General features: G+C 38.1%; 1 non-coding gene across 1 annotated transcript; it reads right to left on the bottom strand.

Annotated features, from left to right (window-relative positions):
• Positions 1-49,830: 49,830 nt before the first annotated feature.
• On the bottom strand, positions 49,831-49,937 carry LOC122095064. Its single transcript, XR_006145014.1, has one exon. It is a non-coding gene; the product is annotated as a U6 spliceosomal RNA (small nuclear RNA).
• Between the last annotated feature and the right edge of the window lie 22,152 nt (positions 49,938-72,089).

Consider the following 72,089-nt stretch of genomic DNA (forward strand, 5'->3'; position numbering starts at 1 on the left):
CTTTATGTGACTTAATTGTTGTCCTGCACATCCTCAGATAAACCATTAGTTGACTATGAGACCCTATCCCCCATTGTGTACACACTTAATCCACAAATTTATCGCTCAATTCAAAACCTCTAAGACTGAAATTACTTAATAGCAGTACTCCCTTTTTATACCTATATAATATTTTAAGCATTTTTATTTTTAAGTTTTTCACATCTCCTTTATATCCCTCCCCTTCTCTCAATATATTCACGTTCTTCTCTAAATACATTGTTATCGAGCCTACATAATTTTATTCATTTTTACTTTTCTATTTTTTCTGGTCTCTTTTCTTTTCCCTTTCCCTTTCTTCTTCTTTTTCTCCCTCTCTACTTTCATCCTACCCAACCTATTTCCTGCTTTGAGATTAGGACTTAGTTAACTCTCTCTGAGCCTCCCCACATCAATCTATTCCTAATTTTTATCCACATCTCTCCCTAACCCTAATAATTTCTGGTCTTCCAAATTCTTCTTTGCGGTTCGTAGCCCATTAACATATAGTTGTTTGATGTTGAATAGATGTATCTGCTGAACTAGATTGTATCTGTATACTATTGACTGTGCAAATTCAGACTTTGGTTGATGCTTGCCTTAAGATAGTGTTCTAGGACAAAACTGCTGCTATTTTCATCTCAAATGGGCAGAGTAAGCCGGAAAAACACAAGAAAAATGGCAAATCCGGGTATCTCAATTCCCAATCTTGATAATCAGGGGACAGAACAGATAATGAATAATCCAGAGGAGAATTTCCAAATAGCTCTACAAACACTGCTGGCAAACATGATAAATGAAAAGATTGAAAACATAAAAAGGACTCTGTATGAGCTTGATAGGGAGAGAGAGGAAGCAATCCAAAAGTTTATACAGGAATATCATAAGCATGACGAAGCTACTCAAAAATTGATACAGGATTTGCGTGAGCAGCTTGAGAATACTCAAAGAGAAAGGCAGGAATGGCGTGAGCAGGCTGAGAACACTCAAAGAGAACTACAGGAATCCCACGAATGGGAGGAAGCTAATCAAAGAGTAATACAGGAATTGAGAGAGCAAGAACAGAATACACAAAGATCACTAAAGGCATTCATGGAATCCATTAACAAAGAGCTGAAGGAAGTCAGGGAGACCACAAAGGGAATGCTGAATGGAACTCAACAGAAGGAATGGGAGTCCAAGCAAACCATACCCAATCAACTAAGTGAATTGAGAATAAACACTGAACACCAAATTAAGGCAGTAAAGAAATTCATACAAGATCTAAAACAAAGCTTCAACAAAGAATTTGAAGCCATCAAAGCTGACCAATTAGAAGGAAAAGAGATAAGAAACAAAGTAGAAAATATTGACAGCAGGTTAGCCCATGCAGAAGATCGAATCTCGGGGATTAAAGACAGCCTAGATATTATAGAGAAAGAACATACAACGATCCAAGACAAGTCCAAGAAATATGATAGATCTATACATCATTTGGAAGACACCATCAGAAAGCCTAATCTAATGATAATGGGTGTAGAGGAGCACCTAGAAACAGATGTTAATGGCCTAGGAGATTTGTTTAACAGGATCTTAGCAGAGAACTTCCCATACATGCAAAAAAATAGGCCTATTCAGATACAAGAAGCTTTTAGAACTCCAAATAGACCAGACCAGAATAGGACATCCCACCGTCACATTATAACCCACACAGGATCAACTCAGACCAAGGAAACGATCCTCAAAGCTGTCAAGGAGAAAACATTAATCACCTATTAACGGAAACCAATTAGAATCACCTCAGATTTCTCAGCAGAGAAAATCAAAGCAAGAAGAGCCTGGAATCATGTACGCTATGCCCTAAAAACAAACAATTATCAACCAAGAATACTGTACCCAGCTAAACTCTCTTTCATAACTGAAGGCCAAATAAAAACCTTCCATAGCAAAGAAAAATTGAAGCAATACATCTCCACCAAACCAGCCCTACAAAAGGTTCTTAAAGATGTCCTACACATAGAAAACCAACAAGACCACATTAAGGGGGAAGAAACTGCACCCAAACTGAGAATCCAAGAACAATAGGAAGAACCCAGGTTTCACAGCCCACAAGAAGGTGGATAACATGGCAGGAACCCCCAAATACCTCTCAGTCCTATCTCTTAACGTTAACGGACTGAACTCTCAAATTAAGCGACATAGACTGTCTACTTGGATTAAAAAAACAAGACCCTTCTATCTACTGGCTTCAGGAGTCACCTATTGCCCGTAAAAACAAACACATTTTCAATGTTAAAGGCTGGAACAAAATCTCCCAAGCAAACGACCCCCATAAACAGGCGGGAGTTGCAATCCTAATATCAGATAAAATAGACTTCAAATTAAAATTCGTGAGAAGAGATAAGGAAGGTCGCTACATACTAATTAAGGGATCTCTGCTTCAGGAGGATATTACAATTCTAAATATCTACTTACCAAACAATGGAGCACCCAAAATTATCCAAGAAACACTACTTTCCCTCAAATTCCATATAGATTCAAAGACATTAATTGTTGGGGATTTTAACACACCACTCTCCCCACTAGATAGATCAACTTGGCAAAAACTCAATAGAGAAACCGCAGACCTAAACAGTTGCATAGATCAACTAGATTTAACCAATAGCTACCGAACATTTCACCCAGCAGCATCAGAATACACGTTTTTCTCAGCAGCACATGGAACGTTTTCTAAAATAGACCACATTTTAGGCCACAAAGCAAACCTGTGTAAATTCAGAAACATTGAAGTTATACCTTGCATTCTCTCTGACCACAAGGGAATAAAATTAGAACTCAACACCAAAAGCCACCAAAGAAAGTCCGGTATCACATGGAGGCTGAGAAACACACTGCTGAACCACCAGTGGGTCATGGAAGAGATTAGAAAGGAAATTCAAATGTTCATGCTATTCAACAAAAATGAACACACAAAATTCCAGCTCCTGTGGGACACAGCAAAGGCAGTACTCAGAGGCAAGTTTATAGCTCTGAGCTCCTATATCAACAAATTGGAGAGATCTGAAACCAACAATTTAATGACACATCTAAACCTCCTTCAAAAAGAGCAGCAAGATAAACCCAACCATTAGACGGAAAGAAATAATTAAAATTAAATCAGAATTAAATGAATTAGAATCAAAAAAAAAAACTATAGAAAGAATCAACAAAACAGAGAGTTGGTTCTTCGAAAATATTAACAAAATTTACAGAACCTTAGCAAATCTTATCAGAAAAAGAAGAGAACACACCCAAATAAATAAACTCAGAGATGAGAATGGATACATCACCATGGGAACAACCAAGATTCAGAACATTATAAGGGAATACTTCTCAAAACTTTATGCTAATAAGTTTGAGAACTTGACAGAAATGGACCTTTTCCTAGCAAATATTGACATGCCAAAACTAAACCAAGATGAGTTAAACCATCTTAACAGGCCCATATCAAGCACTGCAATAGAAACAGCAATAAGAGACCTCCCAGCTAAGAAAAGTCCAGGACCAGATGGTTTTACAGCGGAATTCAACAAGGCTTTCAAAGCAGAGCTCACACCAATACTCCTTCAACTCTTCAATGAAATTGAAACAGAAAGTTCACTACCGAGCACATTGTATGAAGCCATCATAACCCTCATCCCAAAACCAGGCAGGGACTCATCAAAGAAAGAGAACTATAGACGCATTTCTTTGATGAATATTGATGCAAAACTTCTCAACAAAATCTTGGCCAATCGACTTCAACAATTCATCCAAAAAATCATACACCACGATCAAACGGGATTCATTTCAGGGATGCAATGCTGGTTCAATATACGCAAATCAATTAATATTATTCATCACATCAACAGGAGCGAGGATAAGAAACATATCGTTATATCAATAGATGCTGAAAAAGCATTCGACAAGATCCAACACCCCTTTATTATGAAGGTTTTGGAAAAATTAGGAATCCATCGAACATTCCTCAATACAATAAAGGCTGTATATGACAAACCTACATCCAGCATTATACTTAATGGTGAAAAACTAAAGCCATTTCCTCTTAACTCAGAAACAAGATAAGGATGTCCACTCTCTCCACTTCTCTCCAACCTAGTATTAGTATGCCTAGCTTCAGCAATAAGACAAGATGCAGACATAAAGGGGATCCACATAGGGAAAGAAGAAATAAAACTCTCCCTTTCTGCAGATGACATGATCTTGTATTTAAGGAATCCCATACACTCCACTCCCAAATCACTCATGCTCATTGAAAACTTTGGCAAAGTAGCAGGGTATAAAATTAACTCTCAAAAATCAATAGCTTTTCTGTATGCCAACAATGAGAAAAGTTTGGCTGAAATTAGGAAAGCAACTCCATTTGTAATAGCCCCACAAAAAATAAAATACCTAGGAATTAACTTAACCCAAGATGTGAAGGACCTCTATGATGAAAACTTTAGAGTCTTGAAAAAAGAAATCAAAACAGAAAATAGAAGATTGCAAAACCTCCCATGCTCCTGGATTGGAAAGATTAACAGCGTGAAAATGGCAATACTTCCCAAGGCTATCTACAAATTCAACGCGATACCTATCAAAATTCCAACCTCATTCTTCAAGGAAATACAAGAGGCAATCCAAAAATTCATATGGAACAATAAAAGACCCCGAATAGCAAAAAAAGCTCCTCAACCGAAAGAACACTGCTGGAGGAATATCAATACCAAATTTCAAACTCTACTATAAAGCCAAAGTAATAAAATTAGTTTGGTATTGGCATTAGAACAGACCTGAGGACCAATGGATTAGAATTGAAAACCCAGAAATGAACCTACAGACCTATAGCCATCTAATCTTCAATAACGGAGGTAAAACAATACAATAGAAGAAAGACAGGCTCTTCAGTAAATAGTGCTGGCAAAATTGGTTAACTACTTTTAGAAAACTAAAGCTAGATCCTTATATATCACCCTGCACCAGAATCAACTCCAAATGGATCAAAGACCGCGAAGTCAAAGCAGACACTCTGAAAACATTACAGGATGGAATAGGAGAAACCCTAGGTCTCCTTGGCTCAGGCTGAAATTTTATGAATAGAGACCCAGAAACACAACAAATCAAAGAAAGGTTGGACAAATGGGATTGCATGAAGTTGCAGAGCTGCTGCATGGCAAAGGACATAGCTAGCAAGATCAATAGAAAGCCCACGGATTGGGAGAAGATCTTCACTAGCCATACAACAGACAAGGTTCTCATATCTAAAATATCCTTGCAACTCAAAAAATTAAATCCACCAACAACAAATCCTCAAAGAAACAACCGCCCAATAAATAAGTGGGCTAAAGACTTAAAGAGAAACTTCTCTGAAGAAGAAAAAAGGATGGCCAATAGACACATGAAGAAATGCTCAACATCCCTAGGTATGAAAGAAATGCAAATCAAATCAACATTGAGATACCACCTCACTCCAGTTAGAATGGCAAAAATCAAGAACTCTAACAACAACAGATGCTGGAGGGGATGTGGACAGAAGGGAACCTTACTTCATTGTTGGTGGGAATGTAAACTTGTTCAACCACTTTGGAAAGCAGTATGGAGGTTCCTCAACAGACTTCAAAGCTAGCTTCCCTATGACCCAGCAATCCCCTTTTGGGCATTTACCCAAATGTTTACAAACAAGACCACACTAAAGCTACCAGCACAACTATGTTTATTGCAGCATTGTTTACCATCGCTAAGGTATGGAATCAGTCCAGATGCCCCTCAGTAGATGAATGGATCAAGAAAATGTGGTATATATACACAATGGAATTCTATGCCTCCATCAGAAAGAACGACATTGCCCCATTTGTTAGGAAATGGGAAGGCTTGGACAAAATTATATTAAGTGAAGTAAGCCAGGCCCAAAGAAACATAGGTCCCATGGTTTCCTTTATTTGCAATATCTAGTATATGTATGAGTCAAGCGGAAAAGGTCAGATAATGTCATGTTAGGAAAATGAATCCTTAGATATGTATTTTAATGTTTTTTTCCTTTCATGCATTTGTTTCTGATGCATTTATAACATTCTCTTTGTAGCTTTGTATGTCCCTCCCCCACAGTATAACCGCTGCTTTCACTATATTTGATGTCAGTATTACTTGTAGAGGAGATGGGGAAAAACATATTACTTGTAGAGGAGATGGGGAAAAACAAGTCGTTTAAGGATACAGGTGGACCTGTTACAACAATGAGAAGTACAAGTCGTCATTGCAAAAACGAGCTTTACAACTTTGGTGCGGGGGAGGAGGGAAGTGGGGAGGATTGGGGGGGAGGCTGGGAAAGGATGTGAATGGTAAACAAAGAGGAGGCTGCAATGCTTGGTAAGAAATATATGCATTATCCTGCCCATGTAATTGTAACCCCTCTGTGCAGTGTGTTCACAAAAAATTAAAATTAAAATTAAAAATTTAAAAAAAAAGGAACACCCTAACTTCTCATCAGTGTTCAGTCCATATTCAAGTTGTACAGCTTCCCCCATTAGATCCTCATGAAAGTTTATTCACACCTTAACTTCTATAGTTCTAAGGCTCCTTTACCTATTTCCATGATCAGGTTTGCAACACCGTAGAGAAGCTCCTGCAGAACTCCAGATAAAGAACGCATCAGTGATGTCATCTATGTTGACTGATAGAGATCGGAAGCCATCATTGATCTCCAGAAACCATGTGAACATAGAGGGTTTTTTGAATTTGTAGAAAGGCTCAAGCAGGTTTTGAGTCCTCTGGACATCCCACTGGTTCTGAACCCCACATGTGATGCAGGTGTACTGCACATATCACCAAGGAAGAAGATGATCCAGAATGACTTCCACTGATATGCACAGTCCACCTAGATCAGCTCCAAACTAGTCAAAAAGACACATCTTGGTGTGCAGGATAAATGTGTGCTAATGGAAAATGACCCTAGTCTATGTTCAGGAAAACCATTAAGTGAGGTCCAAAATCTAGATTCAGTTGAGGAAAAGGAATCTTTCCTCACAGAATACCCAGACCAATCTGTCCTCCTGCAGGGGATCCAATTTTCCATTGAGAAATTAGAATCTGTCCCTCCCTGGACTCAGGAAGAAAATCCTGTCTTTAAGGAGGAAGTAAATCCCTTTGAGGACTCTGAGGCAGAATTTCTGCCTAAAGGCAACTTAGAGGCCAATCTAGATTTAGAAATTCCCTCCCCGCTTCCTGGGAAAATCTTTATTTTACTTTTTATTCTGATTGTTGTAAAATGTTCATTCTATTTATTTTTCTAGCTTTATTAAAATGTCAATGTTTTTGATATATTCTAGATTCATGAATCCTAAATTTGTTTCTTTTTAAGCCTACAATCTGAAGCATTGTGCATATGTGTTTCTGTTGGGGGGAAAACACAGAGTGGCAGGGGGCTGTACAAGAGAGCCTACTGCATATAAAGGGAACTGCTAAATGCACAGGGAGCAACAAAGAAGCCAGGCCATGCCTGCATGGGGTGATAAGGTGGCAACAAAAGGTCTAGGACAGCAGATCAGATGTCCTAGAAATCTATTCTGTCAATTGGGACAAATGCCACAGTACTTATAGAGGTATGTGGGACGCTCTTCCAACAGTGAATTCAAATCTTTTTACATCTTCATTGTGCTTTGGGTAAATATGGAAGAAAAATTTGACTCCAGTAATATAAAAAATCTACTTTGGGCTGAAAATATTTGACAAAATATATAGAAAATATGTATACTGGAAAGTAAAAGCCATCATCAATAAAAGAAAGAAGGCTTACATAGATCAACAAACACAAAATCAGGAAGAAAAATAACACAAATCAGTTATATGTAAATACATGTTTTATTCTTTATGTTATATATAGTATATCATATAATATATAAGATTGAATGTGATTTTTCAAACTACAAAGGCATTTAAATTTTTATTTTTTTATTTTACTTTTTTATATTTATTTATTTTTTAAATTTTTTATTGTGAACATACTGTACAGAGGGGTTACAATTACATGGACAATATAGTGAGTACATGTCTTATCAAGCATTGCAGCCTCCTCCTTTTTTTTTTACCCTTCCCATCCCTTCCCACCCTCCCCCCACCCCCCTAATCCTCCCCCCCATCAAAGTTTTAAAGTTCATTTTCGACATGACAACTTGTACTTCTCATTGCTGCAACGGGTCCACCTGTATCCTTATTTAAACGATTTGTTTTTCCCTTTCCCCTCCACAAATTATACCGACATCAAATACAGTGAAAACAGGGGTTATACTGTGGGGAAGGGACATACAAAGCAACAAAGAAATAATGTTATAAATGCGTTAGAAACAAATGCATGAAAGAAAAAAAACATTTAAATACATATCTTAGGGTTCATTTTCCTAACATCACCTTATCTGACCTTTTCTGGTTGACTCATACAGATAGTAGATATTGCAAATACGGGAAACCATGGGACCTAAGTTTCTTTGGGCTTGGCTTACGGCATTTAAATTTTTAGTCTTGAGTATTTATTTCACAAAACAGTGTAAAATATTATTGGGGAAATTAGTGATATAATTTGATTATAATTATATGAATATATATTTGTGTGTTTCTAGATCTAACACTGATGAAAATAGATGAATAAACATACATATATTTGTATATATCTGTCTAGGAGTGAATATAATGAAACTGACTACACTATGTGAAAAAAGGGGCTATGAGTTGAGTCCATGAGACTCAATCCTGTAATTCTAGTGATGTGGGAAGCTGGGTTCTGAGTTTAGTCTCTCTTACCCCAATTGCCTTAGATTTTCAGAAGAGATCAAAGTGGGTTCACACTCCTCGAACCCAGAAGAAAGTTAGTAGAAATCAGGACACACTTCTTATCTTATGACAGTCTACTCAGTTCCTGTATCAAAACGGCCATCTGTAGAACATCAGATGGAAATTTGGCATTCCCTCCAAAAGGGTCTAAAAACAGCCTTCTGAATTATAGTCTCTGACTATACTGAATTAAACTTTATTTCCCTTCCCAAGCTGCAAACACATAGAAATATGACAAGGGATCAAGAGAGATGGACAAAGACTTACAAATACATAAAGTTATATATTCTGTTTCAGTAATTCAATGACAAATCATAAAAGCATGTCTTGTATTTTTCTTTTTTTTTAAAAGGAAATGGAAACATACTCTGAGTGTATCAGGAACTGGGTGACTGTTTGGTTGCTGAATTTGTGAATGCACTTCTGGACAAAGGAGAAATATATATTGGGGAAATTGTGTGGGGGTGGGTGTCCTCACACAGATACCCAAAACAATGGCCATAACTTCTATGATGTCACAACCACTTTTGCCATAGCAAAAAATAGGTGTCAGGCACTGGTTTTGCCCTGAAGTGGACTCAACAACAACAAAAGGCACAAAGAATGAGAGGCAATGACTACCAGCCACCAGACTTCATCTTGAAGAGCTGTCCTAAAAGAAGCTAGGATAAATTGAGCTGGAGAAGGCTGATTTCCATGTAAGGCTCCTGAGCAGTACGGACTAGGCACTATTACAGGTGTTGGAGAAACAGAAGTGAATGTGGCTCTTTCCTCACTAATTTCATGGTGAAAAGAAAACCAGAAATCATAATGATAATTTCTATATATCAGAGACATGACATTGGTGATTTTGTAGCATCAACTTCACAGTGGGGATGAGAGAAGACATCCCTGAACAAGAGATAGTGGATATGAGAGCCATCATCTAGGCAATTATCTAGGAGCAGGTACTCCAGGCAGTAAGAACAGCAAGTGCATCCCCCATTGATGGGAATGGACCTGACTTGTTTCAGAAAAGGAAAACAGCACTGACTGACATACTTGCTTGTGAAGTAAGAATGGAGAGGTACAATGAAGAAAAAAGAGGTAAAAATGAAAGTAGGAATAAATTAGATAGATATTGGATGCTGCAGATTACAAGAAGAAAATTTCTGATTTTAGTATAAATCTGACATGACCCACTGGAACCAAAGTGCTAATTCACCAAAAGAATACTTCTAAAATGTGATTCTAGCTGGGCTCTGATGGCTTACAACATGAATCCTACGTACTCAGGTGGCTGATATCTGAGGATCAGTTTTAAGGAAGCCCAAAGAGGAAATTTGGTAAGGCTGATCTCCAATTAATCACCAAAAATATGGATATGAAGCTGTGGCTCAACTGGTAGAGCACTAGCCTTGAAGATAAAACAAAGGGACAGCACCTAGGGCTTAGGTCCAAATTCCAGGACATCTCAAAGAAGCCAACAAATAAAATTTGGTGCTCAGTTATTCATCACTTAGCATTCAACTTCAATTTATTTGTTATGAGCCTTCAAAATTATATCCTTACCAAATGCTCTCCCCGATATTTTGCTTCATTACCAGCTGTCAAAGCCCTGGCATCACCAGTGTCTCCTTCCAGTTAGCATAGCATTCAACCACTGGAAATTTGAAGGTATATTTTATTAATCATAAGAATTCTGATCATCTTTCCACATACATCAAATGAATAGTAGACACATTCCACTATTCTGAATGTTTTTAATCCTCCTTTGAGTTTATAAGCATTAAGGCTTAGAAATTCTAGAGTGGTTATCGAATTAATTCAATAGTCATCATTCTTCCACCCAATCTTGTAACATATTTTTTATAAAAGGAGAGACTATATAAAAGTGTGCACATGATACCTTCTAACTATAATACTCTCAAGAAGTAGGGTTTTACAGAAACATTCGGATTGCTTTGCCAAAGCAAAAGATAAGAGATTAATTAAGCTACCAAACAACTCAGAAAAAAAATGCTATTAGCTTTAGAAAAAATTCATTTGCCTAGAACTTAGTAAATGAGTTTCAGAAATGACAGAGGCAAAGGGTATTATTCAAATCACCTTATCATGAGGTACAGGCAGCCTGTCTAGATCAACATTCCAGGAAAAAAAGCAATGAATGAAAAGCAATTAATGCTTCTAAAACAATCGAGTTGGTAGTGGTTCATGCTTGTTATGCTAACTACTTAGAATTCTAAGATGAAAGGGTCTCAAATCAAAACCTGGCAAGGGTTGGTTCCATATCTTAGCTATGGTAAATAATGCTGCAATAAACGTAGTTGTGGTGGTAGCTTTAGTGTGATCTTGTTTGTAAACATTTGGGTAAATGCCCAAAAGTGGGATTGCTGGGTCATACGGGAGCTCTATGTGGAGTCTTTTGAGGAACCTCCATACTACTTTCCAAAGTGGTTGAACAAGTTTACACTTTCACCAACAATGCAGTAAGGTTCCCTTCTGTCAACATCCCCTCCAGCATCTGTTGTTATTAGAGTTCTTCATTTTTGCCATTCTAACTGGGGTGAAGTGGTATCTCAATGTTGTTTTGATTTGCATTTCTTTCATACCTAGGGATGTTGAGCATTTCTTCATGTGTCTATTGGCCATCCTTCTTTCTTCTTCAGAGAAGTTTCTCTTTAAGTCTTTAGCCCACTTATTTATTGGGCAGTGGTTTCTTTGAGGATTTGTTGTTGGTGGATTTAATTTTTTGAGTTCCAAGTACATTTATATATGAGACCCTTGTCCGTTGTATGGCTAGTGAAGATCTTCTCCGAATCCGTGGGCTTTCTATTGATCTTGCTAGCTATGTCCTTTGCCATGCAGCAGCTCTGCAACTTCATGCAATCCCAATATCCCATTTGTCCAACATTTCTTTGATTTGTTGTGTTTCCAGGTCTGTATTAAGAAAATTTCGGTCTGATCCAAGGAGACCTAGGGTTTCTCCTATTCCATCCTGTAATGTTTTCAGAGTGTCTGCTTTGACTCCGAGGTCTTTGATCCATTTGGAGTTGATTCTAGTGCAGGGTGTTATATAAGGATCTAGCTTTAGTTTTCTACAAGTAGTTAACTAATTTTGCCTGCACAATTTACTGAAGATGCTGTCTTTCTTCCATTCTGTTTTTTAGCTCCCTTATCGAAGATTATATGGCTATAGGTTTGTAGGTTCATGTCTGGGTTTTCAATTCTAATCCATTGGTCCTGAGGTCTGTTCATGTGCCAGTACCAAGCTGTATTGATTACTATGGCTTTATAGTAGAGTTTGAAATTTGGTATTGATATTCCTCCAGCAGCGTTCTTTCCATTGAAGAGTGTTTTTGTTATTTGGGGTGTTTTATTGTTCCATATGAATTTTTGTATTGCCTCTTCTACTTCTTTGGAGAATGAGGTTGGAATTTTGATAGGTATCACGTTGAATTTGTTGATAGCCTTGGGAAGTATTGCCATTTTCACGAAATGAAAATGGAAATGGAAAGACTTGGAAATAGGAAATGGAAATAGGAAATGGAAAGAAGTGGAAAAAGTTATATTAAGTGAAGTAAGCCAAGCCCAAAGAAACATAGGTCCCATGGTTTCCCTTATTTGCAATATCTAGTATATGTATGAGTCAAGCAGAAAAGGTCAGATAAGGTGATGTTAGGAAAATGAACCCTACGATATGTATTAAAATGTTTTTTTCTTTCATGCATTTGTTTCTAAGCCATTTATAAGATTATTTCTTTGTTGCTTTGTATGTCCCTCCCCCACAGTATAACCCCTGCTTTCACTATATTTGATGTCGGTATAATTTGTCGAGGGGAAGGGGAAAAACAAGTCGTTTAAATAAGGATACAGGTGGACTCTTTGCAGCAATGAAAAATACAAGTTGTCATGTCGAAAACGAACTTTACAACTTTGGTGGGAGGGGGGAGGATTTAGTGGGGGTGCTTGTGGAGGCTGGGAAGGAATGTGAAGTGTAAACAAAGGAGGAGGCTACAATGCTTGATTGGAAATGTACTCATTATCTTGCCCATGTAATTGTAACCTCTCTGTACAATATGTTCACAATAAAAATAAAAGTAAATTAAAAAAAAACCTGGCCAGGAAGAAAACCTTCCTCTTTGCAACCAGCAGACACGAAGCATTAGCTCTGTACCTGAAGCCCAGGTGGAAGACCTCAGTCAACAGGCATCCAGACACACAAGACCACCCTCATTTGAAATATTATAAATACATTCACATAATATCTCCTGTTTGTGAGATAATATTTAAAAACTGTATCAGAAATAGTTCAAAAAGGCACTTAATAAAGGCCAAGTGAAAGTGGAAATATGTACTCTCACTGAAATGTAAGTTAATGCTAGAATGATGCTAATGGGGCTAGAGGCCCATTTGGTATCTTACCCACTCAACCATCTTTCCTCACATCTTTTCAGTCAGCCTGAACAGTGAGATTTTTGAATGCAAGGAATCTGTAGGAGCATGTAGCTTGTAAAATTAATAATGAAAAGCTAGGCATTGGAAGCTCAGGCCTGTAAAACCAGCTACTCAGAACCTTGAGATATGAGGAACTCAGTTCAAACCAACTGAACAAAAACGATTCTTACCTTCAATTAAACAGTAAATGCAGAAAGCTGAGCTGTGCTTCAAATGGTAGAGTCCTAGCATCACATACAAAAGCTAAGTGACAGTACCTAGGTCCTGAACTCAAGCCCTAGTACTGGCTCTCATACACAAAATAATCATGACAACACCACAGTATATGCAAATGTTAGCAAGGGATGTAGATGAATGAGAAGATGACATCATTTAGCTCATCTTCAGTATCAAGCATTCTGTACAGTGTAGTTCAGTCTGTGAAAAGCCCCAGGTGAAATCTTTCCTCAAAATCAGCAGATACAACCTCATTTCCCTCTGCACATTTATATTATGTACCAAACACACACACACATGCACACACACAGAAAGGCTATATTTTTCTAAGTGTGAAATACATAACCTTACACACATGCTTCAGTATTATGTGCCCTTGTTTAGGTTTTATAGGGAGCAGAATATATCCAGCCTCTGGCTCATTCTTGTAATCTTAGCTGCTCACGAGGGTGAGGTCTGAGGATCACAGTTTGATGCCAACCTAAGCTAATAAATCCTCAAGATTCTTATCTTCAATTAAGTAGAAAAAGCCAGAAGTGGATATGTTTTTCGAGTGGCACAGTGACAGCATTGAGTTAAACAATCTAAACTAGAGCTCCAGACCCTCAGTTCAAGCCTGAGTACAGACCCACTAGCACTCCAAAAGCCAACCCCCAAACACCAAACCAAAAATATGTCAGAATATTTTGTAACTTTTGAAGCAAAATCCAAAGAGGCAGCATAGTTGCTAGTTTGTTGAAGATTTGGTGGGGAAACCCTAAGTTCAACATGTGTTAAAATGACATAACAAACAAACAACCAAGGGGAATGCTCACTATTACTGGTCATAAAAGAAATGCAAAACAAAACCAAAACCATATTTAGATTCCACTCACCCCAGTTAGAATGGCCATTAACAAGAGAACAAATAATAACAGTTGCTGGGGTGGATATGGCTAAATGGGAACACTACTACACTGATGGTAGGAATGTAAGCTGGCTCAACCACTCTGGAAGGCAGAATGGAGGTTCCTCAAAAATCGAAACATAGAAATCCCCTAAAATCCAACAACCCCACTCCTCCGCATTTATCCAAATGATTTCAAAGTAGGGCATAATAAGCTACCAGCACAGCTATGTTCATTGCAGCATTGTTACACATAGCTAAGATATAGAGACAACCCATTTGCCCTGCAATAGATAAATGGATCAAGAAAATGTGGTATATTTACACAATGGAATTTTATGCTTCTATCAGAAAGAATGACGTCGTCCCTTTTGTAAGAAAATGAAAAGACTTGGAAAAAATCATACTGTTAATCAAGCCAGGCCCAAAGAAACAAGAGCTCTATGATTTCCCTCATTTGCAATGATTAGCATTAACCTGTTACTCCTGAAAGTGGATTATAATAGCTCAGGAGTTATGAATATATATATATATATATATATATATATATATATATATATATATATGATCAGAGAAAATGATGCTAACTGAAATGAATGCCAGGTCTTTTGTTTAGTTGTCAAGCTTGATGTAGCCAATGTACCACAGCTAGCTCTTTCTTCTTACTTTATGTGATTTTTCTTTTCCTATTGGTTTTATCTATCACAATTCCAGTCTTTGATTCTGGTACCCTGCATCTTGTATATTCATTTATCTGATTGAGGGAAGGGAAGGGAAATAACAAAATGCTGAAAGAAGTACAAATGGTGACCCATTGCAACAATGATACTCACAGGACAACATGGCGGAAATTAACTTTACAATGTAATGTGGGTGGGGAGCAGTGGAGGGAAGGGACAGAGGGAGAAAAACACTGGAGTGGGTAACAATGTTCAATGAGAAATGTAATTTACTCATGTAAATGTAACCCCTCTGTACAGCATCTTTATAATAAAATATATTTTTAAAAATATAAAAATTATTTTTTTTCATAAAATCTCAAGCTGATACCAACGGAATTTCTGAGTTTGTGTCAAAGGGTTTTTTAGGACTTTCAAGAAGATAGTACTGAGTACATACAACCACAATTAAGTGATAATGAGAAAAGTTACGCTTTTTATTGTATCATATGAATAAAGGAAAATTTCTTTTCATTTCTGTCAACATAGAATTCGTGTTTGTGATCTGCATGGTTCCTAAGTCAGACTAATCTCTTGTCCTTAGCTTTCTTTGGTATGTATAGCTTGGACATGTAATCTGAGATATAAGAATTATTCTTTGTTTAATTTGGAGGCACTCTTCCCTGGGCAAGAAGCTAGTCTGGAGGACCCCTGACACTTGCTGTGGTTTCTCTCGCACAGCTCACTGAGGAACTTAGGAGTTTGAGAACGTGACTACTAATTAAGTGCCTCTTACTAATAAGAATTTTTGGTAGGATTTGAAAACATATTGGGGTAATAAATAGACTAGAAAAAATGTTAAGTTTGTAAGCAGCTGAAGAAATACAGTTCCACAACTGGCACAAGGAAGAGAGAGTTTGTTGTCTCCTTAATTCTTAGGATCAAATGTTCAAGGAGGAACTCTCAGGACTGATGAGAGCTTAATGACCTAAAAATTGCTGTGTCGTTCCATTATAGGAAGTAGTAGGTGCCAAGCCTGAGTGGTGACCTTGGTTGTGTCCTGAGAATGTCCATCAGGGCTCTGTCATGGTCATGAAGAGTCAGGATTGCACTCTAAGAGGACCTACAGGAAGGTGGTAACAAGGCCTGAGTCAGTGTTTTGCCAGAGCTACATGATTTGTAACAGGCACTACTGTCTTCTGGCTAAGAATGTGGATATATCAATGGGGTCCTGCACACAAATATATTACAAGTGTTAGCTTGCACCATTTCCTTATGAAAGTCAGAAAAAGGTCATTAATGCCCTCTGGACATATTGTCATCAATATTTAGTAGGTAAAAAGCTAAAAAAAATATCAAGATCATCATGAGGGAAAAACCCAGACGCAAACCAAATTGCAGGAGCATTTACAAAAAATGTTTTTCTGTCCATATCAAATGTGACAAAGTTTTAAAACTTAATGAAGCTGGGAAAGTTAAATGGATTTCTTTTTTACTATGGTTGCAACTGACTTTTACATTTCAACTACTTAACAAAAGGAAGGTAGGTCAAGCATCACCAGTGGTTCCCACCTGTAACTAGCTATTTATAAAGCTCAGATCTGAGGAAATTGGATTATAGCTAGAACAAGTAGGAAAAATCTGTGAAATTTTGATCTCCAATTAACCATTCAAAATCAAGAAGTGGAAGTTTGGTTCAAGTCATAGACTGTTACCCTTGAGTTAAAAAGCTAAAGGTCAGCTCCCTGAGTTCAAGCTCAAGTATTTACGCACACACACACACACACCACACACACATTATCTCAAAAATAACCAGTGGCCAGGAAACAGAAACAAGATATTTTTCTTTATTTTCTTTCATTTTTGTCAGTTTTCTTCATTAATCTCTCTTTGCGAAGTTAAAGGGGTCTTTCCAAAGGAGAGACAAACGATGAACATGTGCAACAGTGATATTCAATTTGTACTATGCTGAAAATGACCTATGCAACTTGTTTGTGGAGAAGGATGGGAAAACTGGAAGAGATGAACGGAAAGGTTAACATTGTCCAAAAAGAAATGCACTAAGGGAAGGAGAGCTGTGGCTCAATATGAGTGCCATTCTTCAGCAAAAGAGCTCAGAGACAGTGTTTAGGCCCTGGGTTCAAGCCTTATTACTGACTGAACCAAAAACAAAGACAAAAGAAATGTAATCATTGCCACACGTATGTAGCTATTCCTTCTAAATCTCAATAATAAGAAGAAAAAGAGGAAGAGGAAGAGTAGCAGGAGGAAGAAGAAGAAGAAGAAGAAGAAGAAGAAGAAGAAGAAGAAGAAGAAGAAAAAGAGGAAGAGGAAGAGTAGCAGGAGGAAGAAGAAGAAGAAGAAAAAGAGAAGAAGAAGAAGAAGAAGAAGAAGAAAGAAGAAGAAGAAGAAGAAGAAGAAGAAGAAGAAGAAGAAGAAGAAGAAGAAGAAGAAGAAGAAGAAGAAGGAAGAGGAGGAGGAGGAGGAGGAGGAGGAGGAGGAGGAGGAGGAGGAGGAGGAGGAGGAGGAGGAGGAGGAGGAGGAGGAGGAGGAGGGAGGAGGAGGAGGAGAAGGAGGAGGAGAGGAGGAGGAGGAGGAGGAGGAGGAGGAGGAGGCGGAGGAGAAGGAGGAGGAGGTGGAGGAGGAGGAGGGGGAGGAGGGGGAGGAGGGAGAGGAGGAGGAGGAGGAGAAGGAGGAGGTGGAGGAGGAGGAGGGGGAGGAGGGGGAGGAGGAGGGGGAGGAGGGAGAGGAGGGGGAGGAGGGGGAGGAGGGGGAGGAGGGGGAGGAGGGGAGGAGGGGGGAGGAGGGGAGGAGGGGGAGGAGGGGAGGGAGGAAGAGGAAGAAATTAATAAAACCAAACCAGTGAGAGAAAAATTGAGAGAGCAAGAGGAGTGACATTTTTAAAAAGAAATATATCCAGACCTGAATTATATGACTGTAACCTCTGTGTAACTCACCTGTATAATAATAATACAAAAGAAAAAAACAGAAATATTGTGCTGGAGGCATAACTCAAATGGAAGATCTGACTAATATGCATGTGATACCAAGTTCAAACCCCATTATCAATTTCCCCTTCAAAAATAGCTATTCTCATCACTTGTGCTTCCCTAGGTTATGAAAGTGGGTACAAACAGTTAAAGAGAGAGAAAGGTAATCTGTCAGGCACAGAACTGTACTTGCAAAGGGGAAACAATGAGGAGGCAACAATGCTTGATAAAAAATGTACTCATTATCTTGCCCATGTAATTGTAACTCCTCTGTACGGTATTCTCACAATAAAAAAAGAACTGTACTTGCAACCAGAAGTACTTGCTAGAAAACATGTTGACTAGAACAGATGATGACTCCATGTATTCTGAAATAAACAGACCTAGTTGAGCTTGGATACAGGCTCCACTGTATACTAGATGGGGACTCAAAATTAACTAAACTCTCTGGAGCTCAAATTCTTCATAGGTAAAGTGAGCATAACAATATGTATCTCACGGCATTATGCAATCTGGATGTCATCAAATATGGAGTGGGTTTTATCTTAGGTGTGTGTGCAACACACAAACACTGCTGGAAGGAGTATAAACTGGCATGATGTTTACTATATTACTTAACAGTAATATAACTACTACAGACTCACACCTGTAATCTTATTCACAAAAGAGGCTGAGAAAGAGATCAAGGTTCTAAGCCTGAACAGGAAACTGGATCAGACTCATCTCCAATGACTTCTAAAGAAGCTTGAGGTGGAGTTTGGTCCAAGTGGTAGAGTGCTAGACTTGATCATAAAACTCGAACAGTGCCCAAGTCCTGAGTTCAAGCCCAAGGACCAGCACAACCAAACACACACACACACAAACACACTAAATTTTGTATGTTCCTATCATCCCACTTAACAATACTTTCCCTCTTCAAAGCTCAACAGTTGTTGTTGTTTTGTTTTATTTTTTTTTTAATTTTTAATTTTTATTGTGAAAATACTGTACAGAGGGGTTACAATTACATGGGCAATATAATGAGTACATTTCTTATCAAACATTGTATCCTCCTCTTTTGTTTCCCCTTCCCATCCCATCCTCCCCCCGCTATGATGTCAAGAAAAATTCTCATTACCAGCTATTACAACTGTTTACTGTACAGCCATCACAAATACAATACTCAGCCTATAAAAAGGAATGACTTATTCTCTCTTTTGAACAGTGACACTAAATTTGGAAGAGAGGCAATTACTTGACCACTGTATGCCTGGCACTAGTTTGATGGACAAGCCTGAAGTCCAGTTCCAGTTTTTGACTTGCCTACATGTTCTTTGCCACTGATGGATACAGTTGTAAAGTAAAAAGCATTCATCACATGATGAAAGAATATTGAGGAAATTAGTGAACCCTGTTAACTTGGAAAAGTCCATGGAAAAGTTAGTTCTTTCACTGAATCAAACAAGGAAACTTTGGAGAAGTGTGTATTTCAGAACAAAGGGAAAGATCTTTCTTTGTCAACAAATCATTTCTTAAGATTGAAATGTTTAGAGGGGAGTTCCAGGAAGATGGTGGAGGAGAAGCTGGAGGCTAAACAAGCTCTCGCATAGAAAGCAGTTTTAGAGTTCCAGTGAACAGTCTTAAGCCAGAGAATCACATCAAGTGTGCCTTCACAGGACATAGAGTTAGGACAGAGAGGGAAAATCCAGGCAAGGAGACAGATCTGAGTTTTTGCCAGCCGCCGCCACTGCTGCAGCGGCAGCGGTGGTAGCGGCAACTACTGCCGCCATACCTGAATCACAGAGAGTCCTGGACGAAGGAGCCAGACACAGCAGGTGAGCGGATTCTACTCAACACCAGCAAGAACCGAAAAGGAGCAGACATTTTCATCCTGCACTTCGCAGACCAGAGATGACCCAGGAACCAAGACTCGGCGTGAGTAGAAGCCTGACGTCCTCACTCCTTCTCAGGGAGCAGAGGAGGGAAGGCCACCCCCCCAGTACCGGAGATCTCCATCTTGGATACTGACAAAGCTCAGTGGAGCTGCTAGCTCCAACTCAGGAATTGGAAGAAATCTAGAGTCATTTAGCAGGTCACAAGAGCCTAACCTGATCTGCCAGACTCAGTTCTACCCAGGGAAAAGTCACACAGCTCGGGTACCAGTCCTAGGAGTGGCTTTCTTCACGGGGTAATCAGAGCCAGAGGCTGCCCCTCCCTTTAGCAGCCTTGACAATCAGTTGAAATTCAGTAAACATAAACCCTGAGAGTGGCTCCAGGCTGGGCTCTGTGAGTTTCTCACAAACCAGCCCCCGGGAAAATCTACTGTTTGCTGAGAGGCCTCAACTCTACCCAGAACCTAGCCTCATCACAGCATCTCCAAACATGAGGAAAAAGCCATCTCCATCATTTTGAGATACTCAAAGCTGATCTCTCTCCCATTGAACTAAACTGGGAGGAGGATCGCAAAATCCTGGGTAAAAGAGAGCATTTTTCTGCCTGTCCAAACAAACTGACTTAAGAAACCAACCAAGCCACAGGACCGCAAGTAGACCAGAGACTCCAACAAGAGACTGATTACAGACACAAGGGAGATACAGGATTTTTCCCAACCCTCCCAAAAAAATCAAAGAACTTTTTTTCTTCATCTTTTTTTTTTTTTATATCTTTTATAAATTTTTTTTCTTTTCTAAAACTTTTTTTAATTTTTACCTTTTTTGAAAAAAATTGTTTTCTAGTAACTTTTTTCCTCTTATAAACTTAATTTTAGGGACACATGTGTGTGCGCATTTTTCTTTCTTTTTTTTTCTTTCTTTTTATTAAAAAATTTCTTTTTGTTTTTTGTTTAGCTCTACTGAGCTTCTGATCTTTTTTTCTTTCTTCCTGATCCTTTTCACCTTTTCTTCTCTTTCATTCTTCTTCATGTGACTTAATTGTTATTCTGCACATCCTCAGATAAACCCGTAGTTGACTATTAGACCCTATCCCCCTTTATGTACACACTTAATCCACAAATTTATTACTCAATTCAAAACCTCTGAGACTTAAATTCCTTAATAACAGTACTACCTCTTTATACCTATAATATTTTAAGTATTTTTATTTTTAAGTCTTTAACATCTTCCTTATATCTCTCCCCTTCTCTCATTATATTACCTGCTGGCAAACATACAAATAAAAGGATTGAAAACATACAAACTACTCTGTATGAGCGTGATAGGGAGAGAGAGGAGGCAAACAAAATGTCAATGTAGGAAAACATTGAAAACCTACAAAAGACTCTGTATGAGCATGAGAGGGAGAGAGAGGAGGCAATACAAAGGTTTATACAGGAATATCATAAGCGTGAGGAAGCTACTCAAAAATTGATACAGGATTTGCGTGAGCAGCGTGAGAATACTCCAAAAGAAAGTCAGGAATGGCATGAGCAGGCTGAGAACACTCAAAGAGAACTACAGGAATGACATGAACGGGAGGAAGATAAGGAAAGAGTAATACAGAAATTGAGAGAGCAGGATGAGAATACACAAAGATTACTAAAGGCATTCATGGGTTCCATTAACAAACAGCTGAAGGAAGTCAGGGAGACCACAAAGGCAAGGCTGAATGGAGCCCAACAGAAGCAATGGGAGTCCAAGGAAACCATAACCAAACAACTAAGTGATTTGAGAATAAACACTGAACACCAATTTAAGGAAGTAAAGAAGTTCATACAAGATCTAAAACAAAGCTTCAACAAAGAATTTGATGTCATCAAAGCTGACCAACTAGAAGGAAAAGAAATAAAAAAAAGGAGAAAGTCTTGAAAGCAGGTTAGACCATGCAGAAGATCGAATCTCGGGGATTGAAGACAGCCTAGATATTATAGAGAAAGAACATACAACCATCTAAGACAAGTCCAACAAATATGACAGATCTATCCAACACCTGGAAGACACCATCAGAAGGCCTAATCTAAGGATAATGGGTGTAGAGGAGAACCTAGAAACAGAAGTTAATGGACTAGGAAATGTGTTTAACAGGATCCTAGCAGAGAACTTCCCAAACATGCAAAAAGATAGGCCTATTCAGATACAAGAACCTTTAGAACTCCACCAGACCAGAATAGGACATCCCACCATCACATTATAATCTACACAGGATCAACTCAGAAAAAGGAAAAATTTCATAAAGCTGTCAAGGATAAAACATTAATCATCTATAAAGGGAGACCAATTAGAATCACCTCAGAAATTTCTGCAGAGACAATCAAAGCAAGAAGAGCCTGGAATCATGTATGCCATGCCCTAAAAACAAACAACTATCAACCAAGAATACTGTACCCAGCTAAACTCTCCTTCATAACTGAAGGCCAAATAAAAATTTTCCATAGCAAAGAAAAATTGAAACAATACATCTCCACCAAACCAGCCGTACAAAAGATTCTTAAAGATGTCCTACACATTGAAAACCAACAAACCACAATAAAGACCAAGAAACTGCACCCAAACTGAGAATCCAAGAACTATAGGAAGAACCCAGTTTTCGCAGCACCCAAGAAGGTGAATAACATGGCAGGAACTCCCAAATACCACTCAGTCCTTTCTATCATCATTAACGGACTTAACTCTCCAATAAGCGACATAGACTGTCTAGTTGGATTAAAAAACAAGATCCTTCTATCTAGTGCCTTTAGGAGTCACATCTTGCCCGTAAAAACAAACTCATTTTCAATGTTAAAGGCTGGAGCAAAATCTACCAAGCAAACGGCCCCCATAAACAGGCGGGAGTTGCAATCCTAATATCAGATAAAATAGACTTCAAATTAAAACTCATGAGAAGAGATAAAGAAGGTCGCTACATACTAATTATGGGATCACTCCTTCAGGAGGATATTACAATTCTAAATATCTATTCGCCAAACTACAGAGCACCCAAATTTATCCAAGAAACACTACTTTCCCTCAAATCCCATATAGATCCAAAGATATTAATTGTTGGGGATTTTAACACACCACTCTCCCCACTAGATAGATCAACTCGGCAAAAACTCAACAGGCAAACCACAGATCTAAACAGCTGCATAGATCAACTAGATTTAACAGACATCTACCGAATATTTCACCCAACAGCATCAGAATACACGTTTTTCTCAGCAGCACATGGCACATTTTCTAAAATAGACCACATTTTAGGCCACAAAGCAAACTTGTCTAAATTCAGAAACATTGAAGTTATACCTTGCATTCTCTCTGACCACAAGGGAATAAAATTAGAACTCAACACCAAAAGCCACCAAAGAAAGTCTGGTAACACATGGAGGCTGAACAACACACTACTGAATCACGAGTGGGTCATGGAAGAGATTAGAAAGGAAATTCAAATGTTCATGCTATTCAACAAAAATGAGCACACAAATTACCAGCTCCTCTGGGACACAGCAAAGGCAGTACTCAGAGGCAAGTTTATTGATCTGAGCACCAACATCAACAAATTGGAAAGATCTGAAACCAACAATTTAATGACACATCTAAACCTCCTTCAAAAAGAGCAGCAAGGTAAACTCCAATCCAGTAGATGGAAAGAAATAATTAAAATTAAATCAGAGTTAAATGAATTGGAATCCAAAAATCTATACAAAGAATCAACAAAACAAAGAGTTGGTTCTTCAATAAAATTAACAAAATTGACAGACCCTTAGCAAATCTTATCAGAAAAAGAAGAGAACACACCCAAATACATAAACTCAGAGATGAGAATGGAAACATCACCACGGAAACATCCAAGATTCAGAACAATATAAGGGAATACTTCTCAAAACTTTATGCTAATAAGTTTGAGAACTTGACAGAAACGGACCTTTTCCTAGCAAATATTGACATGCCAAAACTAAACCAAGATGAGTTAAAACATTTTAACAGGCCCATATGAAGCATTGAAATGGAAACAGCAATAAGAGACCTCCCAGCTAAGAAAAGTCCAGGACCAAATGGTTTTACAGCGGAATTCTACACGGCCTTCAAAGCAGAACTCACAGCAATACTCCTCCAACTCTTCAATGAAAGTTAAAGAGATTTCAAAAGTTCACAACTGTTCTCATTCTATGAAGCCATCATAACCCTCATCCCCAAACCAGGCAGGGACCCATCAAAGAAAGAGAACTATAGACCCATTTCTTTGATGAACATTGATACAAAATTTCTCAACAAAATTTTGGCCAATCGACTTCAATAATTCATCCAAAAAATCATACTCCACGAGCAAACAGGATTCATTTCAGGGATGCAAAGCTGGTTCAATATATGTAAATCAATTAATATTATTCATCGCAAAAACAGCAGTAAGGATAAGAACCACATGGTTATCTCAATAGATGCAGAAAAAGCATTCGACAAGATGCAACACCCCTTCATGATGAAGATTTTGGAAAAATTAGGAATCCATGGAACATTCCTCAATCAATAAAGGCTGCATATGACAAACCTACAGCCAGCATTATACTTAATGGTGGAAAACTAAAGCCATTTCGTCTTAACTCAGGAACAAGTCAAAGATGTCCACTCTCTCCATTTCTCTTCAATTTATTATTAGAATACCTAGCTACAGCAATAAGACAAGATGCAGACATAAAGGTGATCCAAATAGGGAAAGAAGAAATAAAACTCTCCCTCTTTACAGATGACATGATCTTTTATTTAAAGAATCCCATAGACTCCACTCCCAAATTATTCAAGCTGATTCAAAACTTTGGTAAATTAGCAGGGTATGAAATTAACCCTCCAAAATCAGTGGCTTTTCTGTATGCCAACACTGAGAAAAGTGTGGCTGAAATTAGGAAAACAACTCCATTTGTAATAGCACCTCAAAAAATAAAATACCTAGGAATTAACTTAACCCAAGAAGTGAAGGACCTCTATGATGAAAAGTTTAAAATCTTGAAAAAGGAAATCAAAACAGAAAATAGAAAATGGCAAACCCTCCTATGCTCCTGGACTGGAAAGATCAACATCGTGAAAATGGTAATACTTCCCAAGGCTATCTACAAATTGAACGTGATACCTATCAAAATTCCAACCTCATTCTTCAAGGAAATACAAGAGGCAATCCAAAAATTCATATGGAACAATAAAAGACCCCGAATAGCAAAAACGCTCCTCAATGGAAAGAACACTGCTGGAGGAATATCAATACCATATGTCAAACTCTACTGTAAAGCCATAGGAATCAAAAGAGCTTGGTACTGGCATAGGAACAGACCTCAAGACCAATGGAACAGAATTGAAAACCCAGAAATGAACCTACAGACCTATAGTCAACTAATCTTTGATAAGGGAGTTAAAATAATAGAATGGAAGACAGACAGCCTCTTCAGTAAATGTTGCTGGCAAAATCGGTTAACTACTTGTAGAAAACTAAAGCTAGATCCTTATATATCACCCAGCACCACAACCAACTCCGGATGGATCAAAGACGTCAGAGACAAAGCAGACACTCTGAAAACATTACAGGATGGAATAGGAGAAACCCTAGGTCTCCTTGGCTCAAGCCAAATTTTTCTTAATAGAGACTCGGAAATACAACAAATCAAAGAAGGGTTGGACAAATGGGATGGCATGAAGTTCCAGAGCTTCTGCATGGCAAAGAGCATAGCTAACAAGATCAATAGAAAACCCACGGATTGGGAGAAGGTCTTCACTAGCCATACAACGGACAAGGGTCTCATATCTAAAATATACTTGGAACTCAAAAATTAAATCCCCCAACAACAAATCCTCAAAGAAACAACTGCCCAATAAATAAGTGGGCTAAAGACTTGAAGAGAAACTTCTCTGAAGAAGAAAGAAGGATGGCCAATAGACACATGAAGAAATGTTCAACCTCCCTAGCCATAAAATAATTGCAAATCAAAACAATATTAAGGTACCACCTCACCACAATTAGAATGGCAAAAATCAAGAATTCTAACAACAGATGCTGGAGGGAATGTGGACAGAAGGGAACCTTACTTCATTGTTGGTGGGAGTGTAAACTTGTTCAACCACTTTGGAAAGCAGTATGGAGGTTCCTCAAAAGACTTCATATAGAGCTCCCCTATGACCCAGCAATCCCACTTTTGGGCATTTACCCAAATGCTTACAAACAAGACCACACTAAAGCTACCAGCACAACTATGTTTATTCCAGCATTATTTACCATAGCTAAGATATGGAACCAACCCAGATCACCCTCAGTAGAGGAATGGATCAAGAAAATGTGGTATATATACACAATGGAATTCTATGCCTCCATCAGAAAGAGTGACATTGCCCATTTTGTTAGGAAATGGGAAGGCTTGGACAAAATTATATTAAGTGAAGTAAGCCAGGCCCAAAGAAACATAGGTCCACATGGTTTCCTTTATTTGCAATATCTAGTATATGTATGAGTCAAGCAGAAAAGTTCAGATAATGTGATGTTAGGAAAATGAGCCCTTAGTTATGTATTTAAATGTTTTTTTTTCTTTCATGCATTTGATTCTCACGCATTTATAAGATTATTTCTTTGTTGTTTTGTATGTTCCTCCCCCACAGTATAACCCCTGCTTTCACTATATTTGATGTAGGTATAATTTGTGGAGGATATGGGGAAAAACAAGTCGTTTAAGGATACAGGTAGACCCGTTGCAACAATGAGAAGTACATGTTGTCATGTCGAAAACGAACTTTACAACTTTGGTGGGAGGAGGAGGGGAGGATTGAGTGGGGGCCAGGGGAGGCTTGTACGAGATGTGAAGGGTAAACAAAGGAGGAGGCTGCAATTCTTGATAAGAAATGTACTCATTATCTTGCCCATGTAATTGTAACCCCTCTGTACAGTATGTTCACAAAAAATAAAAATACAAATTAAAATTAAAGAAAAAGAATTAAATTTTTATGGGCTGGGAAGGTGACTCAGTGTTAGTTTGCTTGCCTTGTATGCATGAGGCCCTGGGTTGGATTCCTCAGCACCACATAAGCAGAAATAAAAGCCAGAAGTTGCACTGTGGCTCAAGTGGTAGAGTACTATCCTTGAGCTGAAGAGCTGAACGACAGTACCCAGGCCCACAGTTTAGGCCCCATGACCAACCAAAAAAAAAAAAAAAGAATGAAATGTTTAATTCCTTATTATATTAAGTTAGAACTATTGCTTACACATGAAACACATATTCCTGGATCAGAAAGGAATAAATAAAGATCCCTACTCAATCATGCTTTGCTCACAATATCTAGAAAATTCCACTCTTTGCTCATTGTATAAAAAAGAAAAAGAAAAAAAAAAAGAAATGTACTCATTACCTTGCTCATGTAATTGTAACCCCTCTGTACGGTATTTTCACAATAAAAAAAAGAAAAAGAAAAATATATGCAAGAAAAAAGAAGGATACAAACAGGAAATATGAAGACTTACCAATAGTTCATCTTTAATATTATAACTATTATTTAAATAATATTAAATGACCATACTCTTTGTCTCATGAGTTATTCTTCATAATTAAACTGAGGCAGTTTGCACAGCTTTCCATGTGCACTAGTGTTGTTTTGTTTTAAATGGGACTTACTGTGTAGCTCAGGCTGCTCTAAAGCTTACAATCCTCCTTGGTGCTGGGATTACAGGCATGTCTACCATCATTGGCTTTACTCAGTAACTCTATTTTAACATTTTCTGCAAGGAATTCATTCATGCTCATGAAGATATGTGGCTTAAAGCTGTTCACATTAATATTCTACTCTACAAAATATAAATAATATAGCTGGACATGGTACTATGCTACCACATGGTAATGCCAGCCAATACTCAGGAACCTGACACAGGAGAATTAGGAGTTGAAGAAAGCCTGGTCTACACTGCAGAACCTTGTCTCCAAAGTTAAGAAATTCTATAAATATAAATCTACTATGAAATATACAACATGTTAAATTTATATAATGGAACAAATAGATCTTTGTTAATGGAAATAAAATCTTGGCAGAAATTTTAAATACATACATATGTATATATATTTAAATTTGGAGAAATAAAATTTCAAGTGATATTATCTGCATATTTCAGTCTGTCACCTATCTATTTACTGACACATTGATTTCTGTTTAGTCTTCACAAAACACTGTTTTATCACATAAGTACCAAAAAAATGAAAAAGAAAAAATACAAAAAATGCCTTGTCATAAATACAAATGTAGTTTAACCCCTACCATAATAATTTGGAAAACGTGCATTAAGTTAATGGCATTGAATACTGCTCAAGAAGGGGAGTCTAGGAGAATGTACATTGTGTGTATGTGTGTGTGTGTGTGTGTGTGTGTGTGTGTATTTTCCATGAGTGAGTCCAAAGTAGACCAATTATACTTGGTTAGTCTTTTTGCTCAAAGCTGACACTCTACCACTTGAGCCACATCTCCACTTCTGGATTTTGGGCTGCTTTAACCCAAGATGCTCAGTTTTTGACCTCTAAATTAGCTAGGTTTTCAAACATGAGCCACTGGTGGACAGCAACTACGTTAACATTTTTGCATGTTTGGATAAATTTTAAAGTAATTCATATATGTTACATTTGATAATGGTGGGAAATAGTAATGAATGTTAAACAGAATTTAAAGCATACAAAGCTGAGAATGGCAAGTAGCTGAGAATAGGCTGGAATAAATCAAACTTACCTATGACAGTTTTCAGTCTGTGCACAGAAATGATTGCATTGTTGAAGTTGAAGGCCATCAGATAGCTGAGCTCCAGCTGGCTGCTATGCTCATGAGGCCAGCTAGTGCTATCCACAAGAATGTGGTGTTGTTGGATGGCAGGGATCAGCTTCAAGTTCAGAACCTGAAATATTTCAATTGATCTAGAAGGGGGAACATAACAGGACAAGAAATGTGATTAACAGTGCAGAATGCAAAAAGCATCCAGTCCAAGGAAGACAGAATAACTCTTTCTATATCTGAAAAGAGTATTCTCTCACAAAGAATCTTGAGCTGACTATGGTGGTCAATGTTTGTAATCTCTGAACTTGGGAGGCTGATTTAGAAGTTAGCTTGAGACCAGCCTAAGTTTTAGGCCAACAGAAGGACACATAGTAAAATGCTATTTTAAAACAACAACAACAACAAAAGACCCAATGACTGCGAATGTGATTAGTGGTAGAGTGCTGGCCTCGCATGCATGACGCACTTAATTTGATTCCTCAGTATGACATAAGCAGAAAAATTGGAAGTGGTGCTGTGGCTCAATTGGTAATGTGCTAACCTTGAGCAAAAGAAACTCAGGGAGAGTGCCCAGGCCCTGATTTCAAGCCCCAGGGCTGGCAAAATTAAAAAAAAAAAACAAGTGCAAAATGCTGTTTGTTGAAATAAATATGTTGAAGAATTCTTTTTACTCACTAGAAAATTGTGGTGCTGAGAATTCATCATGAACTTGGTTAGGAAAAAGTAAATTAATGATATTTTATCTGGCATTGGACAGGATATAGTGAGATCTAAAAATGATTGCTGCCTATGGTTACTTGATACAACTAATGTTACAGATACACTTGCCAGATTGTAACTTTTTAAAGATAGAATCATGGGTTTTTCTTTTTCAAAATAATTTTACTGCTGGCTGCCAGTGGCTCACACCTGTAATCCTTGCTACTAAGGAGGCTGATAACCGAGGGTCTCTGTTCAAAGCCAGCGCAAGCAGGAAAGTCTGTGGGACCCTTATCTCCAACTGAAGGTTCAGAAAATGTGAAGTGGCACTGTTGCTCAAGTGTTAGAGTGCTAGCCTTGAGCTGAAGAGCTGAAGGACAATGCCTAGACCCAGAATTCAAGCCCCACAGCAGACAAAAAATAATAATAGTAATAATATTAATTTTATTATTACAATTAAGGTGTTATATATAAAGGCTACCATTACAAAAGTTTGTTTATCTGCTCAAAGAAACACATATCCATATTCATTGCTAACAGCTAGGATTTGGCCATCTGCTTTCCAGCTGATCTCTGGGTGTAGAGGCAATGTGTAATAAAAGCAATTCAAACCAGTTCTGACTTTAAATTATTTTTCTCTGCACATCTTAAAAATCAATGCTGACAACATGAAATAAAAAATCCTTAAGTTTAAAACATTCTTCTACACAAGTTAAAGAAATCCTGAGAACAAGTATTTTAAGAATATTTCAGAGAACTTGAACTCTGGACTTGGGTTCTGTATCTGAAATTTATTACTCGAGGCTAGTGCTGCCACTTTGAACCACAGTGCCACTTTCAGTTTTTTTTGTGGTTAATTGAACAGAAAAGTCTCAACAACTTTCCTCTCCAACCTGGCTTTGAACTAGGCTCTAGACATCTCAGCCCTCAGAGTAGCTAGGATTATAGGCATGAACCCCTAGCACCTGGCTAGAATAATTGCTCACCTGTGACAGAAGCCAGTTAGTATTAAATGCCAATCATGTTTAACTTTGTAAAATAAAGTTAACTGAAATGCCTTACAGTAGAAATAATGAATAAATTGTGTCTGTGGGTTACAAAGAACATACAAAAAGCTAAATATTTTCCTTGTTTTTTTATCTTCCAAAATTGTGTGATCTCCAGAATCATACCTTATCTTTCCTTGCTGATTTCTTTATTTTATTTCATACAGGGCCACAGGTTCTTCAACTATCATTTATTTATATGAAGAGCTTGCACATATCTATTTCAGTCCAAATTCCTTGTAAGCATCTCTCATCCATATATTCAACTGCCATAAAAAATTGTGAAACACTAATCGTCTCTTTCCATTACTGGATATTAATGTGTAAATAAAATTTAGGAAAATAAAGAATAACATCAATAAATATAACATGATTTTCATAGTAATGCTAAACATAAATTCAATGTTTATTATTTTCTGAGCAATTTAATAAAAACTTCAAGGAAAAGAAATCAACTTTTTTGAGTGCTAATATTGTGGTTTAAACTCAGGACCTTACCTTCTCACTTAAGCTTTTTCCCTAAAGGATGGTGTTCTATACTTGAACCACAGCTCCCCTTCCAACTTTATTTGGGGGATTTTATAGAGATAAGAATCTCATGGAATAAAAACTCATTTGTGTCCATATCTTGGGGTTCATTTTACTTAACATCATCTTATATGGTCATATGATACCATGTACTAGTTACTGCAAGTAAGGGAAACTACGGACGGGACCTATGGTTTTGATCCTAACTTCAATGAGAAGGCAGGGATCTGGAGATCTCACTTCAATGTCAGCTCAGATAGGAAAGTCTGTGAGATTCTCATCTCCAATTTACTGCCAAAGAAAGCTGGAAGTGTATTCGTGGCTCGTAGCCTACAGCAAAAAGCTCAGGAACAGAACCCAAGCCTTGAGTTCAAGCCTTAGAATAGTGCATATACATACACAAGGGAAATAAGTCACTCAAGTTCTCAACCTTCAATTTCCCTAATCCTAACTCTAATCCTGGTCAGAACCCTAAGAGTAACCTTCATGATAATAGTAACCCAATCCTAAAATTAATGGAAAATACTCGACTTTAGATACATCCTTACAGATACCCATTGTCTTTGAAATGATTTGCAGTTTGCTCCAAATACTACAGATTCCTAGACTTGGACTCTGAAATCTATCTTGTTCCCTATTATGAATCATTAACCTCAAATCCTCATATCATCAAAAATACCATAGTTTCCACTAATCTTAACTTGTACAGAACTCCTATATCTCCAAAAAGAAGTCGCAGGTTTACTTAAAATCTACTCTAGTTCCTAACCCTTACTATATATCTAAACCTTACTAGAAACCTAACTCTAAATTTAACCCCATTGAACCCTGCATAGGAAACTTAGAGAAACTCTGTAGTTTTTGTTAAATTTCAAACATATTTTACTTGAAAATGTTAACAAAAAATTCAGTTTTACTTTAAAGCTTACCCTTCCCTAACCTTAAGCTTAACCTGAATTAGAAAAGTAACCCTAACACTGGAACTAATGTGCTTTGGATTTTAAAAGCCACACAAATACATTAGTTTTTATTCATCCTAACTTTGATTCAACTTATCTTTCTTAAAATAGTTTGTAGTTTTGCTCATTATCTTTCCATTTTTGTAACCCTAACTCTAACTGGAATATTCAGGTTAACCCTCACACTAATCATACCCTAATCTTAATATTATTAGCCGTTTCCTATTTCACATTCATCCTAATTCTAACTCGACTTGTTATTCGAAAATTTACTTCCAGTTGTACCCTAACTTTCCATTTCTCTAATGCTTACACTAACCCCAGCTGGAACTGAAACCTAACTTTCACCCTCATGATAGTCCAATTCTAATGTTTAAGAAAAAGACTAGTTTTTAATCATACTAATGAATACTCCGGTTTGCACTCTGGAAATAAGTTTCAGTATGCCCTAATTCCCACAAATTTTCTGACTCTACCTCTGAAGTTATCTTGTTCTCTATCATGAATGATTATATTACTTGTCCTCAAATTCTCTTATCAGGAAAAATTTTGTAGTTTCCATTCATCCTACTTTTCCACAAACCCTGTACCCTAAAACATTTTCAGATTTACTTACCCTCTAGTCCATTACTTAATGCTAACTCTCAACCTAAACCTGGCTGGAAAACTCATTAATCATTACAAGAATGGTCACTGAGAAATAAATATAATGATAATGCTCTAGTTACTATTCAGTCTCATATTTTTGCTTCTACTGTTAGTGAGAACTGAATTTTATACTAAAAACTTTCTTATTCATAACAGTCATCATAATCAGACCAAAATACTGACCTTAATCTTAATCCTAATTGTATGACAATACTAACACTAACACAAGTACACTAGTTTTCACTCATCCTAACTTGATTCAAATAAGCCTTCCAAAAATAGGTTTCATTTTTTTCAAATATCTTAGTCATTTTCTAACCCTAACTTAATCTTAACTGGAACATTGACAATAACCATAAGCCTAATTGTAAGTAGATTCTAATATTAATAGCAATACTCTAGTTCACATTCATTCTAATTCTTACCAGGCTTATTCTAAAATTTACCTTCAGTTTGAGCCTCATTTTCTTCTCCTTCACTTTAACCCTAGCCACGGCTGGAACCCTAACCATAACCTTGATACTAATAGTATCCCAATTCTAAAATTTATGAAAAACGCTCGTTTTCTGCAATCCTAAGTGAAATTCCACTTGTAATTATTGAAATAAATTTCAGGTTTTCTGTAAACCCTACAGATTTTCTCACTCTTAATTCTGAATGTATCTTGTTCCATAACAGCAATCATTATACCCATTGATCTCAATTCCTGATATTATGAAATAAATTGTACTTCCATTATCCCAGCATTTCCTGAATTCCTAGAACCTAAAATAAGTTCAGCTTTGCTTATCATTTAACACATTTCTTTTTTTTTTCTTTTTGTCGGTCGTGGGGCTTAAACTCTGGGCCGGGGCACAATCCCTGAGTTCTTTAGCTCAAGGTGTGTGCTTTACCACTTGAGCCACAGCACCGCTTTTGGGTTTTCTGGTGGTTAATTGGAGATAAAAGTCTCACGGACTTTCCTGCCCGGGCTATCTTTGAACTGTGATCCTCAGAAATCAGCTTCCTGAGTAGCTAGGATAATAGGTGCAAGCCACTAATTTATCCAATTTCTTTACTCTATCCTCAACCCTGGTTAATCAGAAACCTAATCTTAATCACCGTCTGATTTAACACCAAATGGTTAATGTAAGGAAAATTGTCTAGATTCTATTCAATCACACATTTTTTGCTTCTACTTCTTAGTGTAAAAGTAAAATTTACCCTAAAGCTTATCCTTCCCTAACCCTAGCTAGAACAAACAAAGTATCTCACCCTTTAAACCAAATTATATCTGAATGTTTAAAGTAACACTGGTTTTCATTCATTCTAACTTTGATGCCATTCATTCTTCTTAAAATATGTGGCAGTTTTACACAATATCTTATATCTTTTTTCTCATCCTAACCCAGCTCTAACTGGAATACCTTGCTAATCCTAAACCTACGTATATCTGAATCATCATGTTAATAAGAAGCCTCTTCACATTTATTCTAACTCTTGCTCAGCATGTAGGTCTAAATTTTGCTTGCATTTTGAACCTAAAATTTTTAAGTGTTTTCCTATGTACTGGCAGGTTTTATTTTTCATTATTTTTTTAAAAAAATTTATTTTGTTGTAAAGATGCTTTAAAGAGGGATTAAATACACGTGTAACGTAAGGAGTACATTTCTTGTTGAGCATTGTTACCCCCTTCTGTCTTGTTCTCCCACTATCCCATCCCTCCCCACTTACCTTACTCCTCCATCCCCAGGGTGTAAATTTCATTTTCAACATAGTGTCTTGTGCGTATCATTGTTGCAATGGGTCATTCTCTGTTGAACCTAAATTTTCTATTTCTCTAATTCTAATTCTAATTCTGTCTGGGATCCTAACACTAACCATAATAATAGTGATAACTCAATTCAGAAGTTAACACAAAATATTGAAGTTTTTATTCATCCTATTAATCCACTGTACATCTTGAATTAAGTTGCAGTTTAGCTTAAATATTCCAAATTAGTTTATATTCACGTATATGAAGATGTAATTTTATGTGAAAAGCAGAAGATCTTTGGAGAAAGGAGCAATGAAAAGGAAATAGAGGGAGTATAATCAAATGCTTTAAATATATTATAGAATTGCCACTTCTGACAATTAATAACTATTAAGAAAATAACTAAAAATTAATAAAGAGCACACTGCTTTCTAGTGTTCCTTAAGAGAGCCATGACATGTGTTGTGAAGGAAATACTTGTTAGATAAACTTTGTTCATGCATAATTTATATTGTTATTGGCCAATTATTTAACTTAATGAATAAAAATATATCAAATAATATCCCATGACAAAAAATATAAAACAATTACTTTGCAATTGTTTGAGAAAAAGTTATAGTCATGAGTTTTAGGAAATTGAATTTCTATTTCCCAGAAAATAATGAATTAGGTTTACTAATCTAGTATTTATAGTAAGTTTAGAGAACATAATTGGCATGAAAAACAACTAATTGGACATCTTCTTTCTTGAATGAGTGATATTTTAAACATTGTCTTTTATTCAAATGAATACTTAGGTTTACATTTCAAAATAAATGCAATTTTATCTCCTTTCAGAACAAGTACTTACCCTGCAATTAAATGTACTAGAATATTCAAGTATTTAAAAGCTAAAATTTCTATGTTTGATATGTAACTCTACATATTCAGAACGACATGATTTTTTTATTCAAAAATGGCTAACCTCAGATTTTTGCTTCATCAATATAAATTGTTTCATGAGGTTGTAGTGAAGGCTCCAGTAACCAGAGTGTTCAAAACCATTTCCTGAATTCTCAATTTTAAATCTAATCATTTTTAGCCTTTGATTATATCATTTATTGTCTCTTCAGAGCAGTTAAGCTAAAATAAATACTACTTTTTAAACATTTCACTCACATTGTAAATAATATTAACATAGGTAAAAAAGACACTAATTATTTCAGACTCATCATATTTGGTGATCTTAGTGTGAAAAATGAAGAGAGTAGAAGGACTTTATACTCAATAAATATTTTTGGTTAAATTAAATCTTATATCTGGATTTCTAATTTGAAGGTTAAACACATGGAAACAGGAAAACAATAAAAAATAATTACTTTGGGATCATTTTTCTTCTTAAAATTATGAAGCAAAAATATCTCTAAGAAATATATTTTTCAATAAAATGTTTCAACCCTTAGTAAAGTGCATTATACTTTAATATGAAGTTTTTCTCAAAATAGAAATTCTTCACTAATCTAATGTATGTATTTATGCACAAAATGCTGTGACTTCTAGTCTTGTTATGTGATTTTATGTATATTTTTAGTTGTGACATGATTCCTACTTACATTTATTACAAACATCTGTAATTATACAAATCATGCCTATACACACTAATTTACATAAGATAATATTCAAACAAAATTATCTTTTTTCCTGTCTCCAACAGGGAAGGATGATGTGCTGAAGTATATTAAATGAAAGCACTCTAATGAAGAGTCTTTATGGAACGGAAATTTGCAACATGAGAATGGGATCATGAGCATTTTCTACTTGGCTGAACAGGAATTCTTGTTTCTACTTTCTTACCTTTTAATCACACAAGGAAAGCCACAAAATTTGAAGTTCATATGAAGGAATTGCATTCCTAAATGAAGTGGCAACCCTGCTCAAAAGTTTGATCTTTTCACTAGTTCTTTGTGCTTGCTGGCTGATCTATTTCTGTATCATATCTTTCATATTATTAAGCATATTAGTAATTCAGCTGTGAGTACATTGCAACAGAGTCCTGAAAATCACAACTATTGCTGTGTAATAATCAGAAGAGAGGAAAAAGATTGTAATAATCTTCAATACCTCCCTTTGGCCTTCAATATACCAATTAATTACCAAAACAATACTGTAAGATGTTAGTTTATTTTTTTCTTTTTAATTAGAGATTAAGCAAGTGCTTTTAGCAGTTAAAAGTGATGACAGTGGTATCAGAGCTCTGATATGAGCACCTTCTCCATAGCAAGTAATGCTCTATGGACTGTAAATATGGAAGATACACTAAAATTCTCTCTACACACACACACACACACAAACACACACACAGAGCTGCCACCAGACACATCAGAGATCAGTTCCATTCATTTGTAATAATAGTTGATTGATGTTTGCTCCATTGCTTTAACTTGGCTTCAAAATCCTGCCTGGACCTTTATCTTTCTCTGAGATCAAGTCCCTAGATCTTAGTATACTCTGTGTCTGTATATTCATAATATGTTCCTGGCTGCTTCAGGCCAATTCACAATACCCTGAATACAGGATCCTCAAACTTGACATCAAAGCAAACTCCATGAATTTATACTACTATTCCAAAATACTAAAATTTATTGGATCTAGAAATGAAAAAAAGACACAACTTGTTACTTTAGTAGCAATTGACATCATGCAAGTAGAAGAATATTGATCAGGAACTGAGGTAAGAGAATTGGAGTATGTCTAAAATGTAGAATACAGGATCTGTATTACAGATACAAAATCTTGTTCAATAGGCTCATGAATTGAAAACTTGTAATCTTATATTGGAAGCAAAATTTACATATACGGTTTTCCAGTTATTTTGCTTACATTTCACTTCTGATCACATATCCTCTTATGAATGTTTATCATATCTTTGAATAAATCACACGATTTGCGTGCAAATTATCATCTTAAGGAAAGACAGTCTGATTTTATATCTTTCCTTATTTTTTGTTTCCCTGTTTGCTGAAAAAAATGTATCCCTGGAAACAGGATACTGACAGCAAATCTGGGTGTAATTTTCATTTTTTAAATTTCAAATATAATATAAACCTTGTTTTGACTAGTCATTTTCTAACAATGAGTAATATTCATGAGCACTAATATTTTGGTGCCTTTAAATAAAATGAGATGATGTTCTGGTACCTCTTGGGTCTAATTGACTTAATCATTGGATCATTCATGTATAAACATTTGCATTGTACTTTTTAATTTTTATATATAAAATAGTCCCCAAAGTTTTACTTTAAAGTGATAATTGGAGGGTGTCTTCATGTTCAAAAATTTATATTTATTTCAATTAAAGTACTGAAAACACATGACCTTCACTGGAGCAATATGATGAGAAACATGAGAAAGATGAGAGATATATTTCTAGAAAAAGATGAGAACATATTTCTAAAGAGAATGGATATGTTGATTTAAACATAGAAAATAGTAAAATAGGTTTCATGCTTGAGACTGCATAAATTTCATATGAATGTAGCTCAAGATGAGACGTTGAGATGAATTCATATTTATATCACTGAGATTTATATCACAATATAAGAAATATATATATTTTAAGGAATTGGTCATTCAAATCCCTAGATACCTAATGGATTAAGAATGAAATTGAAAATTGAAGATGAAAACAAACCAACATGCGGGTATTATGATTTTATAATACTAATATGAAATAACTGAAGCTTTTGTCTTCTGAAAAAGAATGGTTAGCCTATAATTTCAATGTAAGGAATCAGTTGTAATGAGTCTAAAATCTTTTCCTCCAAGATATCCAAGAGTACTATACTCATCCTCTAAAGAGTAAATAAGTAATTATTTTCCTTAGTTTTGCTTAATATTAATTTACTTGTAGCAAAAGGTTAAAATGTCTGCTCTCTTTCTTTCAATGTAATAACATACATTTCATATTATTACTGTCTCTTCATAGAAGCCTGAAATCACTATTTCAAAGTAACACAAACAGAAACACAAAAATAACCAGATACAACCATCACAAATCCTAAATTATGTGAAAAAAACACAATATCAAAAATAAACCTGAGGAAGTGGAAAAACAATGGCAGAATAACAATAGAAAATTACCCTAGCTCTAGCTAATGAAACAGAGATTTAGAGTCCTAGCAGGTACTCCACTTCTAGCAGGTCAAACCAAGTCAGGTATAATTATATATATATATATATATATATATATATATATATATATATATATATATATATATATATATATATAATTCCAAAGAAGATTTTTATACTGTTTTCACAAGGAAACAGAAATCTATGATAAGTTACCTAGCCAGGCAAGTGACTGCTGTGACTGTGTTTCCCAACATATTCAAAAGCACAGATGCACTGTGGAAATAAAAGGGCCACATGGGAAAAAAGCAGGAACAGAGACAGCCACATCCAAACACAGACACAATTCACCTTACCACTGGACAGTTCGAACTGTCTTTGGAACCACAAGTATTAACATGACAACATTTCATCACAAATGATCTCTAATCCTACGCTTAATGGTCTAGACAAAAACTTAAGTTCAGAAAAACAAATCACAACAGAAGACCAAACCAACACCTGGCAAATCAACCAAGAACATAGAGAGTCACCTGTTAAGATCATAGATCCCCCAAATGAAAGCCAATAAATCCTCCAAATGGACAAAACAAATCAGAAAAATACAAGAAAACTGATGCCAAGGTAATATAATTCACACAGGAAATGACCAGACATTAGAACAGACAGTTAAGGACCTAGAAGATAGTATTCAAAATACATTAAAAGTACTGCTGAAAAATGTGATTAGCGAAAAGATACAAAACCTCCACAAGGAAATTTGTGAACAAGATGAGACCAACCAAAGATTAGCAAAATAATTCATGTAGACTACAAACAGAAAGATAAATAAATTCTGAGAAGGCAAAGGAGTCCAAGGGAAAAAAATAGATACTTAGTTAAAAGGTATGAGAGAAGACACAGCTAAAAAGCCAACCCCTCCAGTGCCCCTACCCAAAGAAAAGATGTAAAGAAAGTCCACACAAGACCTAAAACAAAGCTTTAATAAAGATAGAAGCCCTAAAAAATGACCAATTAGGAGACAGAGAAATCCAAAACAAAATAGAAAGTCTCTAGAGCCAAAAGATGACATAGAAGATAATTTTGGGCATCAAAGACAGACTAGGTCTAATAGAAAAGAGGAGAAAATCATTTAGAACAAATCCAAGAAATAAGAAACGATTTTGCTGGAAGTTCCAGATTCAGTTAGAAGATCAAACTTGGGGGAGATAGGTATCAAGAAGGAGAAGAGCAGGAAACAAAATGGATGGGAAACATATTACAGAATTCAAGCAGAGAACATGCCAAACATCAAAAGAGATAGGCTCATTCAGAGAAGAGAAGCCTTTAGAACACCAGAGAATACCAGAACAGAACAACCCACCACCACATCATAATCCATTAGAGGATCATTAGAGATCAAGGAAAGGATTCTTAAAGCTGCCAGGAGAAAAGACTGATTATTTATAAAGGTTATACAGTCAGAATAAATAATGATTTCTTGGCCGATATGGTAAAAAGGAGAGCCTGGCATGATATATGGCAAACATTAAAGGCAAACAACTAGCAACCGTGAATATTGTCCCAAGCAAATCTCTCCTTTACATTTAAAGGATATATAAAAAATATTTCATGACAAAGAGAACTTGAAACAATTTATCTCCACCAAATCGGCAAGATTGAAATTAATCAAATATATCCTACATAGAGAAGGTCAAGAAGAACAGGAACTGGTTATATAAAATGCTCCCTACCAGAGAACAAAGTAAATATAATAAGAATAGATGAGGCACAGCTCCTAACAGCAGGTGTATAAAATAGCAGGAATTATTAGATAATTCCCAGCCTCAACTCTCAATATCAATGGACTTAAATTTCCAATTAGAAAACACAGATTAGGGGCTGGGAAGGTGGCTCAATGGTAGAGCGTTTGCCTTGCATGCCTGAGGCCCTGGGTTCGATTCCCCAACACCACATAAGCAGAAGAAAAACAAGTCAGAAGTGGTGCTGTGGCTCAAGTGGTAGAGCACTAGCCTTGAGCTGAAGAGCTGAGGGACAGCGCCCAGGCCTAGAGCTCAGGCCCCACAACTGGACACACCCCCCCAAAAAAGAAAACATAGATTAGATAGTAGTTTCAAAAAACAAGACACATCCATCCAGTTTCCACTAGAGATACATTTCATTGACAAAAACAAACACATACTCAAACTGAAAGGCTGGAAGGAAAATTTTCAAGCAAATGGACAACATAAACAGGCCACAGTAGAATTACTAACATAAAATAATATAGAATTCAAATTAAAATTAGTAGGAAGGGACATTACATATTGATAAAGCAGCTCTCCATTAGGAGGATATATCAAGTTTAATATCAAAGCCCTGAATCCTGGAGCACCCCACATCATCAACCAAATACTACATAACCTTTAAACACATCTCAACCCATCATTGTCATGCATGGATTGGTTATCCAAGAGAAACTCAACCAAGAAACTGAAGGCCTAAATAATTGCATTGACCACCTAGCCCTAAGAGACATCTACAGAATATACACTCAATGTCAGTATATACATTCTTTGCAGCAGGTCATGGAAGATTCTCCAAAATACAACCTATCCTATGTCACACAGAAATTCTGTCCAAATTGAAAGAAAAATTAATTGAATTCCCAAACCTTGTCAGACCACAGCAGAATAAACTTACAATTAAACAGCTAAAGCAAAAAAAATTGTCAAACCCATGAAGACTGAACAAGATATTGCTGAATGACCAATAGGGCACTGAAGAGATTAGAATAGAAATCTGAAAGTTTCTGGAATTTAACAAAAATGAACACACAAAATACCAGCTCCTCTGGGACATATTAAACGCAGTACTTACAGGAAAATTTATAGCTTTGAATGCCTACATTAAGCAATTGGGGAAATCTCAAATCAGTATTTTTATTATGTACCTAAAGCTCTTTGAAGAGAGGAACAAGTCCAAACCTAAGTGGGCGGAAACAAATGAAAAAATTAAGTCAGAAATAACTAAATAAAGACAAAGTAAAACATAGAAAGATCAACAAAACAGAGCTGGTTCTTTCAATAAATTAACAGACTTGACAGACCCTTACCAAATCTGACTAAAAAGAGACCTGATATAGATAGAAAGATAAGTAAAAACACACAGATTGGGAGAAAGTCTTTAGTTGCTCTGCAACATACAATGGCCTCATATCTCAAATATTCTTAGAGCCCCAAAAGTTAACCCCCCCAAAAAAAACAAATCCTCATAGAAACAACAACCTTCATAATATAAGTGGGCTTAAGATTTAAGAAGAGACCTCTCTGAAGAAGAAATATGAATGGCCAATAGATACATGAAAAAATATGCAACATTTCTGGCCATAAAAGAAATGCAAATCAAAGCAAAATTGAGATTCCACCTCACCCCAGTTTGAATGACCATTACGAAGAAAACTAATAATATCAGATGCTGGGCTGGTGGGGATATGGCCAAAAAGGAACATTACTACACTCACTATTGGTAGAAATGTAAACTTGTTCAAATACTCTGTAAAAAAGTATAGAGGTTCCTCACTAGAGCTCCCCTATGACCCAGCAATGATGGATCAAGAAAATGTCATATATATTCACAAGAAAATTCTATGCTTTCATCAGAATGAATGAAATTGCACCATTTGTAAGGAAATGAAATAATTTGGAAACATAATAATTCAAACAAGCCAGACCGAAAGAATCATAGGCTACATATTTTGACTCATTTGGAAAAACTAGTATATGTCTAGGATATTCCCAATAGCTCAATAGCAATATGCATATCACCATAAAATGATGCTTATTGAAATGAGCTCCAAGAAATGGATACAAGATGATTGTATAGTGAAGTGTTTTTAGTTATTTCTTTTTAGTTTTTACCCTTTGGTTTATTCCCTGTAGTCACTGTTTTTGATTTCTGTACCCTTTGTCTTATACATAAGTTAATCTGATTTGGGGAAGGGAAGGGAAATCACAAAAATGGTGGGACAAAGATTATCCAAAGCAACAGTGATATTCACTAGACGCTACGTTAGAAATAAGCTTTACAACTTTGTGTGAGTGGGATGTCAGGGTTGGGAGAAGCACGAAAAAATAAGGAAGGGGTAACACTGTTAAAAATGTACTCATTACTTATGTAACTGTAACCCATCTCTCTGTATATCACCTTCATAATAAAAAAAAAACAAAACAAAAAGAGAACTCATCCAAATACAGAAAATTAGAGACAAAAATGAGACAACACAACAGATATAAGCAAAATTGAGAATGTTGTAAGAGAGTATTTTGAAAACCTTATGCCAATCACCTGGAGAATCTTGGAGAAATTGATGCTTTCCTATACTGGATCTGAAGCAAGAAGTAACACGTAAGAAGAAATGAAAATGAAATGTCAGTAAACCACTTCCCATTCCAGAAAAATCTAGGACTCAATGAATTTACCATGAAATTAAGGCCTGCAAAGAACTTAAAATACAGATGTAACTCTTCAATGGATAGAAAGGGAAATGGAATTATCAAACACATTCTATGAAGCTAGAATTAGACTCTTCCTCAAATCACATAGGGACTCACCAAAGAAAGAGAACTATGAACCCAACTCTTTGATAAGCAATTATGCAGAACTTCTTAATAAAATTCTCACCAACTAATTTCAGCAACTAACAAAAAATAATATTGTATGATCAAATAGGATTCACCCTAGGATACAATTGGATTGAATATTCTTGTCAATAATCATAATACAAACCATAGGAGAAGCAGGGACAAGAAAACACATGATTGTCTATAGGGATGTAGTAATAGCTTTTAACAAGGTCCAATACCCCTTTATGAATAAAAAAGGTCTGAGAAGCTAGGAATGCATGGAACATTCTTCAATATAATACACACACACACACACTCACACACACACACACACACACACACATATGACAGAGATAATTAGCATTTACTTAACCGTGGAAGCATGGAGACATTAACATCAGGAATGAGACAAGGATGTCCACTCTCTCCACTACTCTTCAATATGGTAGTGGACTTTCTAGCAAGAGCAATAGGCAAGAGAAAAACATAAAGGGGATCCAAATAGGGAAGAAGTAAAACTATCCCTTTTTTACAGATGAAATGATCCTGTATTTAAAGGACTCTATAGCTTCCTCCTCCAAGTTACTAAAGGTGACACTAACCTTCAGCAAAGCAGCAGGGTATAAAACCACAAGAGTCAGTAGTTTTTCTGAGTTACCAACAATGGGAAGATCCAGGCTGAAATCCAAAAAACAACCTCATATGTATTAGCTTCAAAATCAAAGCAAATCTAAACTAAACCAAACAACAACAGGAATTAATTAATTTAATTAAAAATGTGAAGGACCTCTACTGTGAAAACTTTAAAAATCTAAAAAGGGCAATTGAAGGAGACTCAAGGAAATGGAAAATCTTTTAATGCTCCTGGTTGGAAGAATTTACATGAAGAAATGGCAATACTGCCCCCAAACAATTGACAATGCAATGCTCATCAAAATCCCAACTATATACTTCAATACAATAAAGAAAGCAATCCAAATTTAATACGGAATTACAAAATTACAGATGAAACAGAAGGCTTAGAAATGAACTCATGGGCCTATAGTGATCTTACACACACACACACACACACACACACACACACACACACACACACAGAGAGAGAGAGAGAGAGAGAGAGAGAGAGAGAGAGAGAGTGAGAGTGGAATTCTGTTCACCCTTCAGAAAGGAAGACTTTTCACCAGTCTTAAGGAAAATGAAAGGCTTGGTACAATTATACTAAGAGCAAAAAGAACGGAATGCAGACTCAGAGCAATATAAGTTTCATGGATCCATTCATTTATGGTAGCTAGAAGGTGCCTACAAGTCTACAAATAAAAAAGACTGATTCTATCTCGTCCCAGTTAGAATGGCCATTATCAAGAAAGCTAACAATAGCAAATATTGACAAGGATGTAGCCAATTGGGAACTCTATTACACTGTTGGTGGGAAATTACACTTGTTCATCCACTGTGGAATGCAATACAGAGTTTCCTGAAAAGACTAAATATAGATCTCCCTTAAGACCCAGTAATTCCCCTCATCGGCAGTAATTCAATAAATAACAAACAATCTCACATGAAAGCTACCTGCATAACCCAGGCCCAGAGTTCAAGGACTTGCAAAAAGTTACCACTGCTGTTATTTGTTTCTTCAAATATGAACTTTTGACATGAGAAACCAAATCATTCTATTTGCACTAGCTAGGATAGGACTTAAATGTTGTGGGTGATAAAAAGGCTTCTTTGTTGAATGTTAGGAAAAGAGGTAGGCAGTCCAAGAAAAGGGAGATATTTTTGTTGTTAGTTGAGGGGCTTGAAGTCTGGGCTTGGGCACTGTCCCTGAGCTCTTCAACTCAACGTGAGTTTTCTACCTCTTGAGCCACAGTGCAACTTCTGGTTTTCCTGTGGTTAAATGGAGATACGAGTCTCAGGGACTTTCCTGCCTTGGGGGCTTTGAACCACTGTCCTCAGATCTCAGCTTCCTGAGTAGCTAGGATTACAGTTGTGAGCCACTGGCACCAGGATAAAAATGGGGTAATTTTAGCAAAGAAAATCCACCTCTTCAATTGTGTCTAAACCTCAGATATCAGTAACACTTCATCCTCAACTCATTTCATCATATATTTGTAAAGTTTCTCTTTCCCTTTATGTAGGAATACTGCAGTCAATATCAACTCAGCTGTGGGACTGGATCAATTGTATGTTAATTGCTAGCACCTAAATCAAGAACTGTTACATCAAAACAAATGAACCCCTCATTTGGAATAATTGTTTTCTCTTTTTATTACAAATCTGTGCTTTATTAATTCCTAATGTGATACTGGACTTCCTGATAGAATGATGATATTTTCTTTCTCTTCAGCAATTGTCCTTCTCCCACATGTGGTCAAATATTTAAGATTTCAAAGATTTCCATTGATAATTCATTAAGTTGACCTCTAAGATAATGTGCATTTCTGGAATTTGGTCTGCTGTCTTGTTCTTACATGCACAGGCTTTCTATGATTTATTTGTTCTACAAGGAATTCTACTTTCCAATCTTCGTGTGATCAATTTTAGTCCCTCTCATCAGTCTTTCTGACCCTCTCTCTGGAGTCTCATTTGAGTCTGTCTCATAAAAAATATATTATCAACTAAATGACTCTCAACTTCTGTTTCTGGCCTGACTTCATGTAATCTGTGATAGCAGCCCTGACTGGCTGTGCTTACTGGAGTGTTTTTTGTTTGTTTTGTTTTTGTTTTGTTTTGTTTATAGAAGTCTAGGATCACTATTGAAGGTAGTAGCTGTTCTGAGCCTTTGTGATCCCCTGGCTTAGAGTCAATGGGTTTTTCTCCTAAAGATACAAAGAACAGGTGACTAAATTCCTGTTTAAATTGTCTCAAAATGAGGCAATCTGGCATCCTTGCAAAACCATCAAAAGTTCTCTATAACCAATTACAGAAATGTTATATCAAGATGGCTTGTTAAGATGACTGTTCATTGGAAATGTTCATTTCCAAGTCACTACCATACAACTGATCACATCCCTGGGAGCAGACTTTTGGAAGAAAGGTTCCCCTTCCTTCCTTATCTTATTATAGATCAAACCATAATATTCTGCAGTTGTGGTCAGCCTGGAGCACCTTTTCCTAAGAATATTTTGTAGTGTAAAAGAGGACCAACTATCAAAATAAAGGTAAAAATACTTGTCTACTACAGAATGATTTATTGTGCTTATATCTATTGTTATTTTCACAAAAAAATCTATTGTTATTTTCATTACTTCAAACACATGGATAATTTATATTGGGATTAGACAAGTGGCAAAGGATTAATAGAATAAAGATTCCATTTACTTTCATATATCCAATATAATATACTTAACCCCTTATGAAAAGTTAAATCCAACTGTAGAAACAATGTCAAAAATATAAAATAAGCCTTAATATGAATAATCTGGCACACATAAACCATCATCTACTCAGAAATGCAGTCTCTATAAATATTTATTTGGTGCAGAATAATAAGAATTTAATTAATGTATATGACTTTTATGTATCATCTGAAATACTCCTCGTTTATATAATTGCATATAATTTTATAGACGTTACCTAGACAGGAATTTAACGTGCATGTAGAAATCAAATTTCCACAATTTATGCTAGATGAGAGGAGTCATACTCTCTTGTACTGTGTGGTGTGAATTTTACCACAGTGCTGAACCCTTCCACTTAATACCAAAAGTCATGTGCAATAATTTATTATTTGATGTTTTGATGAGTGCTAATTGTAGAATACACTTAGAATTATTACATTAACTCACAGAATTAAAAAGTAATGATATATTATTTGTTTAAATTCCAATGCTTCTCAATTTTACAATTCATGAAATATATTATTAAAATTAGATTCACTTTCTTCTTTTCTATAGCTGCTAAAAGTAAAATTATATATTAAGGATTCAACATTAAGAAATCAATAATAAGTAACTTATTAAAATGATATAGTACTAAACTGTGATTTGAATTATGGTTCTAACAAATTGTGATGTAAACAGCTGTTAATAGAATTATAGTTAATATTTTTAAACTTACCAGCTTGTTATTTGTTTCCTAATTGTGTCATTTGTTATTTTTGGTCCAAGTTGACTCTTCATCTTTATTGTTTAGTTTTCTATTTTATCTCTATTGATTTGCTGACTGTGCATTTTGTTTTCCCTTTTTAGTTACTGACATGAGGCTGAAAATCTGAATGCTAGTTAAGTACTTCCTATGTTAAAGTAAAATTTCTGCTCTCCACATCTGTTCTACTCTTAGTATAGTATTTTCCCCAGTCCCATATCCTGTCTTGCTGCTCTCATGTATTTTATTTTAGTTTATTTTTATTGTGAGGGGTTACAATTACATGGGCATGATAATGAATAAATTTCTTATCAAGCATTGTTGCCTCAGCCTTTGTTTCCCCTTCTCATCCCTTCTTTATTTTATTTTTTATTTAAATTTTACTGTCAAGGTAATGTACAGAGGGATTATAGTTATCTAAATAAGGTAATGAATTTATTTCTTTTCTAATTTGTTATCCCTTCCCCCATTTTTCTCCCTCTTCCCTCCCAACAGCCCCTCCAAGATTATTTCCAACATATTGTCTTCTGTGTATCAGTGTTACATAGGCTCCCCCTTGTCCTTTGTCTCACCATTTTTCCCTTTCCCTAACCTAGTTCATATTTACAATAACCAGAGTTATTCAAAATCAAATACAGTGAATAAATATTAATCAAAACCAAATACAGCGACTACAGGGGATAAACTATAGGTGGGGAAAACACAAAAGGATAAAAAAAAAAAAAAGAAATCCTGCAGTACATTAAGAACAACAACAACAAAGAACATGTCTGGGAGTTCATTTCACTTGGAATCACCTTATATGGTCATATGTACATAGCTATAGGGCTATTCTGCTCATCTACTAAGATTATCCTTGATGTACACAATAATGCTCCCCTATTACCCAGTAATCTCACTTCTGGGCATTTAACCAGGTGGCCACAAGCAATGCCACACTAAAGCTACCAGCACAATTATGTTTATCACAGTATTATTTACCATAGAAAAGATATGGAATCAATCTAGAGGCCCCTCAGTAGATGAATGGATCAAGAAAATGACACAAACACACACACACACACACACACACACACACACACACACACACACACACACGGAATACTATGCTTTCATCAGAAAGAATGATACCACCTCATTTGTAAGGAAATGGAAGTTCTTGGAAAAAATTATATTAATTAAGCCAGACTTAAAAAAACATAGGTCCCAGAGTTTCCTTTATTTGTAATAATTAGTTTACACCAAGGATAATCTCATGTATTTTAATTTGACATTTTTGTCCCATGTTGAGCATACAACATTATTGCTATATTGTTTGTTATTATTTCTGCAAACAGGCAGGTATATTTAAAGAATTATGTTTATCTTATCCAATACTGGATGAAGAACATCCAAAAGAGCAACCCCTATTAGGAAGAACAACTCGTACTTACTTAGCTTCATTCCTATGTAAGGCCAGTGTTGTCCCCTGTATCCTCATGTTGTAAATTACAAATCTATACCGGTTCATCCTGTATCTCTACTATTTTCTACATTATGACCTAAATGCCCCAGCAATTCCACTTTGCTTTACTTTAAAAAAATATTCTCTCTTAATGTTTGAGTTTGGTGTGTGTGTGTGTGTGTGTGTGTGTGTGTGTGTGTTTACAAAAAACAGAAGACAACATTTTTCCTCATTTAGAATACATCATTCAGGTCATTATAGGTTGTGGATAATGGGAGAAGTCTTGTTTTAAGGATGAAACATAAAAATATATTTGTGCATGCACCACAGTTTATTAGTCTGTAGTTGAACACTTAACTTCAATTATTATCTTGGCTTTTGTGAATAATGTGAATAACAATGAAATACAGATATATTTACAAGTTACCCAGAGAGAAATAATCAAATGATTGGTGGGTCAGATGATATTTCAACTTTGGATTTCTTTAGAAAACTGCATACTACTTTCTACAAGGAGAATACTAACCTGTATTTTGACCAAGAGTGTAGAAAGTTTCCCTTTCTCCACACTCTCACCAGCCAACATTATTACCTTTTGAGTTTTTTTTAAAAGGGCAGGTTTTTACTGTGTGCAGGACCCAAGATGACCTCAGACCCAAATCCTTTTACTCCAACCTCCTAAATGCTTCGAATTACAAGCCTTTACCACCACACCTGGTTCTTTTGATTTTTTTGATGAGGGTTATAATAGTTATGAAGTAGTATCATAGTAATTTTGAATTGCATTTCTCTAATGACTTCTGTTTACAAAGCATTAAGCCAGCATAAAAGTGGTATTAAACACAACTTTGTAAACCCACTGGCAATTTTCTTTGGACCTGGCTTGCTTCACTTAATATAATTTTTTACAAGTCTTTCCATTTCCTAACAAATGGGGCAATGTCATTCTTTCTGATGGAGGCATAGAATTCCATTGTGTATATATCCTCCATTTTCTTGATCCATTCATCTAGAAGGGACATCTGAGTTGGTTCCATTACTTAGGTATCATAAATAATGCTGCAATAAACATAGTTGTGATAGTAGTTTTAGTATGGTCTTGTTTGTGGTCATTTAGGTAAATCCCCAAAAGTGGGATTGCTGGGTCAAAGGGAAGCTTTATGTGGAATCTTTTGAAGAACCTCCATAATGCTTTCCAAAGTGGTTGAACACGTTTACATTCCCACCAACAATGCTGTATGGTTCCCTTGTGGCCACATCCCCTCTAGCATCTGTTGTAAAAATATGGAATGCTCCACGAATTTGCATGTCATCCTTGTGCAGGTGCGATGCTAATCTTCTCTGTATCGTTCCAATGTGAGTGTATGTGATGCTGAATTGAGCACAGAATATTTTTTATATCTAAAGTGCAATTGATTTTTTTAAACTACACAATTCAAAAAAGGAAGTTCAAAAGAATTGTCGTAAAATTTTACAACCATATATTTCTTTTTTTATTTTTATTTTTTGTGAACATACTGTACAGAGGGGTTACAATTACATGGGCAAGATAATGAGTACATTTCTTATCAAGCATTGCAGCCTCCTCCTTTGTTTACTCTTCACATCTCTTCCCAGCCTCCTCCCCCCGCCTCCCCCACCCAATCCTCTCCTCCCCCTCTCCCCCCGCACCAAAGTTGTAAAGTTCGTTTTCGACATGACAACTTGTACTTCTCATTGTTGCAACGGGTCCACCTGTATCCTTAAATGACTTGTTTTTCCCCATCTCCTCCACAAATTATACCTGACATCAAATATAGTGAAAGCAGGGGTTATACTGTGGGGGAGGGACATACAAAGCAACAAAGAAATAATCTTATAAATGCATTAGAAACAAATGCATGAAAGAAAAAAAAACATTTAAATACATATCTAAGGGTTCATTTTCCTAACATCACATTATCTGACCTTTTTTGCTTGACTCATACATATACTAGATATTGCAAATAAGGGAAACCATGGGACCTATGTTTCTTTGGGCTTGGCTTACTTCACTTAATATAAATTTTTCCAAGCCTTTCCATTTCCTAACAAATGGGGCAATGTCATTCTTTCTGATGGAGGCATAGAATTCCATTGTGTATATATACCACATTTTCTTGATCCATTCATCTACTGAAGGGCATCTGGGTTGGTTCCATATCTTAGCTATGGTAAATAATGCTGCAGTAAACATTGTTGTGCTGGTAGCTTTAGTGTGGTCTTGTTTGTAAACATTTGGGTAAATGCCCAAAAGTGGGATTGCTGGGTCATAGGGGAGCTCTAAGTGAAGTCTTTTGAGGAACCTCCATACTGCTTTCCAAAATGGTTGAACAAGTTTACCCTCCCACCAACAATGAAGTAAGGTTCCCTTCTATCCACATCCCCTCCAGCATCTGTTGTTATTAGATATTAGAGTTCTTGATTTTTGCCATTCTAACCTGGGTGAGGTGGTACCTTAATGTTGTTTTGATTTGCATTTCTTATATGGTTAGAGAGGCTGAGCATTTCTTCATGTGTCTATTGGCCATCTTTCTTTCTTCTTCAGAGAATTTTCTCTTTAAGTCTTTAGCCAACTTATTTCATGGGCAGTTGTAGAACCATACATTTCTTACATAAGCACACATTTAAGAATAAAGTCAAGATTGTCATGTCAAAAACAAAATAATTCCAGATGTTTGTTATTCAAGAAATGTATAGGAGGAGGAATTCAACTATTCTGTACAAGGCACCTGTCATAATGAACACTGCAGCAAGTGTTAAGGTTTGTTAAAAGTTTTAATGTTTTAAATATATTTAATTTTGGGAATTTGTTTATATATGCCAAAATTAGGACTGTTTGGCAGGTATAAAACTTTTCTATAAAGTATTTAAGATTTATAATAGCAGACATATCCTACTAAGTATGTACATTTCAGAATTTAGAGAAATTTTATTAATGAGAAGTCACAAAGTTTTTGTGTAAAGAAGCAGAATAAAGAGTTCACACTTTGTTTACTACACAGTTTCTGTTAAAACTTTAGGGCTTCCTTAGTTTATATGTTAATGAGGAAAAATGATGATATAAGCCATAAACAAATAATGAGATGTGCCATAAATAGTAATTTTAGTGGGTAACTTTAAAGACTGCTCATATTCTATAAAACTCTTGTTGAACATCACAACCTTAGTCAGTGTTAAATGTACAAGAATATGAGAAAATAGTAAAACCTAATATGTAGCATATTTCAAATAGTTAAAACACTGATGTTTTTTATTTTATTAATTAATATTTAATTATTGGTTTTCTTTATTTGTAGCATTGCTTTACTTGTTGACATATAGTACAACTTTTTTGGGGGGGGCATCCAGTCATGGGGCCTGAACTCTGGGCCTGGGCCCTGTCCCTCAACTTTTCAGCTCAAGGCTAGTGCTCTGCCACTTGAGCCCCAGCGCCACTTCGGCTTTTTTCTTTTTGCTTATGTGGTGCTGAGGAATCGAACCCAGGGCCTCAGGCATTCAAGGCAAACGTTCTACCACTGAGCCACCTTCCCAGCCCTTGTACAACCTTTTGTAAGTCATCATTAGGAGGTGCTTTGAGAAGGTTACTTGGATGGCCAAACCAATTTTTATAGGTGCATGTTAATTTACAAAGAGGAAAATTAAGAACACAATATGTATTAAAAAATTATCAAATAGAGTCTGAATCAGGAGTGTTGATAAATGTTCACACCTAATATCTTAGCCCTAGGCTGAAGCAGTGGTATTACAGAGTTGAGGCCACAAAACGTGACAGACTGTGTTTTGTTTTGTTTTGTATTTTGATTTTGTTGGTGATGGGGCATGAACTCTGGGGCCTGGGTGCTGTCACTCAGCTCAAGGCTAGCGCTTCCACTTGAACCATTGCACCACTTCCATCTTTTTTGCTTATGGGTGCTGAGGAATCAAACCCTGGGCCTTATGCATGCAAGGCAAGCACTCTACCACTGAGCCACCTTCCCAGCACCTGAGAGACTGTGTTTTAAAAAAACCATCTAAACAACATTTGCTTTCTGCTTCGGGTTATATAAGGAAATATATAAATATATTTTTATATTTTTGTGAATTGCACTTCTAAATTTATACTAACTTCAGCCACTTTATCCTTTTCAAAGTCATGAAATATCTCTGAGAGTTTGCTTCTGTGAAAATTGTTTTTGCATTTATAATTTCTTCTGAGTTATTTTTATTTTTATCAAAATAACTTTATATTTCATGTTGATGGGTTATCATACATCAAATGCCTTCAAATGTACATGTAGAGTTTAAAGATAGCAATATGAATATTCTCATACAGCTCTTGTTTATCTGTTATGCACTTCCTGTATTATGATATTTCTCTCTCTTTCAATCTCTCCCATTTCCTCTCTTTCTCTTTCATGCTCCATGTCTGGTACTTAGGATTTCGGCTGGTCTACTATTCCTTCAGTATCCACTGGTTTTGTGGGAACATGATAGCGACCATCAGTTACCCTTGCATTCTTTAAGAGTTATAACAGTTACATGATATTATTCTTTGCCATTCAAAATGGCAAAACAGCAAATCTAGGAATTCCTTTTCATTTTATTACTATTATAAATTTTATCTCATAAAAATTGTTGGGATGGATAAGATACTGTGACCTGTGACCTAAAAGTTCTTTTTCTTGGGGCTGGGATAGTGGCTCAGTGGTAGAGCGCTTGCCTTGCATGCCTGAGGCCCTGGGTTCGATTCCTCAGCACCACATAAGCAAAAAGAAAAAAGTCGGAAGTGGCGCTGGGGCTCAAGTGGTAGGGTGCTAGCCTTGAGCTGAAGAGCTGAGGGACAGCGCCCAGGCCCAGAGTTCAGGCCCCACAACTGGACCCCAAAAAAAAGTTCTTTTTCTTTTACAAACAACTTTTTTCTTTTATTATCAGTTAGTAACTACATATAATGAAAACAAAGCTATCCTATGGAAAGTAGACCGAAGTTGCTCACAGGGATGAAAAACAAAGGAATGTGAGAAGTGAGTACAAAGGATGCCCATCATAGAGCACAGATCCTAGGAGCAATTTATCATGTACACTTTGTGAGTATAACAATGTGCTGGAAGTATAGGTTAAGTCACTGAACAACTGATATTGATATATATATATATATACACATATTTATATCTGCATATTTATTTATATATGCATATATATGTTTTTATGCCCTTATATATGTACAAATGTATGTTACCATACACACAAGTACACGTATACATATACACATGTATACATGCACACATGGAGAAAGACACATAGTTACAGACAACACAAGTTTCACTAGTTGTTGAATATGCCTTGGGTGGAATGCTTGGAACCAAATATGTTGAAGATGTATTTGTCTATCAGAATTCTTTTACCACTCCTCTTATCTCTTAAAATTGGTAGTTTTTGACAGATTCGATTTGCAAAATGTGGTACAAGTGATAGCAAATCACTCAGAAATCTCAGTAAGTAAAGGTCATATGGTGTTTCCTTGCTCCCCACAGAATGCTTGTTCTTGTAGACACTCTCAACAACCAGAGCAGCAGGAGAATACCTTGATAAAGAATAAAGTTATAAAGCTTTAAATGGCATCCTTACTTGAACTCTTTTCCAACAGCCAGCATCAATTCCTAAGCAGATGAGTGAATCCTCAGAAGACTGGATTCTACATATACATTTAACCAACCCATGTGAAAAGTCTTATGTGAGAAATGCTGACTGAGGTCTTGCTGATTTCCTGGCTAAGAAAATAAGGAAAAAAAGAAAATTTTTTTTAATTTAATTTAATTTTATTTGTGAACATACTGTACAGAGGGGTTACAATTACATGGGCAGGATAATGCGTACATTTCTTACCAAGCATTGCAGCCTCCTCCTTTGGTTGACCCTTCACATCCCTTCCCAGCATCCCCCCTCCCCCACTCTTTGTTGCTTTGTATGTCCCTCCCCCACAGTATAACCCCTGCTTTCACTATATTTGATGTCAATATAACTTGTGGAGGAGATGGGGAAAAACCAGTTGTTTAAGAATATATTTTTAATGTTTTAAAGTTTGAGAATAATTTGTAACCTGTCAACAAATGTGTAGAACACAATTATACCAAGTGAAAAAAAAATGCTGGCTTTTCATTTATGTGCTCTTGGCCTTGGCAAGTGATTTTAGGTGTGTCAACACAAGTAGAATCAGCAAAAATCAAGCCATCACTTCTTCATTTAAGATGCAAGGAAAGGATACAGGTTGACCCATTTTAACAATGAGATGTACAACACAGTCTATCAGAGTGGGGGTGAATGGGGAAGTTGGGGATGTGTGAAGGAAAACTATGGTAGAGGAAAAACAAATGATGAGGTAACAATGCTTAAGAAGAAATGTACTCATTACTTTACTTATGTACAGTATATTTACAATAAAAATATATGTTAAAAAGATACAAGGAAAACTTCTGTACCTATAGGAATTTGTATTTGTCACTCAATATCAGTAAGGTATTGGTTTTAGGACCAGAGGCTATGAAAACTTTGGATACTCAAATTCTCTACATGAACACAGTATATTATTTACTTTAGAATCTGCCCACAAGCTAGTGCAGAGTAATTGCTATGAAAATTTTTACTACATTCTATGTTTGTAATGAAACATAAAATTATATGCACTATCAACAGATACAATTTTTTCAGATAAATTTTGTCTGCCGTTTGTGGATGGAATTGGGAGAGCAATTTTGAAAAGCACAAATTTCATCACCAAGACCGGTCTGCAAATTGTAACAAGGAGCTAATACAGCATCATTGAATAGTATGGAACTCTAAGGAGAAGTACTTGAATTGAGACATTATCAGAAAGTGTAACAACCCAAGGACTTTTTAGAAATTCAGCTGCTAGATTTCTCATGAAGAGCTTTCATAACACTTTGTGAAGCACAAGTCAGAACCTCACTGAAGTGTAGATGGTTTTCCCTCTCCTTTCTGTCATGCTCTGTCATTATCAATCAACATATAGCTAATCTTGAATAATCCTCTAATAACAAAATGTTGATGGAGTGTTTATATGCAGAAAATCTGGGAAGGCTAACTTTTTCCAATTAGGACAGTCTGTCTTCTATGACCCAGCAGAGAGAAAACTAGGTAAGAATCCATTTGTAACCTTCTGAATAATTCTGATTCTGCCCACATCAGTTATCTATCCATACCTGTGCACAAGTGAGAAGATTTTAAAAGCATTTAGTATTAAAAATTTAAACTTAAATATAGAATGAAATTAGTTCCAATGCATTACATTAAGATATTTAGAAACAACTGAGAAACCTAAAGGTCTATAAGATTTATTTTTATTGGAAGTGAAGGAATATTGGTTTAAGCAATTTGCAGCAGACTTGATACTTATTAAATTTTGTATATTGAAAGGAATACAAGCCTCAACAATATGTCAATACTATCCTCTTATTTATCTCTAAAGGTTTATGCTTCTGGTCTCTTAATATTAAAACTTCAAAAAATTTTATCTGTAGCAAGTTGTGCAAAGGGGTTTCACTTCCTCATGTCAGTGTTGAATAGAGTGTATGTGCATTTCAATGTTCAGTGCATCTGGATCATTGTCAAATTTTCCATTTTTCTTCCTTCCCTTACCCCAAACCCACCTATCCCTTCAAATTTCCTACTTATAGTGTCACATATGTACATTGAGTGTTATGACTGTATTAGTCCACCATTTCACTCTCCAGCCTTCTGCCCTACTCCCTTTAAGCCAAGATCCCCTTTTAAGACTTGTTTCAACTTCATGGTATTTTGTTAAATATCTCTACCTTTGGCATTTGGCTATGGGCTTGCCACATCCTCTCTTCCATGTTTGACCACATAAATGAGTATATTTCTCCACATTTCTAATCTCTGAATGGCTGAGATAGGTCTCTTTTACTATTCACCTTCTGTCCTAAATTTAGAATTCCACCTTCAGAGCCATCCTATAGAGTTTTTTTCTTCTCTACACACTGAAGATGGAAAGGAAATAATTTCCATGATCTTAGCATTATGCTATCCATCATGAATTTCCATGCTTATCACTTCAGCAGTCGATGTTTAAGGACGATCTTCAATTTCTGATGATAGGAGCATGAGTCAGTTTTAATTATGCAGATTCCACTATGTAGTGAGCCCTAAATTTTCAATAAATTTCTAGTAACATTTTATTAATAATTTAAAAAGTTTTATTTCAGTATTTGAAATGCTGCCCCAATTATTTTAAAAGTTTCGCAATATGTTAGACTGCACTTTTCCCCCATTTTCCCCACTAGTTCAGGTTAAGTCTCCTTTGGCTTTATTGTTTCAGAGGCCAAGGGATGAGGGTAAACAGAGAAATGATCATTATTCAGATATCTCCTTTCTCTTCTGTTTCTGCTATTATTGTTGAGAGGAAGACTGGAGCAGGGAACAAGAGTGATGGTTGACTTCACCATACAAGGGAGCATTCCTGGCATGTCAATTATTGTTTCTCAGTATAACTTAAACTGCTTACTCTTGCCTTCTCTGTAACAGTAACTGAACTGTGGCTTCCTTGGTGCAGGAGGAAGCACACTAACAGGTTACTACCTGTAAATTGGTATCTTATATCTCAGCTTACTACCAAAAATATAAAGCTCTGGCTACATAAATGCAAAGGTACTGATTGTCCAACAATACCTTAGTGAGCAGTAGACAATTCTACTCAGCTGCCCTCTCTTCTCATATCCTCCCCTTTACTCCCCTCCACTCATTTACCCTTCCATTCCTTCTTTCTTTGTCTCTCTTTCCTCCATATTAATCTCTATCTTCTCTCTTTTACTTTTCCAGTAGCAAGTGATTTGGTTTATCAGACCACACATAAATAATTGAACAAATATTTATTTCTCCTCTTTTTGTGATTATTTATTCTTAAGAAGTGAGTTCTAGCACAGCACCAGTGGCTAACACCTAGATACACAGTAGGTTCAAATTTGACAATTGCAATTCCAAGCTATTTTAAGTAGATAAACCTAAGATATTCTTTTCTCCACTTGTGGTAAAAGGAAGAAGTGAAGGTGTGGCTCAGGTGGTATAGAGCAAACATTGAGAATTAAAGCCCAGATAGAGCTCAAGGCCATGAGTTCAAATCCCAGTACCAGCACAATATTAAAAAAACTGAGTCCTTTGTCTTTGAAAAGGGATATTTCTCCAAAAATTCATACCCAGGGAAAATTTCAAGGTCCAAGACTCTTTGTAAGTCTCTTTCACATCTTAAACTGATTCCTCTGCTTGATTCACATTGTGGAAAATAGGAGTCACACTTCACATTAAAAAGTATGTGCATTGCTGAACAGTTCTTACCATTTTTAATGTAAAGGAAGCATGAGAGAGGAATTCACCTCACTTGGGTGAGTTAGGTTTGACTCACTGACAGACTTTTGCAAGTAAATGAGGGTCTGTTTACACATAAAGAAGTCTATAAGATGGTTTTCTAGGAGAGAGAACAAGGTAGCTGTTCTCCAAGTTTGAATCAGAGTAAGTTTTTTCTGATGATATTGCAAAGAGAAGCTCATCTCATAGAACACTATGCAGACAGTAATTTCAAAAGTATTAAAAACCCATGTCTATGTTGTGAAGAGCCAAGTTTTCGCAAACAAAAAGCAGTTTCCTTAGCCATGAAAATATAAGAGTAAAAGGAAATATGTTAAATATAGTTAATGGCTGAGTGACATGTGTAAAAGAGTTCTGTAACCACAACTAAACTATAAATTTTTCATCATGTCCCTAACAAGAATCTGCAAGATAGGCCTGGCTAAATCTGTCATAGAGGACTGGGTTAATGCAATTGTCAGTTTTGTTTAGGGTCCAATATCTTCTACAGTCGCTTGGGCTGCAAACCGCTCACACCACATGCAGTGTCTGGAAAAACATGCTGTCTTGCTAGGCAACTAAGGGATTTTTGTGCCACTGTGAATATTTATCGTTTTTCTTATAATTATACCTGCCAGTGTGAAGTCATTTCACAATAAGAATAATAGTTTCTGTACCCTTTGTTCCACTAACAAATCTCGGATGTAAATATAGCTGGGAGCCCGTGGCTCATGCCTATAATCCTAGCTACTCAGGAGGCTGAGATCTGAGGGTCACAGTTCAATGCCAGCCCAGGCAGGAAATACCATAAGATTCTTATCTCCAATAAACCACCAGAAAACTGGAAGTGGAGCTATGTCTCAAGTGGTAGAGCTCTTGCCTTGAGCTGAAGAGCACAGGGACAGCACCCAAGCCCAGAGTTCAAGTCCCAAGACTGACCAAAAAATAAAGTATGTATATATATATATATATATATATATATATATATATATATATATGTGTGTATATATATGTATAAATGATGAGATGAATTATATAAATCAATATTTATGATATACATTTAAAATATATATATATATGATATATTTATAATATATACATATATTTATATATAAGATCACATTATATCTATATGTTTATAAATATATTTGTAATTCATGTCCAAAGAGTACATCTGAAGATTTTGGGGAAAATGTAATGTGTCTAAAGGCTTATTACTGATCCATCATACTTTCAATCATTTTTTCCACTTATTACAATGTCTGGAGTACCAAGACAATGATTATTTTATTCCTTACAATTTTGGATTAGAAACACCTACTTACTTGATATGAAACCTACCAAAATGTGATCTTGAAACCACACACCACAAACTGGACATATACATCAATTTAGCAACTTACAGGTCTCAAACTTTTATTTGAATCCTGTATCTCGTATACATTGTTTCCTTCCAGTCAGCTACATATACAAACATGCCTAGATTTTCATCCTCACATGACATAGTAAACGTAACAATGTAATAAAAAATAATATGATACTAAAAAAAACCTTTGCAAAAGTAATTAAATTTTATTTTTTAAATTTAATACACTATTGAAATACTGATGAAAGAGCAGCTGAGAGGATGTTTCAAATATTAGAGTGCCTGCCTAAAGAGCATGTTTCTCATTCCAAGCATCATTATTTACATCCTTCCTTCTCCCACATAAAACATAAATAACTACAGAATTAACCTACATGTTCCTTAATCACTCATTGAAGAAAGAAATTGTAATATATATATATATATATATATATATGTATATATATATATATACATATATATATATATACATATACACAATGAGGTACTATTTAGCCACACATAATTATGAAATCATATTATCTTCAAGAAAATAGAACTGGAAACATTCATATTAAAGCAATAAGCCATACTGTGAAAAACAAATACTAGATTTCTCATATGCAGACTCTAGATCCAGAAAATAAAATGAATAACCCAGGTGTAATAGATAGAACTGATTAAATTTGGAAAAAAGTAAGAGGAGATGAAGAGAAATACTGTGGAGTAAATATGTTCAAATATTTCATAAGTTATTATGATGACATAATAAAACATAACTATAAAAATAGGCTAATGAAATTAATAAAAGGAATAAAATTTAGCAAGCTACATTATATGGACGTATGTGTATAACACAATAAAATACCTTGTGAAATTAATATTTGCTAATAAAAAGGCAAAAATTAATTCCAGTTGTTATAGATTCATATGTTAATTTCCATTTTTTGCTCAGATATTTCCCTGATAAAGTAAAAGGAGAAATAGGTTTTGTTCATTTAAATTATTCCAGTTAACTACTGTCAATGTGAAATTGTTCAACTTAATTATTACATTAGAATATTTCCAATGTACTCTTCAAAATATTACCCCATAGCTATATACTTTTTGCTATTTATTGAATATGTTTCCTTTACTTAATTAGTATAGACCATTTTCTGAATGTAGTTTGGTTTATGCAACTAAGATATATAATATCTGACCAGGAAATCAATTATTCAAACAGTTTTTATCAAAAATGCCTATAACAAAATAAAGAGGTAAATCCAAAGTATGTATATTTGAAGACAATACCTGTTTAGTCCTCTTCTCACATTCCCCATTCCCTTCTTGAGAATAATACACATTGTAAGGAAATGCTTTAAATGTTTTACAGAAATAGGTTGACTTTAGACCAATGAGTTACTCTATGCTGCATTTTTATTTACATTATATACAAAAAAGCAAAATTCTTACCTTATCATTTTCCTTAGACTTTATACTCATGTTTAAGCTCTGATGGGTGACAGATAAAGATATAAACATTTTTGAACAGTGGCTAAATTTAGGCTGAGGAATTTATGTACAACTATACTCTTGCAGATAAGCCTCATCAGTGCTGAGACCACAATCGCAAAATGTTAACCCAAGGTATTAACAGTCTCTGAGCACCCTGAACATCCCACCCCCAAGAAGATGTCACTAACATCCTCAGACCAAGTGTAGACAAATCTCAGGACATCTCACACATCTAGAATGGCTCATAACATATCTTGGCATTTCTTAACTGTACACACCAATATGCAGAAAACTCAGCTACCTTATTATTGGTTGTAGGTCATGGGGTTTGAATTCTAGACCTGCACGCAGTCCGTCAGCTCTTCAGCTGGAGGTGGGCGCTCTACCATTGTAGGTACAGCACCACTTCTGGCTTTCGGGTGGTTCACTGGAGATAAAGTCTCACAGATTTTCTTGTGCAAGCTGGCTTTGAACCACGATCCTCAGATCTCAGCCTCCTGAGTAGCAACGATGACAGTTATAAGCCACTGGCAGTGACTGGCTTCAGCCACCTTCTTAGACACAGGGGAAACCCAACTCATCAGGCCACAAACCACATGCAACCCTTCAATTCAGACTTTGTCACCAGCATCCAAAACCATTCTTCCATGGATGGAGAGCATATAATTGACACTACCATCCCACCCCTGCTCCCATTCACCCACTCCCTGCCTGCCACAGGCCATGACCTCTGGAGTTCTTGGTAAGGCACCACCCACCCTGCTATGGCTTCACACTGGGGCAAACCTGGAGAATTCTTAGAAATGTCTGTACAGTGAGGCCAGCATCTGGTCTCCCAACCCCAGCAACCCCACTACTTCACCATCTCTTGCAAGCAAGGAAGGGGTGTCTTTCTTTCTTGTTTTTTTTTTTTTTTTTTTGGTTGAGGGGCTTGAACTCAGGGCTTGGGTACTGTCCCTGATGACTAATTTTCCTCCAGGCCAGTGCTCTACCACTTGAGCCACAGTGCCACTTCTGGTTGGAGATTGGAGATGAAGCTCTTGTAGGACTTTCTTGCCTGTGCTGGGAAAAGATATCCTCTGGATCTCAGGCTCCTGAGTGGCCAGGATGGCAGGTGTGGGATGACAGGAGTGAGACACCAGCTCATCGTGTAAGGTGTCTAGTCCTTCAGAATTTCCACCTAGTCTTCCTCTAGATGCTACCACCTACACACCCCTCCATCTCCATCAGGGAGAGCAAAGGAAGGCTCAGAATCTGGGTGGGGCCATGGGAATTAAAGGGCCCCCTTCACACCACTAGCCGTCTCTAAGCTCCCATCTGCTTCCTCTGGATTGCCTGGTCATCCAGGGCAGATCAGATCCACTAGGAGTTCTGGGGCCTGCCCTATATCCTCCTGCCCAACCCAACCAATATCTGAGGATTTCTGGGGCCAGCTGCTCTATGTCCCAGTGGAAGACTTTGGGAAGGTTTCTGATAACTGGATCCAGGGGTGCCCAGGGCAGAAGGAGTGTCCAACTCCCCTCTGTCAATGGAGACAGAAAGCATGGATTGATCTACTAAGAGCTTTAGGGCATAGTCAACCACCTGTCACCAAGGTCCCTGGGAGAACTGTTTTATAGTGACAGCCTTGGGGCCTGACCTCGGGGCCCTGGCGCTGTCACCCACTTTCTTTGTCTCCAAGGGAGCGCTCTTTCACCTGAGCTACAGTGCCACTTCCAGCCTTTTCTGTGTATGCAGGACCTAGGAATCGAACCCATGCCTTCCTGCGTGCTAGATGAGCACTCTACCTCTAAGACACAGTCCCAGCCTTGGATAGCTTTTTTTACTGTGACCCCTCAGGCCTGTCTCGGGACAATCTCGCATATCTATATCAAGGCTCACACATCTATACTGAGTCTCTCACCAGCATCCTTGGCTAGACATGTTGTCCATCATATTCAGCACCTTTGATCTCTGTGCTTCCTGTCAGATCCTCCTTGTTAAGCAAGACCCCCTTTTCAAGTTCTGCCTCCAAGAAGCCCATTCCAATCACCTAGGCAGAGCTGGCGAGTCTCCACTGTGCAGGTTGCTGGCCTTGTCATACTCTGCCTTCCATTCAGTGTGGGTTGAGAGTGCACGAAAGGTAAGACCTGGATTCCAGCACCAGATTTCTGACAGCCCTGATATACCACCCAGGGACAAGTATTGTATCACACTCCATGAGAGGGGGCTCAAGGCCCGGGCAATCTGTGGGCAACAAGATGGGGCCATTTCTTTTCTTTTCTTTTTTTTTTAAAAACAAAAGAAATAAACCATAATTTTAATTGATCATATATATATATACATCCACTGAGGCTTTTTTGTGTGTGAAAATATCGTACAGAGTGGTTAAATTACATGGGCAAGGTAATGAGTACATTTCTTTTCTTTTTTTTTTAATTTTATTTTATTTTATTTGAGAACATACTGTACAGAGGGGTTACAATTACATGGGCAGGAAAATGCATACATTTCTTACCAAGCATTGCAGCCTCCTCCTTTGTTTACCCTTCACCTCCCTTCCCAGCTTCCCCCCTCCCCCCACCCAATCATACCCCCCCCCTCCCCCCCCACCGACATTGTAAAGCTGGTTTTGACATGACATTTTGTACTTCTCATTGTTGCAACAGGTCCACCTGAATCCTTAAACGACTTGTTTGTCCCCGTCTCCTCCACATGTTATACTGACATCAAATATAGTGAAAGCGGGGGTTACACTGTGGGGGAGGGACATACAAAGCAACAAAGAAATAATATTATAAATGCGTTAGAAACACATGCATGAAAGAAACAAAAACATACAAATACATATTTGAGGGTTCGTTTTCCTAACATCACATTCTCTGACTTTTTCCGCTTGACTCATACCTATACTAGATATTGCAAATAAGGGAAACCATGGGACCTATGTTTCTTAAAGCTACCAGCACAACTATGTTTATTGCAGCATTATTTACCATAGCTATGATATGGAACCAACCCAGATGTCCCTCAGTAGATGAATGGATCAAGAAGATGTGGTATATATACACAATGGAATTCTATGCCTCCATCAGAAAGAATGACATTGCCCCATTTGTTAGGAAATGGAAAGGCTTGGAAAAATTATATTAAGTGAAGTAAGCCAGGGGCCATTTCTTTGTGTGGGCTTGAACTGAGGATCTGGGAGCTTTCTCTCTGAGTTTTATTGTTCAAGGCTGGTGCTCTACCACTTGAGCCACAGCTCCACTTCTTGCTATTTCGTGGTTCCATGGAGAGTAGAGTCTCATGGGCTTTCCAGGTTATGACTGGCTTCAAACTGTGATCCTCAGATCTCAGCCTCCTGAGTAGCCAGGATGACAAGCATGAGCCTGAGCCCCAGGTGATGGGCACCAAAGGTTTTTTTTGCTCCTATTTATCAACTGTCAACTAGCAAGCCCAAGTTAAAATAATCAGTTACAGGGGATCAAAATCCTCTCCTAAGTCAGTCAATCCAAGGAGATAAAGTGTCTTTGGAAAAGGCTAGTCTGAATTGGCTTAAGGGTGTTTGTGTGTGTGTGTGTGTGTGTGTGTGTGTGTGTGTGTGTGTGTGTGTGTGAGTGTCTGGGATACCTACCCTCAACTCTGCGGTGCCTCATCCTTCCAGCAGGGAGTGCATTCAGAATCCTGACCACAAGGAAGGTGGGTGGGAGAGGGTACCTAAGGTCACATCCAGGAGGATGATTCAAATTCTGTCCTGCAACTGAAGCCTGGACAGATAAAGAAAAGAAGGAGAGGTTTAGGGGAACATCAAGGGGAGCCCCTTACCTTTGGCTACAAGTACCAGCAAGAAGACAGAATCCATCTTTCTTGGTAGTCAGATAAAAGGTGTATACTGTAAATTTATTTTATGATTGTGTTGGTCCTAGGGCTAGAATTCAGGGCCTGGGTGTTATCCCTGAGCTTCTTTTGTTCAAGCCTGAGGCTCTACCACTTGACCACAGCACCACCTCTGGCTTGTGTGTGGGTTTGGGGAGGGAGATATTTTATGGGAGATAAGAATCTCACTGACTTTCCTGCCTGGGTTGGCTCTGAGTCATGACCATCAGACCTCAGCCTCCTGAACAGCCAAGATGATGGGTGGGAGCCATGAGCTCCTGACTGCCACCATCCATTTATAATCCCTTAGGCCCAGTGCCGGGCCACCCACACTGCACCTCCTTGTTGGGAGTAGGAAGCAGACATGAGTGGGTTTGATAATTCAACAGCCTACCTATCTTTGAGCATTGTTCTGGGTGAATCTGATGGTGGCTTCCTCCTTATCCACAGCAATGAATTGGCTGTCACAAGAACAAATGTCCCCTGGGAGCTATCAGGTCTGGGGTCTTTCCTCTGTACCCCCCCTCACCGAAATGAAACTCCGCAGCAAAGGGTAGTAGACACGGAGTGTTTTCATGGTCTTATAGCCAGAGTCTAGACAGATAGGTGAGGGTATGGGTCAGAGGCATGGGATTGTGCTAGGCAGGGGGACAAGGCGACACCTCCTCATCCACTTTCCTTCAACGGTGTAGCAGAAGGATGTGGGGAAGGACTCATGGGATGGACAATGAATAACCATCACGGTCTAGCTGGGGTACAGAGGGGCTTACCTCATAAAGCTGGTTCAACAGGCTGAATGAAACAGCTCCTGACCCACAGCCCACCTCCAGAATGAGAGGGCCACCTTGGGTTCCAGGCACATGGGCATGCTGGACCACCTCCTCCAGCACCCATTCAACCAATTCCTAAGAGAGAGAGAAAGAGAGAGGGAGAGAGAGAGGGAGAGAGAGAGCAAAAGGGAGAGAGAGAGAGTGAAAGGGAGAGAGAGAGTGAAAGGGAGAGAGAGACACACAGAGAGAGAGACAGAGGGAGAGAGGAAGAGAGGGACAGAATTACACTTAAGCCAGGTACTAGTGCCTCAGGCATATAATCCTAACTACACAGGAGGCTAAGATGTGAAGATCATGGTTCATAGCAGGCCCTGGTAGGAATGTCTGTGAGAATCTTATCCTCAAAGAACCAACAGAAAACTGTAAGTGATGCTGTGTCATGTGGCAGACTGCAAGCCTTGATCTAAGGAGCTCGGGGACAGCATCCAGGCCCAGAATTCAAGCCCTACGAATGACAAGAAGTGGATTTCCCAACACAAGAAGTGGACTGAATAGCACCCACTGTCCTAGGAAGCATGGCAGAGAAGTCAGGCCAAGCTTCCTGTCAGCTGGAGGTCATGAGTAGGTCACCTGGCTATTCCATGCCTCATTTTCCCCAGCTGCAAAACTGAATGCACTGAAGGATCCCCTTCCTCATGGGAATAGGGTAATGATGAAAGACAGCCATGTTTTGTTTCATAATCCCACACCTGTTGCATGATTAATAACAGACCCCATCTGAGCTTTTTCTGGGTAACTTCCTGTCATATGCTCACAGAATTGTTGAGAACTGTATCTGACAGATGCTCCCTCTGTGCTGGCCCTGCTCGAGAGATCCCTCTTTATTAATCCCTTGTTTCCTCACAATTGTCCCGTGAGGAGACTGAGGTCTGATGGTCGATATCCAACCCAGAGCTTCACCTGTGGTCAAGAATGGGCTGCCATGGACTAAGAGTTTGGTACGATCAATTTAAAACGTAGACTGAGTGGCGCGCTAGGTGTCTCCAATCCCTCCCCTCCCCCCCCCCCACACACAAACATACCTCCACCGTCCTTTGCAGGCAAAGATGCATTACTTTCTTTTTGTTGGTTGTGGAGATTGAACTCTGGGCCTAGGTGCTTCCCTGAGATCTTCAGCTCAAGTCCAGCACTCTACTACTTGAGGCACAGCACCACTTCGGGTTTTCTGGTGCTTTATTGGAGAGAAGAGTCTCAGGGTCTCTCCTTCCCAAGCTGGCTTTGAACCGTGATCCTAAGACCTCAGCTTCTGAGTACTTAGGATGACAGCCATGAGCCACTGGCACCCGACCAAAGATGCTTTTTCATGGCTGTCATCCTATCCTCTCAGGAGACGGAGATCTGAGGACTGCAGTTGGACGCCACACTTGGCAGCAAAGTCATTGAGAACTCTTATCTCCAATTAAACACCCAAAAACATTGCAAGTGGAGCTGTGACTCAAATGGTAGAGTGCTAGCTTTGAGCATAAAACAAGGGATGTGACACAGGCCCTAGTTCTAAGCTTTTTCTAGCATAGACCCACCCAAGAAAGGGAAGCAGGTGAGCATACAGGAGCTCAAAGCTCACACATAATACTCAAGACTCACAGAATAGACCCTATCCTGCTCTGATTCTCTAGATTCTATGTCCTATATCATGGCAGTCTTAGATGGGACTAACCATGCATCAAGTCAGGACGTTCAAGTACAATCTCATACTGAGGATCCCGTGACCTCATCAAGGATTCAACATCTCTCACTGTCCTGCCTCGGCACTGGCCAGTCAGGTGAGGTCTAGTTATCCAACCACAGGATATGGGAATGTATGGATTTCTCAGCCAAGGGATAGAGACTGGAGAGCTCTAGGTCCCTCTCTTTCAGGAAGGAGAAAAGGGCCAATCCATCCCAGGAATGTTCCTGGGTTGTGAGTATCCTCAAAAAACAACCCTGCTCAGAGCCCAGTGGCTCTGGTTTTCCCACCAGCCTCGACCTTCAGTCAGCCCTCTCTGAATCCCACATCTGCCATCTAGACTAAAGGCTGAGCCAGCAAAGAGACCCACCTCTACCTCTGAGAATGGCAGTCATGGGGCCCTAGAGTCGCCTAGAGGAAGTCTCTGGGCAACACGGGTCTGACTCCCGCCCTCATTCCCTGGCTGTCCTGTGCCAGTGGCATGCTTACCTCTGTCTCTGGTCAAGGAATGAACACTGGGGGTGTCATCTTCAGATTGAGCCAGCAAAGGTCCAAGTCCCCAAGGATATACTGCACAGGCATCTTGCAGCGGACAACAGCCAGGTTGTCAATGGTGAACTCAGAGTGCCAGGACTTTTAATAGCCATGTGGCTGGGTCGAAGTCTGTATCACTGATGGTCTAGGTTGTCAAGTGAGGTCATGGTTCCAATGGCCTGACACCCCTGATCTGGGATTTTCCTACCTCTCTACTTCCTGCTTATCCCTTGCCACCCCCCTCTTGACACTCCCTCATCCTATACCTCCCTAGCCCTTAGACACTTTCTTCTTATCTGACCAGAAAATAAACTTGGTATGCCAGGGGAGATTGAAACTTAGTGACCCACCCTGAGCCCTAGGGTCTACCTGAGGCTGTTTCCCTCTGCAGTCGGCCACCACACAGATCATGGATGGCATGAAGTTGCTGATGTCATGAAGGAGTCAGTGGCTTGGTTCCACATACTGGCTTTAGGCTCTGAAACTGTCCCCACGGAGATTGTGAATGGTTGGCTCCCTTGATCCAGGGACTCAAAACCAAGGCTTGCATGCTCCCTTCTTTCTTCCTTTCCTCCTTTTCTCCCTGTATCCTTCCCTCCTCTCTTTTTCTTTCCTTTCTTTGTGTCACTCCTCCTCTGGAACTCAGAACCTGGGTGCTGTCCCTGAGCCTTTTTAACTCAAAGCCAACAGTCTACAGTTTGAGCTACTCATCCACTTCTGGCGTTTTCTTTTTGGTAGTTAGTTAGAGATAAGAGTCTTACAGGCTTTCCTACCTGGGACTGAAGCTTCAATTCTCCCATCTCAGCCTCTTAAGTAGCTAGGATGACAGGTGTGAAGCACCAGCAGCCAGCTCAAACCAAGATTTCTTCATGTGCTGTGGAACCAGCACTGGAACCTTTCATCATTTATGACCTATCCCCCCCCCCCCCATCCCTACCTGGCACTCACTGTAACAGTTTGTTGGATAAATAAATGAGCATCTGCCTACGACAATACTACAGAAAAGTCCCATCCAATTCAGGTAAGCAACCTGGGTGGAAGTAAAGCCTGATGTAGCTCTCCCACAGTTCTCCCTCCTCCCCTTTCCCACCCTCCTGGTGCCACCGCACTTAACTGTTTTGTTTCTAAGGGGCCTCTGGGATGCCTATCTTCTCAAGGATCTCTGTCCAGCCACTAACCAGCTCTGTGGCACTCAATTCCCCACTTAGCTGTGATTAAGGTTACCTTGAGGTGAACGCCCGGCTCAAGGGGCCTCCTCTCCACTCCCTGGGGTCAGACAGGATGGTCCACCACATCCAGCCCCCATGTTTCATGTTGCAGAGAAAGGATCCCTGAGGCATCTTGGGTCTCTCAATCTCCCAGAGTCCAGTACAGGTGCTGGGAATTGTCTCTGCTCACAGCTGGCAGGCTGTGGATGGCGAGGTCACAATCTCTGCTCCCCATGACATCCTTGCCTGTGGTGATCACCCTAGAGAAAGCCGGAGGAGAATCAGCAGCTGCCGGAGAAAGGCAGTCAAGGCACCACATTCATAGCAGACCATCTGGCTTGGGAACTCTGCCTGTGCTGCTTTGAATGTCATTGTTTGGTGGCTGAAATGGTCCATCTAATTTGACCCAGAATCCCAGCCATTAGTAGAAATTGCCAGCTTCAATAAAAATCTCTGAAAAACTGGCATTTCACTTGTCCCAATCAAACTTAATGGGTTCCAAAGTCAGTAGACCCCTTTTCCTTGCAGACAGCCTACAACAGGTTACAGAAAATGGCATTTACAGAGCCCTAGCTAACTGCCATGTCCTGATCCCAAGCAGACTCCAGCAGGGGGAAAACACTTGCCTACCAATGACCAGCTGGAAACAGCCCAGGAAGGACAAAGACTGGACTTTGCAGGACTTCAGGGAGGACTGCCCAACAGTGCACTGCCCCAGGAGGGAATCCATGCCACCATTGGGGGCCCGGAGTCCCCTGCCCAGATGCCCACGGACACTGTCAATACCCTGGATAAGATTCCCCTCTCATCCTCGTTGTGATGAACCCTCTTATCTTGTCATATCGTTTGTCACAGCCCCTGCCCTATTCCCCCATCTCATTCCCTGTTTATGTTTGGCAGACTCATTCCCAACCTTGAATTATCTCCCACTATACACAGAAGAGCAGACTGTCTGTCTGGAAGAGTGCGGCTGTGGTCACAGTAGCCTCACGAGCCTTTTGGCTGAAGACAGAAGGGCAGGTGTCCACTCTGGTGTGTGGTTCACACAGGCCTCCTAGAGGAGACCCATGTAGGCCCAGCAGCTACTGTGGGATGCAAGAAAGCAGAAGAAAGAGGTGGAAAGGAACATCTACTGAAACCTTTCCTAACGGAGCCATGAAACAGTGAAAGAGAAAACAAAAAATGTGACTGGGCTTGTACTGGGCATTAATGAATAAAGAACAAAAAATAAGATGCTTTTGCTCTTTTTAGACAGGGTGAATTAAATATATTTTCATTGTTCTTATCTCCCTGCTCTCCCAACACACACACACACACACACACACAGAAACACAAACACACACAAATCCAAACCAGTGACAGAAGACTCATCCATGCAGCACCAGCAATTTGCCAACTGATCATTCACCTGAGCACAGTCAGGCTGTATAATGAGAAAGACGAACTCTCTCTCTCTCTCTCTCTCTCTCTCTCTCTCTCTCTCTCTCTCTCTCTCTCTCTCTCTCTCTCTCTCTCTCTCTCTTCTCTCTCTCTCTCTCTCTCACAGACTCAGAGCAGTGCCTCTCCTGAGTTTGTTGGTTTCTCATCTGGATGATGTACCAGCTCAAGTATGGGGGTTCCCTTTTCAGAACCAGGCGCTCCCACCCAAGGGAAACAATGCTCTAATTTGCAGAACCACCCTGCCTCCCCCTTTCTTCAGGGCCAGACCCTTTCCCCTGGGGACAACCAGCCTTGACTCCCCATTCACCAAAACCCTAGGCCAGGACACTGGGTGGAGTCTGGAGACAGGTGGCTCCTCAGAGCCTGGACAGAAAACAAAGCAGGGGTCATGGTGCCTACAGAAAAGTGTCTGACCTGGGGTGGGGGCATTGTTGGGGACTTTGATGGGGTCCTAAAGGCTATATAATTGGATGGACTCCCTACTTCCAGCCTAGATACTTCTGGGTGACTTGGCAGATTCTTGGGGAAGATGAGGAGACCACATGTACTGGGATCACTACCAGAGGTTGGCAGAGCTGGGAAATGTGATCACCCAGTCAGAACTGTTGACAGCTGGGGTTGGAGGTACAGGCCGAGTGTATGTTTGTGAGAGGGAGTGCATTTTTCTCCCAAATATCCACCTTCTAGCTGACCACAGTGCTCTCACCTCTCTAGTGGGCTTTTCTGGGAACGTCCTCAGGTGAAAGGGTGACTGAGCACAGAAGACAAGGGCTCACAAGGGGGGGGCTATCTTCTGCATCCAACACACCCCTCCCCAGTAAAAAGGAAAAGACCCTAGAAAGCAGGTGTGGAGGTGCTTCTCCCCACCTCTGACTAAAGCCACCAAGTTTCCACCAAGGAGAGAAAGGGTGCAGATGTGCGGCTGTGTGGATCCAACTGCTCCAAGACAGGGGCTCTGTGTTGGCCCCTCCTCACCCATCCCTGCAGCTCCCCTTTTCCTGGGACACTGGCCCCTATGGATGGGGTGGGATCCTCGGGTCGACATCCACCTCCACCCCCCACCCCTAGGGTGCATTTGTGGCAGAGCCAGGGAGGATTGTAGGGCACGGGGGAGGTGCAGGTGGGACAAGAGAGGGGAGGCCAGAGGCGCGGGTCCTGGTCAGTGGGAGTGGGGGGGAAGGTGTAGAGTAGGGGAGGTTGCAGGGTGCAGGGGTCCTGGGGTGTGGGCCCGCAGGGCGGCCACACACGTGTGCTGCTGGGAGAAGCTGTAGTCTGTGACTCCGGGTGCGCACTCAGAGTCTGAGGACACGGGACTGCGACTAAGTCGGGCCACAAGTCGGCCAGGGGTGGGCCCTCTCTTCCGGGTGACTGCAAGAGGCTCCGCGGGTCACAGCCGGCAGCGCCATGTTCGAGACGCAGGGCTGCTGGGAGGGGGCAGGGACATCTGCGGGCGCGTAGCAGGGCTGTGGGAAGCCTCTGCTCTTTCTCCTCAGCCACTGCCGCTGTCTCAACGGCCTTTTCCCGGGGCCACTGCCTCTGCCTCAGCAGCCAATGCCTGTGCTATGCTCCCCTAACCAGGACCTCAGACTCAGAGCCGCCATAGCTGCTGCGCTTCTGTGGGACTGTGCGCAGCAATGTGCCTGCCATGAATGTTCCACATGTTTTATGTTCCCAGCCAGGACCCACACTATGATCTGGGCACCCGCCAGCCACTGAAGCCATTTCCACTGGTGCTTGTGCTCATGCTCACTCTTCTCTCTGCTCTCTCTCAGCCCCATACTCCTCTC

This window comes from Dipodomys spectabilis, unplaced genomic scaffold, assembly GCF_019054845.1.
Source record: "Dipodomys spectabilis isolate Male_0828 unplaced genomic scaffold, ASM1905484v1 ptg000333l, whole genome shotgun sequence".
Taxonomy (NCBI): Eukaryota; Metazoa; Chordata; class Mammalia; order Rodentia; family Heteromyidae; genus Dipodomys; species Dipodomys spectabilis.